General features: G+C 38.4%; 7 protein-coding genes, 1 non-coding gene and 1 pseudogene across 20 annotated transcripts in view; 3 read left to right on the top strand and 6 right to left on the bottom strand.

Moving 5' to 3' along the window:
* The window catches only part of LOC103714022 (dynamin-related protein 1E-like), a 7930-nt gene extending 2868 nt beyond the window's left edge, over window positions 1-5062 (top strand). The window contains exons 5-15 of the mRNA XM_008801124.4: window positions 949-999; window positions 1101-1162; window positions 1988-2078; window positions 2238-2302; window positions 2429-2623; window positions 2713-2832; window positions 2937-3007; window positions 3716-3941; window positions 4117-4167; window positions 4255-4623; window positions 4721-5062. Coding sequence (XP_008799346.2) covers window positions 949-999; window positions 1101-1162; window positions 1988-2078; window positions 2238-2302; window positions 2429-2623; window positions 2713-2832; window positions 2937-3007; window positions 3716-3941; window positions 4117-4167; window positions 4255-4623; window positions 4721-4849 — 1430 coding nt within the window. The 3' untranslated portion in view covers window positions 4850-5062. The remainder of the gene's footprint in view (window positions 1-948; window positions 1000-1100; window positions 1163-1987; window positions 2079-2237; window positions 2303-2428; window positions 2624-2712; window positions 2833-2936; window positions 3008-3715; window positions 3942-4116; window positions 4168-4254; window positions 4624-4720) is intronic.
* Window positions 5063-6585: 1523 nt separating this feature from the next.
* On the bottom strand, window positions 6586-13383 carry LOC103714023 (haloacid dehalogenase-like hydrolase domain-containing protein Sgpp). Its single transcript, XM_008801125.4, has 5 exons — window positions 13094-13383; window positions 7856-7964; window positions 7593-7747; window positions 7233-7494; window positions 6586-7128 (listed from the first exon to the last, which is right to left on the bottom strand). The coding sequence occupies exons 1-5, from the start codon at window positions 13126-13128 to the stop codon at window positions 6934-6936; spliced, it is 756 nt and encodes a 251-aa protein (XP_008799347.1). The 5' UTR covers window positions 13129-13383; the 3' UTR covers window positions 6586-6933.
* Window positions 13384-14569: 1186 nt separating this feature from the next.
* Window positions 14570-19907, bottom strand: LOC103714024 (BUD13 homolog). Its single transcript, XM_008801126.4, has 8 exons — window positions 19525-19907; window positions 18561-19437; window positions 18321-18385; window positions 18150-18205; window positions 17329-17432; window positions 15944-16016; window positions 15681-15855; window positions 14570-15002 (listed from the first exon to the last, which is right to left on the bottom strand). Exons 1-8 carry the CDS (start codon window positions 19739-19741, stop codon window positions 14917-14919), a joined length of 1653 nt encoding a protein of 550 aa, XP_008799348.2. The 5' UTR covers window positions 19742-19907; the 3' UTR covers window positions 14570-14916.
* A 3197-nt stretch (window positions 19908-23104) lies between these two features.
* On the top strand, window positions 23105-28944 carry LOC103714025 (UMP-CMP kinase 3-like). 4 transcript variants are annotated; one of them, XM_017844491.3, is made up of 11 exons: window positions 23132-23211; window positions 24211-24267; window positions 24793-24847; window positions 24967-25133; window positions 25722-25839; window positions 26089-26245; window positions 26386-26466; window positions 26549-26656; window positions 27192-27263; window positions 27680-27725; window positions 28628-28944. In XM_017844491.3, the coding sequence occupies exons 6-10, from the start codon at window positions 26093-26095 to the stop codon at window positions 27686-27688; spliced, it is 423 nt and encodes a 140-aa protein (XP_017699980.2). In that variant the 5' UTR covers window positions 23132-23211; window positions 24211-24267; window positions 24793-24847; window positions 24967-25133; window positions 25722-25839; window positions 26089-26092; the 3' UTR covers window positions 27689-27725; window positions 28628-28944. The 4 variants fall into 4 exon arrangements, 3 of the variants coding, with proteins under 3 accessions (XP_008799350.2, XP_017699980.2, XP_038971450.1); XR_605141.3 differs by lacking the exon at window positions 24967-25133 and having other exon boundaries at window positions 23105-23211; window positions 27680-27738; window positions 28628-28876; XM_008801128.3 differs by lacking the exon at window positions 24967-25133 and having other exon boundaries at window positions 23105-23211.
* Window positions 28945-31011: 2067 nt separating this feature from the next.
* LOC113463182 lies at window positions 31012-31114 on the bottom strand. The gene has a single exon (XR_003386947.2). It is a non-coding gene; the product is annotated as a U6 spliceosomal RNA (small nuclear RNA).
* A 1109-nt stretch (window positions 31115-32223) lies between these two features.
* LOC103714068 (transcription factor MAMYB) lies at window positions 32224-39264 on the top strand. 2 transcript variants are annotated; one of them, XM_039115518.1, is made up of 3 exons: window positions 32224-32310; window positions 34930-36025; window positions 38618-39264. In XM_039115518.1, exon 2 carries the CDS (start codon window positions 34998-35000, stop codon window positions 35982-35984), a length of 987 nt encoding a protein of 328 aa, XP_038971446.1. In that variant the 5' UTR covers window positions 32224-32310; window positions 34930-34997; the 3' UTR covers window positions 35985-36025; window positions 38618-39264. The 2 variants fall into 2 exon arrangements, with proteins under 2 accessions (XP_038971446.1, XP_038971445.1); XM_039115517.1 differs by lacking the exon at window positions 38618-39264 and having other exon boundaries at window positions 34930-36208.
* Window positions 39265-40747: 1483 nt separating this feature from the next.
* On the bottom strand, window positions 40748-46682 carry LOC103714026 (vacuolar protein sorting-associated protein 55 homolog). Of its 8 annotated transcripts, XM_039115519.1 has the most exons (7): window positions 46484-46682; window positions 46119-46205; window positions 45965-46034; window positions 41567-41658; window positions 41408-41447; window positions 41236-41320; window positions 40748-41150 (listed from the first exon to the last, which is right to left on the bottom strand). In XM_039115519.1, the coding sequence occupies exons 2-7, from the start codon at window positions 46128-46130 to the stop codon at window positions 40958-40960; spliced, it is 492 nt and encodes a 163-aa protein (XP_038971447.1). In that variant the 5' UTR covers window positions 46131-46205; window positions 46484-46682; the 3' UTR covers window positions 40748-40957. The 8 variants fall into 8 exon arrangements, with proteins under 8 accessions (XP_038971447.1, XP_008799354.2, XP_008799356.2 ...); XM_008801132.4 differs by lacking the exon at window positions 46119-46205 and having other exon boundaries at window positions 46484-46681; XM_008801134.4 differs by lacking the exon at window positions 46119-46205 and having other exon boundaries at window positions 41567-41731; window positions 46484-46680.
* A 604-nt stretch (window positions 46683-47286) lies between these two features.
* On the bottom strand, window positions 47287-48647 carry LOC120104472 (annotated as a pseudogene).
* Window positions 48648-49859: 1212 nt separating this feature from the next.
* LOC103697673 (ribose-phosphate pyrophosphokinase 1) lies at window positions 49860-67083 on the bottom strand. 2 transcript variants are annotated; one of them, XR_005506838.1, is made up of 9 exons: window positions 66742-67083; window positions 65431-65607; window positions 61302-61550; window positions 60794-60937; window positions 60466-60633; window positions 59621-59690; window positions 59205-59286; window positions 58004-58246; window positions 49860-50425 (listed from the first exon to the last, which is right to left on the bottom strand). XR_005506838.1 is itself a non-coding variant. In XM_039115516.1 (9 exons), the coding sequence occupies exons 1-9, from the start codon at window positions 66874-66876 to the stop codon at window positions 50387-50389; spliced, it is 1224 nt and encodes a 407-aa protein (XP_038971444.1). In that variant the 5' UTR covers window positions 66877-67083; the 3' UTR covers window positions 49860-50386. The 2 variants fall into 2 exon arrangements, 1 of the variants encoding a protein (XP_038971444.1); XM_039115516.1 differs by having other exon boundaries at window positions 58087-58246.
* Window positions 67084-69810: the final 2727 nt, after the last annotated feature.

The following is a 69810-nucleotide window of genomic DNA, read 5'->3' as shown; positions in this document are numbered from 1 at the left end:
ATTTCTTGTCAACCATACTATAAGAAAAATGTGATCTCTGATAGTTCTTGAGACTGAATAAGAATGGGTTCCTCATCCAACATGGTGTTTTCTTTATCCCAGCAGAAGAGATCTAGAGACAATAGAATTGAGAGAAGAGAAACAATATTTTTATTTCCTGCCTCTAAAGTGTCTCAGAATTATTTTAACAATCTTGTTTTCAAAAAATTCCCAGAAAAAATCATTTAAGTTTCTTTAAATATCCCTAATAGATGTTAGCCACTTGATATATGTGAGGAACGGAAGGTGAATTGGATGAGGAGGTTATATGGATACCTTGAGTTCCAATCCTCTCCGTAAGGTACAATCTACATCATCCACTATTAATGGTGGGTGATTGAATATTGCTGAAATGTTACATTCTCACCCAATCAATCACCATCATTTCAACAATGCATGGACAGTGGTGATTGGGAATGGACCCTGTCCGGTTCAAACATGAACTAGAGAGGATCCGGACTTAGATGCCTTCTGCACTCTCTGCTCTCACTGACCCTTTATTTTCACTGTACAGTTTTTTAGTGGGCCACACTCACTCAGCCTTCTGTGGCTTGAGCCGTGGTCAAACAGCAGAAAAAAAGTTTAAATTTGGTATAATGCTAGAAGAAGAGATTGTCTAACCATCTAATACTAGTCCTCCATCATCTACTCTTATAAAATCTGACACATGATACCCTGATAACTCCTAAAAATTTTAAATCTAAACTGCTACTGACAGAAAACAAAGCAAACAAAGCTCAATTAATAATTTTGTTGCGAATATTTCTTCCAAAACTGATGGTCTTCTTTATTGGCTATAAGTAATCCTCCCATTTTCTCACATGCTCTGTGTCCTCTTCTCTTATAATGCTTTAGTTGAAAGTTTTACATTTATAAGTGAGACCATTCATTGCTGTGATCCTTCTGCAGTTGTGAACTTAACGTTGATTGATCTACCTGGTCTGACGAAGGTTGCTGTAGGTACATATTTTATCCACGCTTTGTGCATATAACCTTTGGTTTATTGTGGTGTGAAGCTTCATTTTGTTTCTTATTTAATATAATTATGTCTGTTTTTGCAGAGGGGCAGCCTGATACTATTGTTGAAGATATTGAAAATATGGTCCGATCATATGTAGAGAAGGTATTTAATTTTCCAGCAAAGTGGAACTTTATGCACTGTGCTGATTGTTTGATTCTGTTAGCTGGTGAAAAGGATGCTAATTATCTTGTCATCTCAGCACTTATCCTGTCTCAGTATCTTCTCTATTAATAGGCTTTAAATTATAAGGCTTATTCTGTTTCTTACATTTATCATTTAGTAATGTCTCTTTTCTTTTTGGGAACTTGTCAGTTTATCTCAGCAATGGGTTTATATTCCTTTTGCTTAGTCATCCATTATCATTTTGAAAAGGAAATCCTCTTGGTTTTTTTAGAAGTTTTTCTAGGTTATTCATAGGGAAATATACTGCTGCTGCTTTTGGATTACAATTGTGAATAAATATGCGTAGGTCAGATAATAGAAGCCAATGGACCACTATCTACTTGGTTTCATATTCTTTCCAAGTTAACCATCCAGAATGGCATCATTTTTTTTTTGACCTCTAGCCATTAGTCTTTTACTCTTTTATGACTTTTATGGAGATCCTTATATGTTCTTTTTTTAATTTTTTGGTAGATGTTGTATCAGCTGTTTTTGTCCTCCTTCATGAATTAAGTAGCAGAAACCATATTCTGATTGTGAATTTCAATTTAGAAGTAAAGTTTTTTCAGTTTAAGGGGGAGCATGGTTAGAGCTTCTGACAGATCTCCCTGTTTATATGCTTTTTATAGGTGGGCTGATATTATTGTTTTTGTACTGATTAACAGAACATTCTCTCTACTTCAATTTAACATTCATACATGCTATCTATAATTATGCCTGTTCTTAATCAAATTCTTTCTGAAAGTGTAGTACTTTTTGTTTCAGCCTAACTGCATTATACTGGCAATATCTCCAGCCAATCAAGATATTGCTACTTCTGATGCAATAAAGCTTGCTAGAGAAGTTGATCCTACAGGTATGGGTTAGCATAGCTACTTTAGTATCTCTCTCAACAACAATAGCAATGAGAAAACATACTTGAAAACATCAATGATGTTATTACGATTGTTCTATGAAGCTCTAGATGTTCTTTTTTTCCTCCTGTATGAGTTTCTGTTCTTTGAGCTGTGGTTAGGTGAAAGGACATTTGGGGTGTTGACAAAGCTAGATCTAATGGATAAGGGAACAAATGCTCTAGATGTAAGTTTCTGTTTTTTTTCTTTTTTCTTTATGTATATGTAGCAGTTTCCATTTTCATCATTGTATGTTATGCATAAGTTTGCTTGTATTTAAAGCTAAGTTTTAATATATCAATGTTGTTTCTAGGTTCTTGAAGGAAGATCTTATCGGTTGCAACATCCCTGGGTTGGAATCGTAAACCGTTCACAAGCAGATATAAATAAGAATGTTGACATGATTGCTGCCAGACGAAATGAGAGGGAGTACTTTGCAACTAGTCCTGACTATGCACACTTAGCCAGTAAAATGGGGTCCGAATATCTAGCTAAGCTTCTTTCAAGGGTAATATGTGATTGCCGTTCACAATTTAAGGTATTATTCATTAAATATTGTAGAATTACATTCACTGAAACGATGGTGATTGTTTTCAGCATCTGGAGTCCGTCATTAGGGCACAGATTCCAAGTATCACATCTTTGATCAATAAAACGATTGATGAACTAGAATCGGAGATGGACCATATCGGGAGGCCAGTTGCTGTTGATGCAGGGGTAAGGCACTTGTATCTCATTATGTTGCATTAAATGGAATAATATGTTATATAAAGAAAACAGGAATATGCATAGTTTTTTATTTTCTTTTTTTGTATTTTCAGGCGCAGCTGTACACTATTTTGGAACTCTGTCGTGCGTTTGACCGGATATTCAAAGAACATCTAGATGGAGGGTAAGTGCCTTTTAGCTTCTTTATGATGGTCAACAATGTTCCCGACTTCCCTTTCTCTCTTCCCTTTCAAGCATGCAGATAATATGCATTTTTCAGACTAACATGGTTAATTCAACTTGTGGCTTTTTTTATGCCAAAGACTAGAAATAAAGCACTTGGCACCAAGGTTCCCATACTAGTACATGCTGTCCTATACCGGAATACCATTACTGAATGGTCCCGAACCGAGACTTGGTACAAGGAGCATACTGAATCTTGGTATGCCAAATCGACCCTTGTACCGAGCGAACTGACACTATGCTAGCATTTGTACCGATATGGGTTTAGTATCAAGATGGTGAACCTTGCTTGGCACACTTGGAAGCTCCATGCTAATACATTGTCATAATGCTTCTAAATGTTTTTTATTGCTATTGATGTGATGAGTGTTATCAAGTGATCTTTGATGCCTCATATGTGAGGTGTCAATTAATTATTGTAACATTATGTCGAGTGTATCGTTTCTTTGATTAATACGCCGTTGGCTGTTAATGTTTATAAATTCTAAATTTGAACATGCATTGGTAAGCAAGTGCATGTAGCTTCTTGCTTGTTGATCCCCACTCTTTTATATACCTTCATTTAATAAATGGTGGCTTTCATTGTTTTTATTTAAATTCTACATTTTAAGAATCCAAGTTTGTGAAATGTTTTGCTATTTAATAACAGACGACCTGGTGGTGATCGAATATACGGAATTTTTGACAATCAACTCCCTGCTGCTATGAGGAAACTTCCTTTTGACCGTTATCTTTCTTTGCAAAATGTGAAGAAGGTGGTCTCTCAAGCAGATGGTTATCAGCCTCACTTGATTGCTCCTGAGCAAGGTTACCGTCGTCTTATTGAGGGTGCTCTCAGTTATTTTAGAGGTCCAGGTGAAGCAACAGTAGATGCGGTAAGCTATTTTTTCCCATGTATTATTGTCTTATGATTTTTTTATTTGACTCTGGGATTTTTCCGCTCATTCTTTCTAGCTTTGAATCCGTGGTCAGATAGGTATTTTAAGGAGCATGAGCTTTCTTTCTTTATTTTGTTTTTAAATTCCTAATCTGGAATTATAAATGTTGCAGGTGCACTATGTTTTGAAGGAATTGGTGAGGAAGTCTATAGGAGAGACACAGGTAAGTATTAAAGCAGTTAAAGATCTTCTAAAGTACTATCTATTTCTCCAAATGACAAAAACTCATGCTGATGTCTTGTATTAACAGGAATTGAGAAGATTTCCTACTCTCCAAGCCGAATTAGCTGTTGCAGCATATGAAGCCTTGGAGAGATTCCGTGAAGATAGTCGGAGGACTACACTACGGCTGGTTGATATGGAGTCATCATACTTGACAGTGGAATTCTTTCGAAGGCTTCCACAGGAGGTAGAGAAAGGAGGGAATCCAGCTGCCTCCACTACTGACCGATATGGTGAGGGGCATTTCAGGAGGATAGGATCGAATGTATCCTCTTACATAGGGATGGTGTCAGACACACTTAAAAACTCTATCCCAAAGTCAGCAGTCCACTGCCAAGTTCGAGAAGCTAAGCGATCTTTGCTTGACCATTTCTATACACAAGTGGGGAAAAAAGAGGTCTCAACCACCCTTTGGCAACCTAATTCTTAAGTGCAGTTTTTCCCTTTTTCCCCTATTAAGTTTTGGGTTTTAATGATTCCTTTGTGCTATGTAGGGAAAGGATCTTGCTAAGCTTTTGGATGAGGATCCGGCTTTGATGGAGCGTAGACAACAATGTGCTAAGAGACTTGAATTGTATAGGGCTGCAAGGGATGAAATCGACTCAGTTTCATGGACTAGATAGATTATGTTAATATTCATGTCTCTATCGAGTGCTTATTTATTATTTTTAAGCATATTCCATTCGTCACCTTTCTTTATTTTTGTTGTGCGGATTCATTCGCACGATAGTCGATCACAATTTTGGACTGCATATTCATGTCTCTTTGATTGAAATTTGTATAATTTGATATTATCACTATAGATAGCGAGTTTTTGGGTATTATTTGTACATGTTGTGCAAGGCTGTTGTTCTCATTTGCTTTTGCATTGGTATTTTCTGGCTGGCTCCGGCAAACTCTGCTGAAGCTTAGCATGCGTGATGCATTCTGCTCACAAAGTAACAGTTACTGAATGATGTGTATTTAGCACCACCTGCTGTGCATGGTTACTGAATGGAAATGAGGTGGCTTAGTAATATACCAGTCTGTAAAATTACCTCGAGTCCTTTGAGTTAAAGATTGGATTCTCGATTCCAAGTGGTGTTGATCTTTGTTTCAACCATTCATTATCTAAGTCCTCGTTTTGCAAGATTTTGACATCTAGAATTGGAATCTAGGCTCTGGGTGGAGTGGATATAGGTGTCTGGCGGAGAGAGAGTGATGTTTATGCCCGACTGATATGCATGTAGCAAGTAGTTGATGTATGTGCATGGCTCTGTTAGTGAATATGGTGATTAACATACAAGTGCTAAAATTTTGTTCGATTGATACGCCACCTTGATAAGTGCTCCATTGACAGCCTGAGTTATTCTGGAGGGTGTAATGTGATTCCAAAGTGGAGTGCTGAAGTGCAAAATGTTGGTCATCTTAATGTTTTGGCTATATTAGAGATAAAGTGAAATCTTGGTTTGTCTCAGCCAAGATGGGATGCTGGGAAAACTTTGGACAGGTAAGAGGGATTTTGAGATCTCAACAGAGAAACTTTCTTAAATCTCATCAATAGGGTAAACTCAAGATTAAACAACAAAGCAGCTTCTTCAGTTGGAGCATGTGTTTCCATTTGTGTCCTAACGAATTCGTTGGCGTGGCTGATTAAACTGTGTTCCATGGAGTTGCAGCGGCGCCCTGGAAATTGCCATTGTTTCATCTTTCATGCAGCCTCCCTCAATTCCTTCACTAGAATATATCTTGGCACGCAAGTCTGCACCACCAGATTTTCCATTGGAATAGAAATCTTTTTTGAGCTTTAATGACTGAATCCATGAAGAAGGTTATACAGGATTTTGGCACCCAATTGTTCTAACTTGTGAACCTCTCTAAATCATCAGTTAACTGTTCTCATATAAACATTTCATGTTGCGTGACTTGCCTTTGTTGCTGATTGTGCAATTTTTTTCATAAAGTGCAAACTCTACCAAAGACTTGCTTTCACCACAGATTTGTTCATATACGCTTTAATATTTAAATAAACAGAGAGGGCATGCTTTGGCTGCAGGTTTATTTATATTGCCCCTAACTGAACCGAGACAAGAGCCAACTAACCAAGCCATACACAACTAGGGCCTTCAACATTTGTCATCGCAAGGATTAGAATCTGCAACCTCGGCCGAAGAAACATGAGCCTCAAAGCTCCACTTACTTTTGAAATGCCTGCCTACTTTGGTGTCATATCAGCGAGACACATCAAAGATATGTGAATGTTGCACCATACATGCCCAAACCATCAATTCATGTCATTTGTGTTTATTTCATTTCCTTTTTTCCACTAATACTATTTTCCATACATCCTCACTCAGTACCGCATAATATCCAAATCAGAAACATCCAAACTAAAGAGAATTATAACATTAATTCATATGATGATTATAATACAGTAGTACTGTCTTTATCACCGTTGACGATAACCAACGGGAACAACAAATTGGTGGTGTTACATCTACTGCCATCACATTAAGTTAAATCTGAGAGTATCGCTGCAAATTTCTTGATCATTGGCGATGCAAGAGGACCTCGGCATTGCAAATGACCTTACAATTCCAAAAAGAATCGCATATTTGTCTGTGTAAAGTTGTTGTACACAAATAAATTCTCCTGTTGAAATGCCACAATTTTACCCTTATTCCGTAATCCATACTATATTTATCATCTAATGAAGAATAAATCCACCTCAAACATCAGCCTTCTTCAATGTGGCTTCCACTCTCTCTAGATCTTCCAGTGCCTTCCAAAGCTTTTGGTCATTGTAATCCTTTATAAGCAAACTGGCTCCTGCATCCCTAAGTGACTTTTCAGGATTTCTTGTCATCACTCCAACTACAGGAATACCTGCTGCCACGCCAGCTTTTATTCCTGACGCAGAATCCTTAAGAAACAAGGGGTTAAAATACGAAAAATTAGGTGCCATTACTAAAAGAATATGGAAAAAGAAGATTTCTTGAATAACATGGTTTAGATAAGAAAACCAACCTCAAACACCAATGAGTGTTCAAGAGATGCATTGAGAAGCTTGACAGCCTTCAGGTAAGGATCAGGAAATGGTTTAGCTCTCTCGCATTCACTCCCAACTATTACATGCTGGAAGAAATCAGACAGTCCAAGTATCGAAATCATAAGCTCAGCATTAGGCCTTGGAGCATTAGTTACTGCTGCACACTTTAAGCCTCTATCCTCGATCCATTTTCGTAGCTTGTAGAGCCCATCCACTGCATTCAACTGTTGAGATGCCAACCTGTAAATCCAATGTTGCAACACTTCCATCTCAAAATGATGCTATGTAACCCAGAAAGAAGAATATAGTAATTTTGGAGGGACAGCTGGCAAATATACCTCCGAAACATAGCTTCCTTATCATCAATGAATTTCACAGCCTTCTCGTGATCCCAATCAGGAAATAAAGCTTTGCCAATGTCCTCATTGTGCTTGCCAGCGATTTTCTCAATGAAGTCCTCCTCCGTTATGGGTACACCATTATTGTAACCAATCTGTGAACAATAATTTATTGAGTGTCAAAGACTAATTTCACATGGCCAAATAATGGTTAGCAAAATCACAGTTAAATAACTGACAGGATCATGTGAAAGAACCCATACCTCTAGCAGCAATTCTCGAAAAGCATGGTAATGCATAGGATCTGAATCACATAGTGTTCCATCAACATCAAACAAAACAGCTTCAAGAGGAGCGAGTCCAGAGATAGAACTGCAACAAAGTCCAGCTCACAAGTCAGTGCTACCCAAAGAGAGGAGGGGAGTTCCTTTTATGTTTTTCTGTTTTAGGACGTTTTTCTTTTTTGTTGTTGTTGCTGTTGTTTGGTGGGGGAGGGGGTTGGGTTGGTTGTGTTGAGGGGTTAGGAAGACGTAGAAAAGAATGTCCGCTTCAAAGAAATCAGGTTCTTCAAATGATATTAGTATAGCTGTCTTTAATGCAACTAATGCTTGAAACTACAACAAGCAATGAGAAGGATATTCTGAAAACTCTATATCAGCAAATTTAACCTCAATAAACCTTATTAACTTGCTCTTAGAAAAAAGTGTTGATTAAAGTAAATGCAATTAGGATTTAACATTAAAATTTGGGCTCTTCCCACAGCCAGTAGTCCGCCTGACAAGAAGCTCCACTTTCTTCATATGTTTCTGGAAGCAAGACCCACATTGACAAGAGATTTTTCTTTCTTCCCTTCTTTTTTTTAAAAGAAAATTCAGTTGAATATATGATATATGATATATATATATATATATATATATATATATATATATATATATATATATATATATATATATATATATATATATATATATATATATATATATATATATCTGTCAGGTATAACTGCAGTGACAGCTTAGCAAATCCTTCTTCAATGATTGTTCATAGTGCTATTAACACAAACATCATCAACATTTCTAATCCTTCTAACAGTTTTGATCTTTACAATTATCCATGCCCCTCTCAGTACTAGGATAATCGGTAGCTTTGTTGCACATGCCTTTTTCCATTAAAATATTTTAGTTGAGTCTCTAGCATCCTATTCTCTATTATTTTAACTCAGATATCCAGTAATGTTCCTATTTCTAAGTTTTTCCCTTCTTATTCACCCAACTAAGATATTGGCCTGAAAATAGAGTTCAGCCTAAGGTACCAGGGAACTTGTCGGAAAATCTTAATGGAAATCATCCCTGGATCGCAACTTTGAGTTTCAAAAAGATATTTATATTGTGAACATGGTCTGTTATTGCTATTTTCAGATTCCAGTCAGAAAGCACATTCAGATGATATCAACAGAAATATGCGGTAGAAATTTGAAAGTGCACACAGACTATGCATCAAACATCTTAATATCCAGAGTAGAAGCAGGTTATATCAACTTTCCCATGTTTCTATTGATATCTCCCAGTGGAATATATGAAAAGTTTATTTCTTATTAAGCAACAAATGTCATTGAAACATAAAACTATACCTTGGCTCTTCACACGGCTAGCTGCAATAACAAACAAACCAGAGTATATGAAAATTAAGGTTTTTTTGATTGATGGTTCTGCTGATATCTCAATTATTCTATGGCTGAACTGTTCAAAGTAACCTTGCAATTGTACATATTTAGGACAAAAATACAACTCTCTCTATGTGTGTTTGTGTGTGTGTGTGTGTGTGAGAGAGAGAGAGAGTCTCTGTCACGGCGTGCGCAGATGAGTAAGGATGCAAATGGGCCAGCCTGTGCACCAAACCTTACATCTTTTGGTTTGGGTCTTCAGCCAAGTCCTATTGAAAGATTTTGCATATTTACAACCTAGACCTGCCCATTTGCATCGCTGTGGGTGACCATCCAAAAGCCTCAACCTACTTAAGGACCGCCTCAGGCAAAGTTCGCCATCTCAGTAGTGGATCCCATGCCGGTACCATTTTGTTATAGTGTTGGTACACCTAGTACGTGGCTGATCGGCATACCGAGTGTTGGTACGCCCCTTGTACCGTGTACCAATTTGGTACAAGTACAGTACGGTATGGTCGATATGCACCGGTACGGCAAACCTTAGCCTCATGCAGTTAGTGCGGGTGAGCATCCAAAAGACTCAACCCACACACGCATTTCACTCAACCATAGCACTTAAACAGTACCAAACTGCTCTAGGTTTATACACCAAACCACATTTCAGAGCTGTACCTCAAGCACCCTACCAACTGCACTCACTGCAATAGCTGCATTGTGTAATTGTGCCCCAAAAATCCCTAAACCCTCACACAATGAATTAAAAACACATCATTTGTTCTAGGACTCAAAATGCCAAACTAACTCACCTAGAAGAAGTGGACTGGACATAACTTTGATTAAATTTCTGATACTTGTAGTCTTGTAGTTTAGCATTTAAACTTTGGTGTTCAATTTAGAGTTGCAGATGTTGTGGTTACAAAATCAACTTTCATTAAGAAGAGAATCGTACATCTAAATTTGTTTAGTAATCTTTAGTTTACCTTCCAATATACATCGGCAAATCGATTGAATCCATCAAAGGTGTTTATCTATTCAACAAGATAGGTTTACATAGATCTTAAATATTTTCTGTAAGATTGGAAATAAGCTTGCTGGTTCATCAATAGAGGAAGCTGTAAGTAGTATTCCCGAGTTAGGAAACACTAAAGCATTCCAGAAGCATTGCCCTAAATGAAGAATCTTCAATATTGCAACTGGAAAATAGTATTGCCTAGTGAATGACAAGTGGAGCATTTTTTTTCTTGCAGGATAATACTTTTTCAGGACTATTCAATCAGCAAGATAAATTATCTGATTATGTACAACAAATTGAAACATAAGTTGTGGTGGAGTACAGTGTTGCTAATGAAAGCACTCTATACACCTTTGTCATGTTTAGAGGATGATCTTTAGACATGTAGTTCAATAAACCAGGTGGTCAGTAAGCTAAATGATTTTAATTAAAAAAAGGAGCATGAAATTTATTATATTACATGAATAGGTACACTATGTTCTTAAAGGCATGTGTTTATCTTCTTTTTTCTAAACAAAAAAAGAACTTTGAGGGAAAACAAAGGCCCGTAGCCCACCTACTTTTATTAAGAGAAATAAAAAACAGCCTCTTCTACAGATAAGGAAAAGAACATCAATTACATAATCAAACTCATGGAAAGAGCTTTTTCAAGGCGAGACATGTCTTCATTTAAAAGCCTAAAACACCTAAAGTACATCAAATTGTAACAAGGAAGCCCGTGGAGGGATGCTATAACAGGGCATACATTATAAAGTTCCATGGAATACGAACTCATTTTAGCCAAGTTTATTCAAATTTAAATGGATTATCCAAATGTGTAATAGATGAATTTTTAAGGACCATAGTGACCAGATATTCCCTCTGCAATGACAGCACACACAATATAGATTCATTACTAAATTTCATAGAGTAATTACAAATCCAGGAAGCACCAAGTTTGCTTAAAATATACTATATGTCAATAACTACCTTGGATATCTTCTATTTGCCTATCGAAGTGCAGTATATTTTCTTGGGTTATATTAGAGAAAGTTAGAATAGAATTGAGCAACAACAAGAAAAGCCTCTTGAGTCTCGACCGCAACTTTTGCATTCTCTTCAGGTCAGTCAGTCACGAGTCTTTGCTTTTTCCCTCCAACTGGTAATAAACATAATGGAGAGGAATAATGAAAAGGAAGACCCACAGGGATAACCTATAATCAAGGAAAATTATTCCCTGTATAGACATCAGCTCTTTAAATTCCCCTTTGAAAGAGAGTGAGCCAACTCTTAGTACTCTTGAGCACATGCATTGAGAAAATGCTTCCACCCTTAGCAACATGCCTAGTGTCCCCACATGTGGGACTCATGGATGGTTTCAAAACCAAAATATGCCGATTCCATTTTGCATCCATGTGTAGAAAAACTACACCTATTTCCACTTTTCCATATCTTCCCTCATAATGTGTCTGCAATGAAACTTTTGCTTACGAAGGAGTCTCTCCATTTGTCCATATGATCAAGATGCTTAGGATATTAAAAACACCTCTAGATATCTTTATTGTGTATTCGCTAAATAAATTTTTTGAACGAACCTAATTATGGTGTCGACATTTTTCTCATCCAGAAAACAGAAATAAGAAGTTTCATTTTGATTGGGATCATATTCTACTTTAGGTGGAGTAAGTTTTCTTTTAAAATTTTTAATAAAGGAAGCTGCAGAGGATGTTATATCTAAAATCCGAGACAATATCTCCTTTTCTCATCATCATCTATTATGCATAAGTGATAACCGACAAGACTATACAATACATTTAATGCTGTCTATCAGAATTCACTCTTTAGTTAAAGGAGTGTTCCACATGATGCCTAGTGTCAACACTGGCATGGCCGGCTCAACCCTTAGATGACTGAGGCAGTCGCCTAAGGCCCCAGCTAAAGACTCTTAGCTATAAATGCATTAAGGTCTCTAAAAGACTCTTAGGTATAAATGCATTGAGGCCCCCAAGCTTAAAGACTCTTAGCTATAAACGCAGCATTAAGGCCCCCAAGCCTAAAGACTCTTAGCTATAAATGCAGCATCAGCTTAAAGACTTTTAGTTATAAATGCATTGAGGCCCCCAAAAGACTCTCAGCTATAAATGCACTGAGGCTCTTAAATAATTTTTAAATGCATTTATTATTATTATTAGTGAGTTCGCTTTAGACCCCCAAATTCATTGAGCCACTCCGGGACACTGGTATCTGGTATGGGTGGCGTACCGACACTCAGTATGCTAAAAATATTTCATACCATCCCGTACCGACACAGTGCTAGTGTGGCACCGATACGGAATCCGGTATCGAAATATCGAACCTTGTCTTACTTGGTAACCATCAACCACCTCCATCTACACAAATTGTTACCATATGACTCACATCTATTTCTCATGTCCTGAGATTTTAATTTCCTTCCCCCGCATTTGTTTCACAAACCAAATGAGCTATATCACTATTCCTTTTTTTTTTGCCAGGAAGGTAAAAATCTAATCTCTTTTTTTTAAAAACTTTACCATCAAATAACGAGTGGGATAGCAAAAGTTAAAAATTGTCAACATCAGATCACGCAATTGCTTCCCACGAACCATAACAGACCACATGAAGGTCCAAAACAAGCACTAATCAAAAACAAAAAGGGTCCATAAAATTGCTTCGGAGTCTTCTTGATTCCAAAAATCAATTTTGACTGAATGGCCGATCACAATTAACAGAAAAACCAGATTTTTAATTAAACAAAGAAAAAAAAAAGCATAAGCCCGAGATCCCATCCAACTTACAATCCTAAGAACAAAATTGGAAGCAAAATACCTCTCGGCAGCATGGGAGTTGGTTAAATCCGACATCTTCTCCTCAAAATCGCTAAACCCAACGATGTTAAGCTCTGTTCCTCCGATCAAAGAGGACGGCCGCGGACAGGGGAGAGAGAGATAGCGGTCGAAGGAGAGAAGAGGAGAAGCGAATTTATAGCAGATGGGTGGAGGAGATTCGCCGAATCTCCTTCCTTTCCCCCCTGTCGCCCCTGTTTTCCCTCCTCGCTCCCTTAGCAAACGTGATTTTCGACGCTACTACGCGTACCCCAGACTGTCCCCACGATATCTGAACCCATTTTCTAGTGCGAATTTATTGGCTGTTTTAGTCCCTAACTTCCGGGTTTGCATGTTTCGGTGATTCACTCGGGTCCACATAGTGATTTTATTTTAGAAGTACAGCTCATCTCTCTCTCTCTCACGCACAGACTTCTCGGGGGAAGCGAGATTTTTTGCACGTGGCGCACGAATTGCGTGTCAAAGAAGAGCAGCATCTACGATTCCACGCCAAGGAAGGAGAAGCAAAGAAGGTTCCCCTTTGCTTCTCCTTCCTTTTTTTTTTTTCTTTCTTTTTTTTAAAAGTACCTTATGCACGCCTCTCTCTTATGATCCTACCTGTCAGTTAAGAATTGGTGTAATAGCTGAGTGTCACCTGAGGGTTGGAAGATTGATGTCACGCAGCATCAAAGCCACATTGGATGGAATCAAAGGGTGATGGATAGAATTTTTTTTTCCAGATTCGCCGCATTGATAACAGACTATCGATATAATATATATTTTTTTTCATATTGTCTCAATACGTTTATTCGAATTGAATATTGATATGATATATTCTGTACTATCTAAATTAATACAGTACGATATACCATAATTTTTTTTCTTCCATTATAATTTTTTTTTCTATTTTTAGGTTACGCTATTTGCCAAATATGACAACAAAGTTTATCTTATTGTTAGACAAAATTTTTAGAATAAACCTACGAGGCTTTTTTCATAGGTAACCGAAGAAAGGTCAAAAAGAAGGGTGGCATTTTAGAAATAATTCTATAAAGAATCTTATATCTTTGAAGGCATTGATCATGGTTCCCGACAAACAGAAGATCTGAACATCCGAATGGTAAAGAAATTCTACAAGGCATCATCAAATTCAGCCTTACTAAACCTGTGGCATTGGGATATTTGAGTCTCGAGTAGTTCTTAGCCTCAAACCTACACTTTCTAGTTACATGGGTACCCCGCCTCCCAATGACATGGTAAAGGTTAATTTTGGTGCTTCCTTGTATGCGCTGGTTTCGATCATTAGGGATCGGACTCTCCCAGCTAGGTTCACAGTCTTTCAAGCTTCTTCGATCATAATTGCTAAGTTCGCTGCTACTTGGAAAGACCTCATGGCCTTCTTACTTCCTCCTGAAAGATATTCGTCTAATTGCTACTAAACTGACCTCATTTCAATCGGTGCATACATTTACAGTAATGCTTCAGCTGAATGGTTGGAATAAAGATATTAAATAGCGTACAACTGATAAAGATGACCCAGTCTTACATTTGGCAGCAATGGAGCAGGAATAAAGATGACCCAGTTTTACAGTTGATATTTCTTGGCTCCACATAAGATATTGCCTTGTACGAGGAACATGTTTCGTGATGCTAACAAAAATACAGCGCCACTCATGCAAGGTCAAGAAAAATCATCGAAGCGATCACCACATTGCTGTCATGGGAGCTCTGCTGATGACAATGGCTCTGCTGCTGATCGAAGTCTTCACTACAGAGGTATTTGAGAAAGGACTCTTATCTGGTCTGGCTATTCTTGCGTTTGAGTACTTACATTTCAGAAACAGACCAAAGATAGGCTTCCCTCTCAGTAGCTCGCTTTTCATTCTGTCTCTTAAACAATTCCTTCTCATAACCTGCAACCACAAATAATGAACAACTGATGAAATTTACTGCATCAAAACATTGCCCCATTTTATAACCTTGGCTTGCATAACTTTCAGAAAGTACTATTCATAGCATGGATGGTGTCTTTCATGCACACAAATTTATTAATTTAATTTGAGAAAAACAATGTTTAGCAATCAGCTGCTTATGAAATCAAAGCAAGGAGGACAGCAGTTGCAGTTCACTGCATGCCAGCAGCTATTTTACAAATAAGGGCCAAGTTACTGTTACTGTTACTATTATAGTGTTGCTGAATATTGTTGCTATAAATGCCTAGCCGCACTTAAAACTTTCTTGCTTCTCACTTTTAGAAAAAGATAAGTGTTGCTAAATGTAACGTTAACAGCACCTTCTATGCATGCATCAAAGTTGCACATGTAATCACAATGGTGTCATGAACGATGTTTGAAATGTTCAACTTGTGTCTTGAAGTGTCACAAGCATTCCAGTGTTCAACACCGACAGGCCCAGAATTTGGAATGCATGGATTTAATGCTTTATGCCATGCAAATTTCAAACAAATATAATACTGTACCGAGTTCAAAAGACAAAACAAAGATGGCTACAAGCCTATTGAAAAAGAAAACAAGCTGGAAAAAAAAACAAGAAGAAAAATGAGAGTATCAAAAGATGGGAGTGAGACGAACCATTGCTACGATCAACTCCATCCCAATGACGACCTGGTCTGATACCATATCGATTTGGAGGACAATCTAATCCCCGTTTTATCCAGCTGTGACTGGGAATAGTCTGAGGAATTATAAAACCAGATTCTTTCATTTTCTCATTATCACCAAGATCTTCCAAAACACGCTCAGGGTTCTACAACAAAACAACAAATAAAAAAACAATGTCAGTAAGCTGATGTCAACCAGTATTAGGCATACAGGCTATGGGAGGAAAAGAAGACCTTGACCAAGTGTGCCATTGGATCGCCCCATCTGATCCTCTCCTTTAACATCTTATCAAGCTCTGGGTCATCCCTACAGGCATAAAAAAGTACAACTATAAGACTTGTACATGCATCGAAAGAATGTAAAATGACAAAAAATGCAGAAATTTTAAGACAGAGATTCAATGAGAAGATGAACCACCAATTTCTAGACAGCAGTGCCATTCCAGTCAACTTTTAGCAGAAAGAAATCTAAATTGTACATTAAGATTGTAGAAAAAACATAATCAGTAATTATAAATTTCAAGATTAGCCCCGATTCTTGAGTTGATCTTAAGGCTACCGCCTGTGTTATTTCAAGCTTTTCCATAATCTTCAAAACAACTTCCGTCCTTCTCACCTTACACCTTCCCTCCTTTTCCTACATCCTTCATCAATGATCGAAATACTTTTCCTTGCTAGAGACCTTGCAGTTCTTCACTGTACATGCCATAGAATGTCAATCAATCTCAATCACTTGTCTTTAATTTTTTGCAACTCTTATAGTTCCTTAAAATATACCACACCCCACCCTCCTTAAGGAAAGAATTATGGCAAGTCCAATCTGTTTTTTATATACAAATGGGAGTACAAGGAGGAAAGGAGAGAAGTGAAAGAGAATGAACAGAGAAGAGAGGCCAGGGCAAGGGCAGGTAGACTAATATATTCACATCTCACTTTTTTTTTCCTAGATTTACCACACATCCATCTCAACATCTTCACTTATGCTATATTCAACTTGTTTTATTGGACAGCAAAGAAAGCATCACTGATTTTTTTTTTTTAATAAATATGAAAGTAAAAGGATTTAAATTTGATTCTGTAATCAATATGACAGTTTATTTTACAAACACTGGTTGCATGTAAGCCCGTCTGCACTCGAACAGTCAAAGGATATGTGTGTATATTACCAAAATAGAGCATAAAACTCCTAACACAACAAGGTTGACAGCAACAGCTGTCATGCAAGTACCAAGGAATGGACCAACGCAGAGACTCTCTATTACAAATTTATTCCAATTTAGATATACGAAGAATGTCAATTTAAAGGGCTCCAAAATATCTAGCCATTCTTACCAAATATTATTTTACACTATGAAACCCCATAATCATAAAGGTACACCTCATTTGGGAACACAGATTTGGTGAAAGTTAATCTATAATGTAGGATAGCAACTCTTCTGGTGAATATATTTGTTCGTGCATCATGCTTACAAGTTATATATGTTTGTGAGAGCTCTAAGGAAACACACTTGCATCAGCTTCAGCAAATAAGTAACATTTGAATGAATACAAAAATGTGCATTTCCTTCCATCAAAAAAGAAAAAATTAGCAATGATAATACGCATATTTAACTGCTTACCTAGTACGTGCAAAAGGTTTGTCCTTCTCAAGTTGTAGCTCTTGTGCCCTAGCTTCAGCTTCTCGTTTCTGTGCTAAGCCTTTGCCCCACTCCAATTTTTTTTCCTGATAAGAGCATAAAAGCAGTCACAATTAATGAAATAAAGAACCCCTTGACAACAATATAAAGGATAATAGGGCAAATTCTGCCAAGAAAATCAACTACCAGTTTTGAAAAGATTCAGGAAAAATCGATAAGCACACGATGATCACTGAATTAGATATTGCTGTAATTGTTTGAATAAACTTTAATTTGCAATAAATCAGTGCAATACCAACAAACTGGAAGCGAGTTTCTTTCAAGCTGATCATGAGTCCCTACTTCAGTTTTTCTTGGTTTTTAAGCAGCTTTTTTGCCTGATTAGCCAAAAGAAACTGATTCACGATGAAATTTTCCCTTCTTTGTTCCCAATACCTCCCTTTTAGATCATGCTCTCATCTCAAAGTACCAAGGTACCTTCCATCGCACAGACTATGACCCACTCTTTCCTCAAGATGAGAAATTTGTAAATAAATAGTAATGCTTTTCTTGCAAAAGATAAATAAATACCCAATAATGAAATGTAGCAGAAGGCAGCAAAAATCATATCCCTCGAATTTTTAAATAATTATATGTGCAAAAAATTATTTGTCCCATAAAACTTGCAGTCAAATTGGATGCATTTAGTGTTAGTACACATGACACCAATACATCTGCATTCCAAAACGGGCAAAAAAGGAAAAAAAAAAAAAAGAGGCGATCTTCCAAATCATCTAGCAAAGCTAGGAGAAAATGACACATACCTTTGGTTTCTCTTCTTCCTTCGATTTCAACAACTCCTCCTTTGAAATGCGTTTTCCTATAAAAGCATTAAATTTGCGAACTTAAAATCGCATGAATCCTAAAGTAGTGCTAACTTAAAGCAATACTGGGACAAAATTCACTATATATGTTTCTGGAAAAGGTAATCTGACCTTTCTCATCACGAAACACAGGTGCTGCACCTCTCCCGCTCATAGAAGGATCCATGGAAGCAAACCTGCAAGCAAAAATATTCCCTCCACCTGTCAGCTTAAGTGCAAGATAACATATCTGAAAGCAAACTATCCAACATTTCTCAGCGAATATGAAAAAAACAACACTAAATCTGAGCAGTCATACAGCCTCACTCAGAGTAGTTCAATGACACTAAAAACTGATGCTCTGTAAATCACCTCGATAGTTCCTCCTTTTTTTTCTGGTTGATCTCATCTTTGATCTCCTGAGTTGAAAGCAATCCAGTCCGGCGTGCTTCGTTGCCCAAAGACGCCTCCTTTCTACTTTTTCTTGGTGGAGAAAGGTCAGCAGCAGGAGACCCCGGACGCCTTACAGCATCAGGCGAGCGCTGACGAACCCGGCGTGGCAGAGAGAGGTCAACTGACGAATCCTTACGACTTCTTCTCGGAGGAGAAAGGTCTCTGGCAGAAGACTGGCGTGGCCCTTGAGCATCGGGTGAAAGAGCCCTACGTGGTGCAGAGATGTCACCCGGTGAACCCTTCCGCCTTCTCCTTGGAGGAGAAAGGTCAGCCCGTTCCTGCAAGCGGCGACGATCCCGGTGGGGAGGGGAGAGGTCCTCCGGCGAGCTCTTCCTGGTTCTCCGCGGTGGAGAAAGGTCGGCCATTGGGGAGCCTCGAGACGCCTCACCCTCCAGCGAGCGCCGCCGAGCCCGCCGTGGAGGGGACAGATCTTCGGTAGACTGCCTCCGAAGCGGCGACATGTCAGCTTCCCCAATACCAGACATCTTTCTTTCAGGCTCTGGCGAATCAAACCGCTTCCGCCGCTGCCGTGGAGGCGAAAGGTCAGCATTGTCGGCATCCAAAGGCTGCTGTTTGGGCTCAGGAGAGGGCGTGTCGAACCGGGCATGACGCTGTCGCGGCGGGGAAAGATCTCGGCCGGCCTCGGCAGCATTCGAGGGCTTCGACGAATCCAAAATCGAGATCCAACCGCTCCCATCTTCCGAAATCGCATGGTAGGGTCTCCGGGATCGAATTGCTTCAAGCCTCTTCATGCGTTTGACCTCTATATCCTCATCAATTAGGGGTTTTTCTTCGCCTGCACCAAATAGCAAAATCTATGAATAAAATAAATTAAGTAAACAATCTTCGAACTACGGAATTAGAGTTATTGGTTTAAAATTACCAGCGGAATCGGATTCCTCTTCTTCTTCGATCTGGACGGGCTTTTGCCAGACGGGGTCTTCGTCCACGACGCGAACTCCACCCATGGCGTCGGACTTGGGCTTCTCCTTCTTCTTCTTCTTCTTTTTCTTCTTCTGGTCGTCGGCGCCGGATTCGTACCGTTTGAGGTATTCCTTAAGGGAGCGAGCGGTAGAGGCCGAGGCCGACACGGCCGCCATTGGAGCTCGCGAGCTGGAGGACGAATCGAGATCGGGGGATGCTTCTTGGCGTGGAACGAAGGAGAGGAAAACCCTAGCCCTAGGGTTTTGAAGCTTTTGATCGGACTCTTGGCAAGGGGAAGGGAACGAAGGAACGATAGAAAACACTCAAACAGGCGTGCGGCAACTTTCTATGCGGGCCCCTGGCTTGAACAATAATATGAACTTGTCGTCGCGCTCCGCCGAATTGTGACCGGCTTGCTGCCGGATTGGTACATAAATAAAAGAAATTGTTTAAATATTGTTTCTGTGGAGGAGCTAAATGAACTTATCTCGGCGTCACGAATCTCGGCATTCCGTGTGACGGAAGTCTCGTCAGGGAACGCTCACCTTTGTAGAAGTCTTCGTTCAGATTTTTACTGTTCCAAAAGATGATCTTGCTTCCAATTTCCTTGCAGTAAGTAATTGAATGGTGGCTGATGGGGGCAAAATAGATCATCCTGCTCACAACATGGGACCACCCCATTTCGGCCAAGTAGATCTCGGCGCCGACTAGATGGAACCTCGGTCTCGCTAAGAGCCAGTTCGATCTCGGACCTTGCCGAACGCTAAGCCGACCTTGGCCAGATCTCTTCGCTGCTATGACCTGCATCAACCTTCTTTGGAGTCTCCAACAATAGCGCACCCCGACCCGAGCTCAGGGCGCCCTATACGACGATGCGCCCCAGCTCAAGCTCAGGGTGCCCTACTGAGCAGACCTCAAGGTCAAGGAGGCTAGGCCGATCTCAGAATCCGCCAAGCCAACCTTACCAAATATATATTATGGCCCCCATGTCGGCCCGACCTCAGTGCCCTGCCAAGCGAGGCAAGGCCGACCTCGGCCCCCGCCAAAGGCCGAGCTAATCTCGCCCAATACGTGTCACGGCCATGCCCTGCGATAACCTCACCGCACCATGCTTCACTTGATGGTCACGCCAAGACACGTCAATAAATAACTACGCCTTGCTGCCCCAGCCATGCCTATTAACAAGGGCCATAACCTATGGCACGCGCCAACGCCATACCGCGCACAGGGATAGTTCAAACCATATGCCTCAAGCAAGCCGTAGCCGCGCGCCACCTGGCCAGTGCCATCACCTCCCCTGATAAGGACGGGGCATATCTTCGCCACCTGGTTACCTCCACGGGGACTATAAATAGCTCCATCAGATAACGCTTAAAAAGACCTTTTGGCCAACAAATACTCCACGTTAACTTAAGCATCAGAGGGTCCTCACCGGAAAACACCGATAAGACTTTGTGCAAGTACGCCGGTGCACGAGAGGTTGCATCCTTTCTCCGCCTCGATCGACAGCTCCTCTGACTCTTCTGGCGTGGTCACCCTCAGGCCAAATTTGAACCACAATAGTGGCCAATGCCTCCGCCGTGTTACATTTTAGTAACCAGATGCTTGTTTATTATTGTGTTGCATTGGAGCTTCAATTGGAACCTAAATGTAATTGGTGAGGGATGGAGGTTGTTTTCCTCATAAAACCCAATAATATTGTATATTTTGAATGCCGAGACTACCAGGGCACAACTTAACTTTATCCTTCTGTGGAAGGGGCTATACCTTGTAATAAAAATATTTCATATTTACCCTGTGTTCTCCTCGAATCATGAAAAGAAAAATGGATGGAGTTAGTAGGATGAATGACCTACTAATATTTGGCTCAAATAATCTTAAAAAAGATGGATAAAAAAAAGGAATTGTCCATCCATCCCGTCATGTTAATTTGCATCCTTCCAATTGAAAGCATGCAAGTAAGAACTAATAGAATATGTGAAGAGTAGGTTTTTACATCGATAAAATTATCTGTTATTAATTTTTTGGCAAAATCTTAACACTCCTTTTATTTTTCTATTTATATTTACTATTTTTTTCGTTAACTATTTATATAGAATTATAACTATTTAAATTAAACTATAGATTAATTAATTATTTATATAATTAATATATATATAATTAATTTATAAATCTATTTATTTAATTTAATTTAATTTAATATATATATATATAATTATAAATTATAAATATCATAAATTTGTATATTGCCATGCTTCTTTAGTATAAATAAATATTATAAATTGATAACAATAATACTATTTTATCAAAATAATAGTTTAGTAAAAATATTATATAAATATCATTCATTCTCACTTTCATTCCTTCTATACTAAACAGAAGATAAAATAATTTGTATCCATCTTTTCATGTTTCACCAAAATACTGGAGGATGAATGAAAGGCTCATCCATCCTCTCCATCTTCAATCCTTTCACTTCTATCCATTCTTTGTACCAAATACAAAATAAGTGCAAGTAAATACTCTCCAACCTAGTTCATATGCTCTTTTTATTTATTTATTTATTTATTTATTTACTTTTCCATAATTTATAGCGAAGAAGAAGCAAAAGAAAAAAAGAGAAAAACAGTTACAATAGCCAAGACGAAAATCATTATTGTCATCAAACTTTATATTACATTGAAAGCATCAATGAACCTCTCTAATGCAATATGATAACCACCTAATCTATTTTGTGCGAAAAAGTGAACAATCGGTTCTGCTTTAAAATTTTTTAATTGTACCTCCATGACCACTTTTTTCACCATTATAATGGCAAGAAAATGCTCAACCTACCAGAATTTAATCACTTGATGCATTGAAGCTATAAACTTGATGAAATTAAAAACAACCAAGCAACCATTTTAGTAAACTAATTTATTTTATTTTTTTATAAATTTATTTAATAAACTTATCAATCAAAAAAATTTCTAAAACATTTCTTTAAAACATCATCAACTCTTGGCAAACCACCAACAATCAAACAAACTGGTGCAAGCAATACCAGCGATCTCAATTCCCACCTATTGGTTAAGGGCCTTGTAAATGTGAGCTTGTAGGAGGGCTCGCAGCCTTTCAGGCTATTCATGTTTATCGAAAGGTGTAGAGTGTTGTTTATTGGGTACTATTTAGGAGGGTTTCCCTGGAAAATTTTTTTTTGTTTTTTATTTCTTCGGCGGTGTATTCTTTTTGGCTTTTCCGATACCTATGCACGGATGGTGCGAGCCACCGCTGTATAAAAAATAATAAAAAAAGCCCTCCGAACCGCATGGCTCGGCTCAGCCCGTCATTCCTCTCTGAAATCATCACCCTCTGATCAAAAGTGGTTCGCTGTCTTACTCCAGGGAGAACCAACCGTCCAATTAGATGATTTCTCGTCGGATCTATTCATCAAACGGCTGAAATTGATAGTACACCACTCTCAACTAGAGAATGGCGCGCCGTTCCCTGCGCGTTCACGCTTTTATCTTTTCGATTTTTTTATATATATATGCTAATAATTCCCCCGGACTATTGGATATTTCTATTCTCCCCCCTCCCGCTCGCGTTGGAGCGAATTGAGGAATAGAGGAAGCTTCGCTTTGAGAGCCCTCCTTCGCCCTCGCAGGTATCAGATGTTGTTCTCCTTCGCCTCCTAATCTACGGATCTGATGCGACTCCCTGCCTCCTTGATGTTGGTTTCTCTGGAATCCTTCTATTTTGATGCCTCCGATGCTTTCTCTCTTTAAATCGATACTTGCACTTCTTTGATTGGTGGATCGGTTCCCAGATCTGAGTTCCTCTTCTTGTATCGGATTCCCGCGCTTCTCCAGCAGTAGATCTGGTGAATTTTGTGCCAATGAAGCTTAGATACTGTTTTGTTATTCGTTTGGCTGCAAAGATTTTGCGAGCTAGATTGGTATTTATTTTCTCAGGGAATCTAAGGTTCTGATTGATTATAGAATTAAAAATGATAGAAATTTTGAGTTTTATTGAATGGAGGTTGGATTGATCTACGTTTCTGAAGGTATGCTTGATGATTGTGATTTCTGTTTATCAGAAGAGAGATGCATAAGACTGCATTTGACTGGTCTTCTCAAACGAATTATCGTAGTTGGAATTTAACGGTTTTAACGATTATCTTGATCTAGAAACCACTTTATATTTTACATGATTTGCTCCGTCAAACTCTGCATTATGAAATTGCTCAAGGAGGAAAAAAGGGTACAGTGTTTTCTGATCATGCAATCATCCATGCATGCCCCTCTTGGCATGTTGGTATTCCTGAATACCGAACTTTCTAAATTGTGATGAGGTATTGCTATCTCCAAGGTCATTTTTTTGTGTCCTGTGATCTGTTATTTTTGTGCAGATCATTCCATCAATGATAATAAATGACATGCCCCAGGTTGCTATTGCATGTTATGACATTAACCAAGAAGCCTGCTGATCTGAAAATATGGATACAATGTTCTTCCATTAGATCCTATCTCTTTAGACTGCACTCATTTTCTTTCAATTGATATCTTCTTTTCAAGTGCATTTGGTGCAATCTTGTTATCAAACTTATCTTCTGGTTTTGTAGATGGATATATATTCACAACACTATCAATATGTTTCTTTGCAGGTATAACACTTTGAAATTTAATTGACTTCTGTGGGCACCATGGTAGATGCAAGCAAGGTAATTTTCCTTTCAGGTCTACAATGTGTTTACAAAATCATGCTGATGACAAGAGTTGGTTGCCGAGCAATGCACTTGTTTCATTTATCTTGTCGCCAAAAGTACGAAAAATTTACTGATTTAGCTTGCTAGACATACAAGTAGAGTGCTTGCAAGGAAAACTTTAGGAAACATAATTACTATGAGAAAACCGCGATCCATACATGGCATGATTTTGACTGCTGAGACAAATGAATGGCATGTGCCAGTTACATGTTTATATCAAAAGAAAAGGAAGAGAAGGCTTTTCTGATTCAATTTTGATCTATGATGATAGAAATGACTCATATATCTGAATCAATTTATTTTCTTGGAAAATAAATTTATTATTTGTGAATTTGATCCGTTCTTTCATTTGTAATTCACTCCTAAACTGCTAATTTACTGTTATATAATATGTTAAGAAAGTTGTACATTGAAGTTCTTCATTATTAGAATATATAACCTTTTATCATGAGGAATAATGATTATGCTACTTGGCTACAGGATGTTGATGGGAGTTTCCCAGGAGAGAAGAAAATTACAGTTGTCTTTGTTTTAGGTGAGAATTTGTTCTATAGAAAGGGCTGATATCATAGCATCATTCTCTTTTGATGTTGCATAGGTTGCCATGAAAATTCTCTCACTCGAGTTTGTTAATTTACACCCCTTTCAAAATAGTGAAAGCTTCTCAAAACAAGGTCTGCAAAACTGACATGAGCCAACATGTTCAAGGCGTACCAAACCAAACTGGTGCAGAACTGGGTTGGTTTGCTGGTTCAGTTGAAGACTCAGGTTGAACTAGCCCGAATTGGTCTAAATCAGTCCAAACCAAGCAAACCTGGCAGGTTCCGCTCTGTACCGACCTCTACCATCAGTTTTGGCAGTTTAGGGTTAAAAGCTCTCTCAGTACGGGATGCATGCCATATCATACTGAATTAATAATGTACTTTTATGGTCGGCTGTACCAGTTTGCAGAACTTGTTAAAACCTTTTATATTGCCCCCCCCCCCCCAAAAAAAAAAAAAAAAAAATTATAGAAGCACAATTTCCTTTTGGATTTGCAACTACAAGTTTCTAACATGCAAAATACTGAATTGAATAAAATAAAATATGTTTACTCAAAAAGACCATAAAGAAGAAACTTTGTTTTGAAGGCTCCTTACATTCTAATTTATTAAATTTCCTTCCATTATGGTTAGTGAAAGTTTTACCATCTATAGTATTTTAACCAACCTTTTCTACTTAATTAAGGTTAAAAAAATTGATTGTTGATCTGCACAGGTACAAGAATCGATGGCAAACATTTTAAATTTCCATTTCCTTTTCCTTCCACTCTTTCCTTTTGCTGGGTGATCATATCTTTTTTTCCTACCTTTCCAATTCATTTTATAACCTTCAAAAGCTTATTGCATGTTCATATGCAACGTGTACAGGTGGGCCTGGCAGTGGAAAGGGCACACAGTGTGCTAATATTGTCAAACACTTTGGGTTCACTCATCTCAGTGCTGGTGATCTTCTGCGTGCAGAAATTAAATCTGGTTCCGAAAATGGGTATCAAACAGTTCCAGCCTCTTCCAAGAAGTCATAATTACAGCTTTCTTTTCTAAGTGCCACTATAAATCTCTTTCTGTATTGTTAATTAAGAAGATATTCGATAATTGTTTAAGCTCATGCTTTCATCCATTTTGGTTTTCTAGCTCCGTGTTGTTCCTAATTTTCATTTGAAAGAGAAATCTGTGTTCATTGCTTGTGAATTTTTTACCACAAACATCTCATTATGTTCATTGCTGCCTTCTTCAGAACCATGATTCAGAACATGATAAAGGAAGGGAAAATAGTCCCTTCTGAGGTTACAATTAAACTTTTACAAAAGGCCATGCTTGAAAGTGGAAACGACAAATTTCTTATTGATGGTTTTCCCCGGAATGAAGAGAATCGTGCTGCATTTGAGAACGTTGTAGGCCTGCAATCCACTGCCAGAGTCATGGATAATATCTTCTTATCTTATGGACCTCATTTGCTCATTTTGATTTTTAGCTGTTAATGAAATGAATATCATGGTACATGCTTTAATTCATTTATTTTTTCTTGGGACAGACAAAAATTGAGCCCGAATTTGTACTATTTTTTGTTTGTCCAGAAGAAGAGATGGAACGACGACTTCTAAATCGCAATCAGGTCTTGCTCTTTTCTTTTTCTTCTATCGTGCTTTCTTTTAACATATAAATCTTTAAACAAATATATTTTGTCTATTATTTAGGGGAGAGATGATGATAACACTGAAACCATAAGGAAGCGGTTTAAAGTATTTGTTGAATCCAGTTTACCTGTAGTTGAGCATTATGACTCAAAGGGAAAGGTTCGGAAGGTAATATCTCATTTAGATTTATTGCAAGATATTTCAGAGATTAATATGATAGTTTTTGTTCATAACAATTCATTTCTTTTTACGTTATAGGACTGATTTCTCTGAATTTCATTGTAGTATCAATTTCTCTGAATTTCATTAAAGACAATGTTGTAATTCCAGCTGATATATTCTGTCAGATGTCTTATCCTTGTCTGCATTGTAATCAGTCATTTCCATGTTTCCTTAAGCAATTGATAACAAATTAATCTGTACAAGTAGTTGCTGATCACCTACGTATTTTGGGACTGCCATGTGCACAAATAAGACAATAAACATGCACAGAAAAAGGTCTTGCATACCAACATTTCTCTTGTAGTCAAATTTGTACAGCATTTCCTTTAGTTCACCTATGACTTCTTGCCCTCTGTGATCTATCTAGAGTATGATGATGAAATGTAGATTATTTAAGGCAAATATTTACTGACCCTTGAGCATATATGGAAAGGTATATGATTTACTTGTGAAATGACTCATTGGCATGACTTACTTTCAGATTGATGCTGCAAAGCCCGTTGACGAGGTTTTTGAAGCTGTGAAGGCCATTTTTTCCCCATTTAATGTTGAGGTAAGATTCATACTTGCATGATGCATCTCCAGTATGTAAAAGATATACCATTATGTCGATGCACATGTTTTGGCTTCTTTGGTAGGCAGATTAGTTGAGCAATGCAAATATCAATGGAAGAATGGGATTTGTGAATATTATATTGTCACATAGAGCGGTGGTTCATTGAGCTTTCAGTCAAAGGATTACCATATGAATTTTCTAATATTCAATACAACAACAACTAAATTCCGTATTTCCCTTTCTTGTCTTCAGCATACTTTTGTTATCAGTAATATCTCACCAGCTAATATGTTTCATGCTGAATGATGATTATTTGAATCTTAGACATAGCTTTGACAAATAGATGTTGACTGAAAATTGCATTCATGCATCTTCATGTATTAATTGGTCTTCATTCTTGCGCATTCTGACAGGCTGTTTAGAGCTACGAGGAGTATGCTGACCAATAAACTATCAAAGGTGAAAATTTCTTGTACGTCACTTGTTTTGGTGTGCATTGCCTATCAATTTGATTAGCATACACCTCTTAAGGACATATATCCGATCTCATTTAAATATCATAATATAATTGTTTATTTATTTATATGCCCTTGTTGGATCTTCTGGAGTTGTTGCACTCTGCTGCTCTATTTCTTTGAGAATGATGAGCTTCATTTGAAGACATGGGCAGTTGCATGTATCATATCTTTTCCTGGATGATCAAACCCCAACTCTGAGTCTCCATTTTTTACACTAGGGCTTATCCATTTACTTTATGGTTTGTGTTGGATCAGGTCGTCTCTTTTAAGGGTTAGACATGGGTTTTTTGAGCTAGACATTATTGGGTTTAATCCCATTATCCAACATGCTTGTCATGGAATGTGGTTACCTACACATCCGGACTTACCCTTACATTTTTTGAAATAGGGAAAATATTATTTTTCTGCTGGTCATGACTACTTTCAGAAAGCATGATACTGAGAAATGTGTTTTTCCTCATTTTTTTAGTAAGTTTTATCATCTGTTTTGATCTCACAGCCCGTATAAAAAAGTTGTTCCTCAATCACTTTTAATCACAACAATCATGAAATTCTTGCTTCATTAACATCTCTTGAACTTTTGGTGATAGCATAATTGCTCTTTCCGTCCTCTTTTTTTCTTTTTATGAGAAACATACAATAATCAGAGATGATCCACTTCTGCCCCATTGTGGAGTATGTTTAATGTCAACTCTTTTTGGCCATTCCTTGGAGTTAGAAAATCATTTAAAAAGGATGCAAATGTTGTTACTAAAATTTTTGCCTCCTATGGATTCTATTGACTTAAACCCACTTACATGTTCCCACTGTCAAGTTACTGATGGTTTGTAAACTATTTTGCAGGCACTGTTTTGAAGAACAATTTGGGTGAGTCTACAATATGAATCAACCTATGTAGGCATGCATACCAGTTATAGGAGTAAATTATAGCTTATCTATGTTATAAATTTGTTATTTAATATATCTGAATGCTCATAGTGAATATACCTAAAGATAGTTCTGTGTTATTTAATAGACATGGTTATCACATGCTCTGTTCCATTAGGACAATAGCATTTCCTTAATATTATTAATAAATTGTTTATTTTCTTATTTGTGTATTGCTAATCAGAATTTTGTAAATCTGCATTATTGAGTAAATGGCAGTTTAATTGTGATTAGCTCCTGGTGTACCAAAACAAGATTCTTCAGTTTCATATTTGGTTGTCTTTTCATTTTTTTATGTTGTTTGGACCCCCAAAACAAACAAAAAAAAGATTGATGAAAATTATGATATTTCTTTGTTTTCATGGAACTTTATTTGAATTTCTTCTGTTGATTTTTCTTACTGATCCTGTGATGGTGTTTACGGCCATATATAATTGGCTTATTTCACTTTCTCCCCCGATCATCTTCAAGAATTTTTTGAGTAAAACACAGCAAAAGTCAGTATTCGCAAATATCAGTCAGTTGAAGTGTCAGAGAGATAGGGAGTATTCCTTTTTTTTTTGGGTAGTTCTATATACACCCCCCCTATTGCTCAGGACACCCCCCAAAAACCAAAAAAAAAATACCCAAACTAACCTTTAGTGTAATTACCATATTGCCCTTGAAATTTTCTCATACACCCCCCTTCCTCCTCCTCCGTTTCGTTTTGAAAAGAAAAAAAAAAAAAAACACCCCTCAAACCCCCCTTAAACCCCTCCTCCCCCGTTCCCCCTTCTCCCTCTCGTCGCCGGCATTCTCCCGATCTCCGACCACCTCGCCGGCTTCTCCCGGAACCACCTCGCCGGCTTCTTCCGAAATTTTTTTTTTTCACGGTTCGTGCTCCGTTCGGCACTGGATCGCCGAACAAAAGGCTTCTGTTCGGCTGAACAGTGCCGAACAGAAGCCTTCTGTTCGGCAACCCTCAACCGAACAGATCTGTTCGGCTGCACAGTGCCGAACAGAAGGCTTCTGTCCGGCACTGTTCAGCCGAACAGAAGCCTTTTGTTCGGCGATCCAGTGCCGAACGGAGCACGAACCGTGAAAAAAAAAATTTCGGGAGAAGCCGGCGAGGTGGTTCCGGGAGAAGCCAGCGAGGTGGTCGGAGATCGGAAGAATGCCGGCGACGAGAGGGAGAAGGGGGAACGGGGGGGTTTTGGGCGTTGGCGAGGTGTTTTGGAGGGGAAGAGCGGGGTGGGGGGGGGGTTTGGGGGGTGTAGAGAGCAATTTAGGTGAGGGGGTGGGGAGGGTGGGGGGTAATTTAGGAATTTTTAATTTTTTAGGGGTGTCCTTAGCAAATGGGGGGGTGTAGAGAGTATTTAATTTTTTTTTAATTTTTGGGGGGTGTCCTGAGCAATAGGGGGGGTGTATATAGAACCACCCTTTTTTTTTTTAAGTCATGCATTAAAATTGACTTAACTACTGCTTATACCCCGGCCAAATGTGGCTAAAGTGAAAGGATTATAACTTATAAGGTTCTATATAGTTGTTTGACAAAACCAAAAAATACTTTCCCATTGTGAACTCCGAAGTCTCAACAATTACTTAGAGGTTGAATTCATTATGTACCTAATATGCAACTGCAGCGATTTAAAAGATTGCTAGTGAAATTGGGGACATCAAATTGATACTTATATGCGTGAAGTTTTTTTTTTTTTTTTTGATACAACGGCGGTTCACATTGATCGTGCATGGGTACGACCAATAAAATCAAAAAAAAAAAATTGACGAAGAGAAAAAAAAATAGTCTCATGATTCTCCCAAAGGACCTCACCAAAATGTTAAGCAGCAAAGAAGGTGAGCAAAGAAGGTGATTCAGTCAACAATTTTGTTTGTCTCTCGGTAGATATGAGTAGCCCAGAAGGAGCCACATCCTCTTGAAAGTTTATGTATGTCCCATAGCAGTGGTTGTTCGTTGTTATTCCTATACTGGTCTTGAATTCATTCGATCACCGTGGCAAATTTTTTTTCAAGATAGATACAATCCACACCCAGGAGAAGCCTTACATAAGTGAGACTTTTCCAGACAGCTCTCAGCTTTGCTCCAATAATAGTCATGTCGAAGATGCGGCTGCGACTAGTCTGGAGTCATCACAAAGCCCACCCTCCACTACCTCCATAATCAGCCATCAAAGTTCACCTTAAGAAAGTTAGGAAGTGGAGGCTTCTAAGAGACAAAGGCAATCTGGGTCACTATAAAAGTAGAGTGGGAGTTTCAAATGTTCCTAGTTATTCCAGATAAAAATTTGGACTATTTTATTAATTTATGTGCGTACCATTTTTTGATTTATGCATGTCCTTCTTGCACGGGAGCCATGTTAATTTTCTCTATATCATTCCAATTTTATTGAATGTCTCCGAAGAGACTGCGAAGTTCTTCATAAACCTAAGAATAGGTTGCAAAATTGGCGGGGTATGGCATTATCTCAAGCTGGAAGATAGATGCCAATTTGGATATCTTGCTTCATATCGTTATATTATGAATTAGCATCGAGATAAGATCCAATGGCACTGATAAATATCCACACCCCCGTCCACCTTCGCTCAGCTTACTGAGATCTGCCATGCTCTCGACACCACCAGTTGGAAATCTCACCATTAACGAGAGATGTGACGGCACCAACCAGGTTGGAACCCGACCGGTAACAGAAAAGCCACTAGGCTTGGGACCAAAGATACCAGACCCAAATCTATCTCGAGACGCAGCCCCATCTGAATTTCGCCATGTTTAGATTTCCCATGAAATTGTAATTCTTAACAAAATGCAATCATATTATAAGAGAAAAACTCAGGAAGGGCTTAGATTTCCCATCTGAATTTCGCCATGTTTAGATTTCCCATCGTGAACCGCAATAAAAAGCAACCTCTAACATTGAAATCGTTAATTTCACCGAACGGTATCCATCATGAAGGGCTTCCCTCATTCTATAAGTAAATTTCATGTCATAATCTTTTTCAGTTTCTGCTGTTTCTAGAAATCCTCCCTTTTCCTTCCTATTTTCTTCTTTTATGTATAGTAACAAGGTGCACTATGATGTATTCAATTATTTTCCCCTCCTAACTAATAAATTATTAGTTGTCTATATGATCCAACTAATAATTTCTAAGAAAAAAGGGCCAACGAGCGAGCGATTGGACTCACCAAACAATTGGGCATGTTACCACCAAGATGGTATCACGGTTGAAACAAGGCTAAGATTTTACGGGGGTAACCCAGATTTGAAATGCACGAATATTAAATGAAGGAACTGGATGTCTTCTATCTGGTTTGCCCGGTATCAAGGTGGCGCTGGAGTGATGTACTCGTGCACGCAAAAAAAAAAAAAAAAAAAAAAAAAAAAAAAAAAAAAAAAAAAAAAAAAAAAAAAAAAAAAAAAAAAAAAAAAAAAAAAAAAAGAAAAAAGAAGAAGAAGAAGAAGAAGAAGAAGAAGAAGAAGAAGAAGAAGAAGAAGAAGAAGAAGAAGAGAGAGAAGAATAAAAAAATGAGCATGCTTTGTGAGGAGCAATCATCGACTGATGGCGGCGCCAGGGACATCCGAGACATAAGGTAGGAAGTGTTCTCACTGGACATAGGGTGGTTCTATATACACCCCCCCTATTGCTCAGGACACCCCCCAAAAATTAAAAAAAAATTAAATACTCTCTACACCCCCCCCATTTGCTAAGGACACCCCTAAAAATTAAAAATTCCTAAATTACCCCCCACCCTCCCCACCCCCTCACCTAAATTGCTCTCTACACCCCCCAAACCCCCCCCACCCCGCTCTTCCCCTCCAAAACACCCGCCGGCTTCTCCCTTCCGCCCAAAAAACCTCGCCTCAAGCACCTCGCCGGCGGCCAAACCCCCTCCGTCTCCCTTTGAACTGTTCCGCCCAAAGCACCTCGCCAACGCCCAAAACCCCCCCGTTCCCCCTTCTCCCTCTCGTCGCCGGCATTCTCCCGATCTCCGACCACCTCGCCGGCTTCTCCCGGAACCACCTCCCCGGCCATCTCCCGAGCAACGAGCACCTCGCCGGCGCCTCCACGACTACCTCAAGGTAGCTCCCCCCCCCCCGCCTCCCCAAATCGTTCGGCACTGGTTCTTTGAACCAGTGCCTTCGGTTCGGCCCCATGGGGCCGACCCGCTGCAATTGGGTCGGCCCCATGGGGCCGACCAAAATACATTGGTTCGGCCCCATGGGGCCGACCCAATGTATCTTGGTCCCCATGGGGCCGAATCCAAATTTTTTTTTTTTTTTCTGTTGCTAGACTAAGGATTATTTTTATTTCCAAATTTTAGCCTAGATCACGTCCTTAGGGTGAATTGGATACCCAACAAATCTTTCCTTGTATTTGCTCAGCCAAGTATCTGACACATACTGTAGTGCATCTGGATAGGTACCGAACTCTCTCTGCAGTGCACTCCAGCGATCATTATACTCGTTTTCCGTGGAGGACAGCACTAGTACATTCCAACTCATAATAAATTTATCCCATTTCTCCTTCAATTCGAAAAATTTTTTGCACTTGGCCAAAACATTCCTACTAATATGCCATCTACATAATAAATGTCTAGCAGTAGGAAATACTCTATGAATTGCATTCATCAAAGCCAAGTCTCTATCTGTAACAATCAACTCAGGCAAAACATCATCAGCTATGACACTGCGCAATCTCTCTAATGCCCAAGTATAGCTTTCTTCCCGCTCAGAATTTAAGTATACAAAAGCAATTGAAAATGTCATGTCAGTAGATGTCACCCCCACAATCTCTAAGAGCGGAAGACGATACCTATTCGTCTTGTACGTGCAATCCATTATCAACACACGGGGAAATGCACGGAACAAATCAATGTTGCCAGGGTGTGCCCAAAATAAGTCATGCACAACATCCGTATTAGTACAATTCCTATGCCACTCAATATATTTAGCCTCTGATAATTTACCTAATAGATGTTGCATTTCAGACCTCCCGGCTTTCTCTACAACCTTAAACCGTTGACGTACATTGTAGATAGTCTTGATAGTCGTAACATTGAGGGCATCTCTTTCCTTCAATGTGGATAATATGTCCTTTGGACGAACCAAACTCTTCGACATATCCACTAACAATTCCGTCTCCTGCTCAGATAATCTCCCTGCATATGAGTGCCCCTCCAGATTCTCTGCAGCGGGATGATTGTGCACTCCACATACGACCAGTAATATCCAATCATCCGCAGTATCCAATTTCTTTCCTCTTAATGCAAAAAGGCATCCACACTTCTTTGTCCCACAGGCAGTCTTTATTCGCTTTTCTTTTTTGGTTCGGTACGTCCCACCCCTCTCACAACCTAACGTAATTCTGGGTTTCTTAGAAATGGTACCTGCATCGGATGATTTGATTACAACAACAAAACCATTTCGCCTCCCAGCTTCACGACACCAATTACACAAGTCCTCTCTACTCTTGAAGATCTATACATTAAACAATTTATGTAAGTACACAGTTGTAAAAATAGCTCGCTAAACTAATACAAAATTGCACAATACATTATAATACCTCGTAAGTTGTAAATTCGCTTGTGTAATCCAGTATAAATTCTGATCCAATTATACTCGATTCGGTTGTAGCATAGCCCTACATATAAAATAATTTATCACCAAGAATTAATGAATCAGAGGATCTGTTCGGCACAAAATTCAGCACGGCACGCGATTTGGCACCAGAAGCCTTCTGTTCGGCTGCACAGTGCCGAACAGAAGGCTTCTGTTCGGCTGCACAGTGCCGGACAGAAGCCTTCTGTTCAGCACTGTGCAGCCGAACAGAAGGCTTCTGTTCGGCACTGTTCAGCCGAACAGAAGCCTTTTGTTCGGCGATCCAGTGCCGAACGGAGCACGAACCGTGAAAAAAAAAAAATTTCGAAACAAGGTGGAACACGTACCTTTGCGGCCGATTCTTCGTCCCAAATCACTAGTTGCTTGTCCATGCTTCGAATGGGGCTTAAATCTCCTTCAAAGATCGCCTAAACGATGTAAATGGATCGAGGGGTTTAAGGGGGGTTTTTTTTTTCTTTTCAAAACGAAACGGAGGAGGAGGAAGGGGGTGTACTGAGAAAATTTCAAGGGCAATATGGTAATTACACTAAAGGTTAGTTTGGGTATTTTTTTTTTGGTTTTTGGGGGGTGTCCTTAGCAATAGGGGGGGTGTATATAGAACCCTCCTTGGACATAAGACTACCCTCTTCTCTTACTCCCCTCCCCTGCGGGCCCCGATCTATCGAGACATCGGAATGGAGTTCGTGGAAGGAGAGGCGCGGCCGCGTTTCCTCTTCCGAGGCGGCGTCGGGGGCGCCGCCGCCGCCGGCGACGGGGACGCTGGAACCCTAAAAGTCCACAAGCTCCACGCGGCCGCCTGCCTCTCCGCCGCCTCCCTCCTCCTCTTCGCCGTCGTCTCCCTCTCCCATTCCCCATCCCTCTCCTCCCTCCTCGCCTGGGCCTCTCTCTCCCTCATGCTCGCCCCCTTTGCCCCGCCCTCTGCTACCGGCGGCGACCCCCGCGTCGGCCGTGGCCCCCTCCTCCCCGACCCTCCCGCCGCCCCCACCGCCCGCTCCGGCCCCGACGAGCCTCGGAAGCGGAACCTTGCCCGCCGCCCCAGATCTCAGCCACCTCCGCCGCCGTCCGGTCCTCCTTCGTCTCCGGTCGTTTCCAGTCCTCCAATCTCCAAGAAGCCAGAGGAGAGAAGCGGCGATCCGAACTCTAATGGCAGCGGATCGGCCAAGGAAGTGGAGGGAGAGAAGGAGTGGACTGATGAGGATTTCGAGCTTCTAAAGAGGCAGATCTTGAAGCATCCGGTCGGCGAGCCGAAGCGGTGGGAGAGAATCGCCGAAGCCTTCCGTGGGCGGCACGGATTGGATAGTGTGATCAAGACTGCCAAATCCTTGTCGGAGAGGAAGCCTGCAACTGGGGAATCTTTCCAGCAATTCTTGAAGCAGAGGAAGCCATTGGACAAGCGAGTCGACGCCATTGTTGGGGACTCGAAAGATGGAATTCTGGCAGAGAATGGTGAATCGAGAAAGGAGGATGGGGGAGGGAGTGGGACCTGGAGTGCTGCAGAGGATCTTGCACTGCTTAATGCGCTCAAGGCATTCCCCAAGGATGCGTCGATGAGGTGGGAGAAGATAGCATCAGCGGTGCCGGGGAAGTCAAAGGCTTGCTGTGTGAAGAGGGTTGCGGAGTTGAAGAGGGACTTTCGGAGCTCGAAAGCTTCTGAAACATAGAGACTTGCTCTAATTTGGTCTGGTATGGAGGCGCCGATGAGGTAAGCCCTGCATCTGGTGGCTCCTCTAGCTCTAGTTGGATTAGACACAACTATTATTACAGAGTTTTGTTCATCCGGATTCTTACAACTATAACATTGTTTTAAGTTCTATTCTTGCAAAATTAATGGTTTTCTTCTATATTGTTATAATCTGTGTAAATGTTGTATGCTAGTTAAACAATACTAGGACGAATGAGGCTTTGGTTTCTTGTATGCACAAATGGGCTCCTTATACCAGGTACCTCACATCTCCATATATGCCATAATCTGAAGCATCCTAGCAAGCTTTGGTATTAGATTCCTCACTAATAAGGAGCCCAAATAGAGCACCAAGACCACTAAAATCATCGTTTACTTCTCCGGCCCGAGTCCACTGCTTGTCCTCTCTTCACTTCTATAAGGATCAATAGTTTCAGGGTTTGGGCTTGGTTTAAGCTTATAAAAATGTTCTGATATTACTTTTGCTCGGCCAAGAAAAGCTTTTGGTTTACTGTTGCATTGGATAAACCTTCAGGCTGGGTTCTTTGATCATCATCCATCCTATTAATTAACTTCAGTAACTTTTGTTTGTAGGATATTTTATTTCTTTCGCCCCTTATGTTTAAAGACCCATAAACAAATCGCTAACCTGCAAGCTTTAACCGAGTTTGTTTTAAGGGAATTAATGGGCTTGACACGGGCCTGATCCATAAATAATTTGCTGATTCTAGCTCACATGATTTAGTCTAGGTCATCTGATCTGTAAAAATCCAACCATGCAGGCTCGGTGATTTGGGATTCCAGTTCCTTGATTCCTATGGCACTTTGTGATATCTTGCTTGCTAATTCTACGGGTTCTATCCATTCTAGAGCTGAGTAAACAGGCGAGTTTAACAAAAAAGGAAAAATCCGATTAGGCCGACCTACCCTGATTCAAATTTGTTTTCCTGATTATTGTGTGGGTGCCCAAATTTAGATCTTCTCATTGGTAACTTCATTCTCAGACTGATGAAGCTGTCTGGGGGTTGTGAATTTACAATGTTTAAGAAAAAAGCAGAACTTTGGACTGAATTAGATCTTTAAGTTCATATACATTTCTTTTGAATGCCATTAGAACTATAGCAGTGAGGAATTTAGATTTTAGAGTTTCATGATTGCAAATATTTGTTATCAAAAATTCTTCTGGAATATTGATTGTACTTATTTTAGTACTACCAAATCTTTCTGAAACCAAAAAGATAATAATGTTGGGATGGAACAAATAACCATACCAAGCAACAGTGTAAATAGTTTAAAGGTGCAGATTCTATCCCTTTATTGGTGAAATAAGAAAAACATAGGCAGGGATAAAAAAAATACCTTTTGGGGGGAATAATGTAAATTTTTGACTCCACATTTCTATCGGGTGTAAATTACAGTAAACAGAAATTGATGGTTTTGTCAGGAGCTGAATGAAGAATTATAAAAATCAAACTTCCTATTATAAGTGAAAACGGTCGTGAATTAAGTGCATATGCTGCTAATGAAGAAATTAGGCATTGTTAACATGCTGAATAAACCAAAGTGTGAACTGAATTCACTTTGTTCAAATATGGGCTCTCTCTCTAATTAATGTTATGGAAACACAATATGTTGAAAAGACACTGCTGAATGAATTTGGATCCGATGCGTCAGCTCCTTCAGCAATTGGTGAAGGAGTGTGTAAAAAACCCTTTCTGTACTTTCACCCACCTGTTATTGTTGGAATCCTAGAACACACTGACATTCTCAGGTCACATCTGAAACTTTCTTGGCAAAAAGAAACAAAACACTTTAGTCACCAGCAAGCATTGGATTGTTGGTTTTATTTTTAATCTGGCTAATAATTTAAGGTATTAGCACAAGGAAGTGATACCAACTGTTGTGCAATATAATCTTTTTCATTGAATTCATGAAAAGTGTATTTTTCATTATGATAAAATTTTAGAGAGAAAAACCTAGAACAAACTTAAATCTGAAGAATTTTCTTGTTTGTTCTTGTTGGCTCACATCTATGACCATCTAGGTATGTCATGGCTTGATATTGATAAGAAAAGAACAAAGAAATTATTTTTGCGCTTTGGTCAACCATAACTTATAGATCAAATTAACTTCCAGCAGTTTGTAGGATGTCTTGATCTCTTTTATCATTAAAACTAAACCTAACAATTGGAAGATTATCTCTGAAACATGAGAAAATTTTCAACCCTTCAAAGGAAAATACAACAGAAAATTTAACTATCTTATGATCCATGCTAGATTTTTTTGTTTAGTTAATTTGATGTAATTTTCTAACTAAATTATGTCAGTGACTTAATCTAATGCTGTAGATATGCAATTGATGAGCAGATCCTGCATGGTCAGCCAAGTTAATTTGGTCCTCCAGGTCCAAAACGATGATCTTTTATTTGATCACCAAACTTTAAGAAATGAAATTTTGGAGTTCTTTCTTAAAAAATAATGTTTGAGAGAATTCAATTCTTATTAGTATATAAGTTAGGTATCGCGAGTTACGCTAAATCAAAGCTTTACAATTGAAGTTGCACATATGCCATGCTCCACTAATTGCACATTTTGCTGTCACTGGCACTGAAGATGTTCTTCTGCCTGAGTTCCTGTCTGCCATGAATTTGAACAAGGCTCACCGGTCAAAAGACAATAAAGTTATCGCATCAAAAACTAGTAAAAGATTCAAACACCTAACACCTGAAGAGAAAGTTATCAATGACCCTGGCAGTCTGATTTCCACCATCTAGCTCCGGAGCACACACGAAGCACGAGGATCAGATCAGTGGGGAATCAACTGAAGTCCATCACATTCTCGGCCTTCATCGATTTCTTATCAATAAAAGTGAGAGTGCCTGTTTCATTAAGTGATAGTACATTCTTCCCGATTCTAGCAAAGTATTTTGTCATTTCTCCCTCCACCCCATCCGACTTACAAGATCATGTTCTGCATCCATGAGATCAGCACTCAAAGAAGCTGTAACTACAACTGTTAATGCATGCAGGATCTTATATGATAGCCATCATCACTGAAATATTGGCCATGAGACTCCTGAAAACAAAAACTACCAGTTCCACCAGTTAAATTTATCAGCATTCATTTCCTTCGAAGACTCGCATCACTTTTTTGCAGTTCTCACATCAAAAATATTTAGCATAATCCTTTAATTAAAAGTTAATCACTACTGGCTAGTGAGACACCGCCACCCGATGGAATGGACCCAAATACAGGATGTATTGAACCCGTGATTGCTTGCAAACATACGAATCTTATATATATATATATATATATATAATCTCCGTGCATCAAGATATATACACACATCTGTTTTAGCACTTCTTATGTTACATTTAGGTTTATGGGCCCATGACTGTATACAAAAAACACCAACCTTATCTTTTCAAATGATCTATTTAAATTAAAATGAATAGAACAATTATAAAGAAATGAACTCCATTCTAACTTCATTTTATCTACGCGTGCAGGATTATCATTAATAGAATGAACTTTGTTGTTTTGTTTCTCATCGTGAATAGAATAAAGTTGGTAATTTTATTTCTCAGCCTAAATCAATTGAGAATGCAACGTTCCCACATGACTGAGATTTTTTGTAACAAGATGGAACAAAATCAAAAGGTTGAAGAGGGGCAAAGAGGAGAGGGACTTGATGGTTCTTTTCGACGATCCTCTAGATATAATTGTTGGTAAAGCAGCTTTAAAGAGCACACAAAGAATTTTATTTTTGAAAGGATGCATCACTCAAGGTGCTGCAGCTCGAACCTGAGCTAGATGTGAACGGCAGCTAGAGTTGCTACAGTCCTCAAAATAGTAGTGCTGGACCTCTGGCTGCAAGTCGACTGGCAAGTTGCAACTAAATTTGCAGGCGATCCAATTAGCTCGAGCCTTTTCAATTATTTGTATGTCCGGTAACCATCAAACTCAACCTGAAAATTACATTATCTTTAAATTTTGAGACTTTTGCAGAATATCTTTAAAACAATTGTTTAATATCTTTTTGAAAGAGCGTTCGCTTTAAAACGTAATAGGATGACTAGCATTGTGGAAAGCTGCGTTTATTAGGGATGAAATATTTATAAATGTGTGGAAAGTTGTGTTTATTAAGTATGAAATATTTATAAATGTGTGGAAGGCATACTAATACAGTGTCAACACGGTACGATATAATTTTTTTTTTTTGGTCCACCAAGTTTCGATGCTGGACTGATACATCCGTACTGTCCGATTCGGATTGGTCTGGTGTACCATGCGTGAGACGCAATTATTCAGCAAACAATGTAACCAAGCAACATGTGAATGTTTCCAAGTTATAATGTTACAGGGCCCATTCGTAAATTTAATCACATATACTTTTGCGATCAAGCTCTCCAAACTTGCACATTCTCGCTAAACCACCGCAAATATTTGTGCTTGATCATTTAAATTTTACCCTTTTTAGAGATTTAGTTTCCATTTTTTTTATAAAAAATGGCATCCCTACAATTGGAATAGGACGGAATTTCAAGGTTTCACAAAATAAAAAAGAGAGCCAACAAGGAAAGAAGCGAGTTAATAAAATCTAAAATTAGACTCTAAAATTTGTGCCTCGCATTTTGAAAACTGACATCATTGAAGATGTCAGTTTCCCGAACTAATAAAGTTTTGATAGTTATACCAAATGATCTGGATCGAATCCATCGAGAAAAGAAGACCCAAAACCATAAACATGGTGAAACCTGAAATCCATGCCTAGCATTCAAATTTAAAAGCACCCACAAGAATAAGAAGTCTGGTGCCACAAACATCAAATATTCACAAATATATACTTCCAACATCAATAGGTTGAATCTCAGCTGAAAAGGAGATCTTTTTAATGTAAAGGAATGCAATAGCATTTTCTTTCACACTGACACGCATTTACATCCAAAATCTCAGAGCATGCTATATCCATCTTCATTGCTCATCTGAAGCATCCATAAAGTAGCCACAGCAAAAACCAGAAAAGAAGATAGCTCCATTGCAAGAGCTCCCCAACCAATTATACCAGCATGCTTTAAGATGGAGGGTATTGCAATGCTTCCAACCACCGAAGCCCCTGTCAAGAACTTTGTGAAGTTCGCCCAGCTGCGATCAGTGCAAAACAATGGTCAAAAATAAAATTGACACTTGCATTAGTGAGGTTGGTGTAATTAATTCAAGAATTACGAACCCATCTCCATCACTCGACATAAGTGAGGTGCTCTTGGATCCCATAAAGAACATCAACGGCATGGGAAGAATCACGTACATTATTACTGCACCAAGACCAGTCACACTGTTACCAAAAAGTTACGTTCATTCATCGGAGATAATTATATTGCTAACGAGCATAATCCCATTACCTGTTAGCATTGGCCACCAGTTATTATATAAAGCACATGCCTAACACATCAAAAACAAAAAAAAAATGATGAACTAAGAACCTGTACAATGCAGCAGCTATATTTTAAAGCATATTTCAGCAAGACAAAACCAATGGTGAGAAATGAGAATATACTGACCAAAACTTGTAATACAATTCCGCTAGATACTAAAATTGCCAAAAGGGCAAGCTGTCCGGTGTGAAGGCATGCAAGCATGCTGCGTGATAAACCTGCCATTGTTTGTTTAAAACAGCTCTAACTGAATGGCAAATTTGAGCATTAAATGAATCGGTGCGCTGGAACCTACAAAGATAGAAAACATAATTCGGTGTGCTGGAACCCACAAATATACACAGAAAATGTAATTCTCCATAGGACTCAAAAATGGAAGGTAAAAGAAGGTATCAACATCAGCTCTAAGCTACACAGATTCAGGCAGGGCAGACTTGTGGCTGAATGTCAGGAAAAAATGAATAACACAATAACATGCTTGATAACTCACAAAGAGATTAAATATTTAATTTGTTAGGTTTGCAATAACCAAAACATTAGTAGGGAAAAGAGCAACAGGGGAAGTGAACATGACCAGGATAAAAAAAGGAGAGAGAAAACCTGAACATCCAAAATATCATCCTCACTTATATGCCACACTTACTGCCCTGATTGGCATTACTAGATCTTTATTAAAGTAAGATGACAAATATTTAGCATCTAAAATGGGGCATAGAATATGAATCCATATGATAACCAAAAAAAATTGTCTAATCTATTTTTACCCAGCTCTGCAAATCTTCTTTGCCGAGCTTTCCCTCAAGAGGAAATCCTCTATCAGTAGAAGCATTTGCCAACTGAAGTTCCAAGAATGAGCAGGACAACAATAAATAAAGAGGCCAACCATGAAATCACATCTGGTTCAAGCATAGAATGTATATAATAATCAAAAGGACACTGAAATTTAGGAGGAACCCTTTTCCAGCTGTTGTGGCATTACGATGACCTTTTTACATAAGAACTACTTAACTGCATGCTAGACCAGATAGCATCATTTTCTTGGCTAGCCTAAGAAAATTATATATTCTCAAGAGACAAGAACCATTAATGTGGGGTGAAAAATGGTAGTCTAAAATATGACAAAATTGATCAAAGTTGTGATTACAGGGTCCCCCAGATGATGCATTTTTAATACAATAAGTAATATTGAAAACTTAGTGGATCTTATGAAACAAGTTATTGTTATATTGTTTATACAACAATTGCTTCTAACTGCTAGTGCAATTTTCACTAGAAGACAAGGACAACCATCATCAAGTACTTTTTGTAGAAAGTAGCTCTTGTAAGAAAATATTAGTTGAGTGGCTTGTTACTTTCGTGTTCATGTTCTTTTGTTTCAACATTGCAGCCAACAAAAGAAAAGGGAAAAAAACAAAAATGAAAAACAAATAAAGGAAGAAAAGAATTAGAACCCATGCTTTAATCTGTATGACCTAAGCAATGAATGGTTTTTGTGCCTAAGACTACTTCCTGAACAAGTTGTAATATAGCAAGGTTTGAAGTCAGAAGATCCGACAACTCTAACAATGATCTTGAAAAAAATTTTCAATGATAGTGTTTGACATCATCCAAATTCTCCAACCATATTGTCAACCACTTCTAAACTCTATTCAAGATAAAGAACAATTTATTACTCTTTTTCTGTTTTAATGAAGGGCCTACATATCCAGCTTATATAATAAAGTGGGAGGTTATGAATTTTGCATCTTAGAGTACCAATTCACGGCGGTTGGTTCTCAACAAGTTTCTTGATGCTAGTTCCAACCCCATGAAAAATAAAGATTCAATTCTCAAGGAAGTGGAGGTTCAATATATTTGGAGGCCAGTTGCAATGAAAAGTATGTTATATATAGTTCCTCAGAATTAGGACATTAGGTGCTGATCATGGTATCTAAACCCCTACACCAGCTGGAGTGCAGCACAGGGTTCCACATCACAATAATATGCTTCGATTTAGAGTCAGAAACTCAGAATGACCAAAGGTCTGACAGAAGACTAAAAGATTAATGCAAGTTCAAGCCCATTAAATTTGGCAAGAGTTCCGGTTTGAACCCATAAACTACCCATCCTCCACAAAACGGACACAATCAAACATTACTATTCTATGCAAAGCAAATTCTTGAACTCCACAATGCACATTGTAACTTGAGATTACTATGACCATTGCTAGTCCATTTCATTGTCATGCCATGTCTATTTGCATTACATGCTTGATTGAAGGAACAATTGAAACATCTCAATAGTCAACTGAAAATTCTGAACAAACTGTAAACTAACAAGACCAATATTGACAGATAAATTTATAAGAGCACTAAGATATTTTGTTTAAAGAACAAATCAAAAAGATTGGTTACTGTGATGGGACACCATAACTGATGAAAAAGCTCTAATAGCAAAATTTTGATGCCAAACATATCTACTAGGCAAATACATTAGAAGATTGGGAAATAATATCTCCAATGGAAGCATAAATCACAAATACCAATGTAACAATAATGAACATATATGCTTTTCTTCTCAAAACAATGCTCAAGGAATGAGGATGAATAATGATAAAGAAACAGTACCAGACAGGGAAGGACGCAATAACTTATCAAACAAAACTGAATCACTTATTAGTTTTGGACAAGTCATTTAAAAAGTTAACACTACCAAAATTAAAAAAATTGGATTACCAAAAACCAACAGATATTGCAAAAGTCACCAATATTTGCCCAAGAAAATAGCTTTAAATATTGGTTTATCAAAGCCGTAGAATACATGTATCAAGAACACCTAATCCTACAGACCATTCTCTTTTTTCGGAAGGAATAACCAAACTACAATGCATCCTGAAGTCCTGGTTAAATCCAAATCACTATGAGTGTCTTACCTAGACAACCAAAAATTTTGCCTTCCTCGCAGCCTAAAAATCAAGCTTCACTCAAAGAGTCAGTATTTGCTTTCAAGCTACAACCTCAATTTAACAGGATTCATAAAGGCTTTGAAGATGGAACCTAATTAGTATTTTCTTCACTAATGGGAATTATTGACACGTGAGGACTCATGAAGCCGACCACAAGATAGTTGGGAAATATTGATGGTTATGGTTATGTCTATGGATTATTGTACAAAGCTGGAACTTAATTTTTAGCAGAATTGCCTCTTATTACGTTGGCCATAATACCTTTCACATTTGAATTTGAGCACTTAGGTCTATGAGGAAGGGATGCTATCCGACCATCCTACAGGTTGGATAATATATTGTTCAGACCAATTTATCTGTCCTGTTTGCAGATCTGCATATGTTCAATAGAGACCTGGCCCATTCAAATCCCTAGTTGAAGGTGCATTTTGAAGGCTCTAATAGTAACTCTGTGCAATTAGTCTCATCTCCAAAAATTTTATGGCTTTAGATTTTTGACCTGCCTATATCTTTATTTTGGAAACGTACAGATAATTGGATTTCTTAACACAAAGCAATCACTTCATGTGTAAGAAAGCACTGTATGAGTTATGTCCTGGGACTGTCTTTCATACTTTTCACCTATATGTCAAAGGACAATGGGTACACAAGAATATAAGCTTACAGAGGAAAGTAGCCATTATTCTGTCAAGAGTGACATATGACATTAATAACCTTCTGCAATTCTTCAAAGTGTATTAGAAACTATGATTATTCTTCCATGCATTTTACCAGATGGCACAAGGAATATCACTCCAAGCACTCTCAATAGATCTCAAAATTTTATCAAGTGACACTCTGAGCGATTATGGACAATATCATCCATAGATAAAATGCACTACTAAAAGGGAAGATGATCTTGAACAATTTCCTTATCACTCTCAAATGAATCCATGTAAAGGAGGTGCAAAAAAATCGTGGTGTTATATTAGAGTTGGACACTAAGAAGGCCCATTATAGAATGGATCATGACTACATTTCAACCTAGTTTTGCTAAGCTCAAAGTTTCTTGCTGAGGTTCTCCATAACAATTAATGGCAAGCAGCTTGATTATTAATTTCTAAAAGAAGGTTATGGCACATGGACCACTCTCCCCCATTTCGTTCATCTTCATAGGTAATCTTATGTGCATTGATTAGGGATTCAGAAGATGTGATCATTCACCTGAAGGAGTCAATGAAATGATCCGCTTTGCTAGTTCTTATGTCGTTTTCAGAGTCAGTCTAAATGAAGGACCAACTACTCCGAATGTCTGGTAGCTGGGGTGAGGTGGTGTTGATGCAGAGTTGACTAAGTGGGTCATAGAAATTTAGGTGCAGTGTAGATGTTCCACCTGACTTCTTAATAATATTTTCTTTTTCCCTTCGTTTTCTTTTCCTCCTTGCAAAGGCATAAATATGTGATTAAATTGATGAGCTGCACAAAGAATTAGCTACTTATATCATGATCAACATTTTAAGAATCTCAATTAACATTAAAGAAATTTAAAGCCACAAATCATAATACATGTAATTAAGTAGAATTTGATACATAGATTATACCTCTCAAGGTGTGATAAAATTCCAATAGCAAAACAAAAGCATGAAGAAGAAAAGCAAGAGAGGCATTCATCTACATGTGAAAGTAATTGATAGTTAGAACTTATCAAAAAGACGGAAAAAAAAAATCAAAACGAGATTTTAGGAAATAAACTACCATGCAATCCATCAAAGAAAACTGACATGAAAGAAATGGACCCAAGAATCAATAGCACACGAATAAACCTTATGCAGCAAGATTTTCCTGCGGATTATAGAAAATTGTAAAAAAATGCAATATATTAAAGAAAAACTACATGAGCAACGGCACCGATTTCTCTATGGATCAAGTAACTAACTTATCAAATGCAAAGATCGTCACATTTTTTGTTGCCATAAACTGTCCGCCCAAAATCCAGAGAATTCTAACATATTTTCACAAATCCAATCAGAAAAAGGAAGAATATGGAAGAAGAGAAAAACCCTAGATGATCTCAATGGTATATATATAAAATACGTGGTAAAGAGCACAGATTCACGTACTATAGCGGCAGAAAAGCTAGGATTCTCGGGAAGGGATTTGGGAATTAGAAATTGGCTTCGTCTTGGGATCTCTCGTTCAAGAATCTAGGGTTTAGTTGGTCGATTCCTGAATCCATAGAAGAGCGGCCAGAGGCATCGGAGCTTTGTAATGGCTTTGTTCTTTCCGGCTTCTTCCCCTGCCGGTTGACGAGCCAAATAAAAGGCCGAAGGGGCCCATGATAAGGGAAACTAACCAACCTAAGGATGACGTGGCACCTTTTGGGCTCCACTTTCTTGTGGGCCCTCCGTTTCGTAATATTCGGAAGTACGGTCAACAACTTTGATGACCGTCGGATAGCACATGAACACCATTTCGAAACCCTAACAACTAAACCTTTTAATTCTAATCGTCGGATTTATCGATACAATGGCGTGAGAGCCAATGAAATAGGCTGGGATTGGGCTGCATGCGTCTACCATGGTCCTAAATTTTACCATGTTATTTAGCACATCCGGTAGACTTGAGAAAAAGAATGGATGGTTGTGATCTTATTAATTTCTTGCAAGAGAAGGGAATAGAAACTTGTTTTCCTTCCTTCATTTTTTTTTAGATTTTTTTCATAAATATTTTTTTAAAAATTTAAATTTATATAAATACTTTCTTAAAATTTATATTTATTTTTTTATCCTCATAAAATACTATTTTTACACAAATGCCTTTAATATAATAGTTCTTCTAACACCGTTAATAAAAATTATATTTATTTTAATTAAAAATAAAATAAAATTTTAAAATTATTTTTTTGTCATCTATCGCAACTATCTTATAATTTTTTTTTTGTGCATCTACTCATTAAAAATATTCCGTCTAATTCTCCAGAAAGGATCAATTGAAATCCCCTAATTGTTTCTGCAAGACCAACATATTTCCCTAGGGAACCAGTAAATACTTCTGCCACGAAGAAGGGTTGTGATAAGAAACGCTCAATTTTTCATGCTCTTGCTACAGTTAAACGATCTTCTTCGGATAATTCGTCCAACCCAAGGATAGCTATAATGTCCTGAAGTTCTTTGTAACGTTGTGAAGTTTGCTTAACGCTTTGCGCAGTTTCATAATGTTCCTCACCAACGATTCGAGGTTGTAACATAGTTGACGTTGAATCTAACGGATCCACTGCTGGATAAATACCTTTAGCAGCTAATACTCTTGATAGTACGGTAGTAGCATCTAAATGTGCAAATGTCGTGGCAGGAGCAGGGTCGGTCAAATCGTCCGCAGGTACATAAACCGCTTGGATCGAAGTTATAGATCCCTCTTTGGTAGAGGTAATTCTTTCTTGCAAAGAACCCATTTCTGTACTAAGGGTAGGTTGATAACCCACTGCGGAAGGCATTCTTCCTAATAAGGCGGATACTTCTGATCCTGCTTGGACGAAACGAAAAATATTGTCGATGAATAGAAGCACGTCTTGTTCATTAACATCCCGAAAATATTCCGCTATGGTTAGGGCAGTTAAACCAACTCTCATACAAGCTCCCGGCGGTTCATTCATTTGACCATAGACTAGAGCTACTTTTGATTCCGCAATATTTTTTTCATTAATCACTCTGGATTCTTTCATTTCCATGTAAAGATCATTTCCTTCACGAGTACGTTCGCCTACTCCGCCAAATACGGATACGCCTCCATGAGCTTTGGCAATGTTGTTGATTAATTCCATGATGAGTACTGTTTTACCTACTCCAGCTCCCCCAAATAGTCCGATTTTTCTTCCACGGCGATAAGGAGCTAAAAGATCCACCACTTTAATCCCTGTTTCAAAGATTGATAATTTCGTATCTAACTGTATAAAGGCAGGCGCAGATCTATGAATAGGAGATGTTGTACGAGTATCTACATGACCTAAATTATCAACAGGTTCCCCAAGAACGTTGAAAATTCATCCGAGAGTAGCTTCGCCGACTGAAACACTTAGAGGAGCTCCTGTGTCAATCACTTCCATCCTCTCATCAGCCCATCTGTAGCACTCATAGCTACGGCTCTAACTCGATTATTTCCTAATAATTGTTGTACCTCACAAGTCACATTAATTTGCTGGCCGACAGTATCTCGACCCTTAACTACCAAAGCGTTATAAATATTAGGCATCTTGCCCGAGGGTCATTTTAGTTTAAAACCGTTAATTTTTCAACCGCATTAGATAGTGTGGATATATATGCAAAAATAAGAATAAAAAAAATAAAATAGCTAATGCTTTACAAGGATATACATACAAATATCAATTTTGAATGAATATTTATATAAAATTTGATATTTAGAAGGGTATCCATGCTAAAAAAAAAAAAATCCTCTCTCCCCCATTCTGAGAAAACTGAAAAAAAAGATAGCGGAGAACATCAAGACGGATACATTGCAATAAACTAAACCCCACCAGTTCAAGGATAACCCCACCAACAAACAATGAGATTTAACATTACACACGGATGAAACATTTGTCCAAGGATGAAGAAAATGCTTCTCACAAAGCCGTTTTAATTGTACAAAGATGCCGCGACAAACTTGTATAAGAACGCGGGGATGAAATTAAGCTGCAAATTTAGAAGAGGAGATGAAGGGCATTCATATATGAAGCAAAGTTCATTACCGTGAAGAGTAGAAGCACACTAGCTGGGAACTTCCCCAGAATAAACAATGAATAGTTAGGCATGACTGCAATCCGTTCGTACCCTTTCTCAGGAATTTCCAACTAATAATCCCTCAGCAGCATTAGGAATTATTTTCTAAAGGCCACTACCAGATAAGGCCCTTGCACATGGTTATTCCAGCAGAAAAAAAAAGAGAACCACCTCATGACACAGCAAAGAAAATATTAGGACAAATGGTATTGTACAAGCGATGTTATTTATTTGAGTAATCTCACTCTGATAGTCCCTGTATCACAGCCATAAGAACACAGAAATAGAGCAATCATTGACAGAATGTAAGTCCAGCTGATATGAGCCAATGCATTTCCCCCTATGAGCTAGCCCACAAACCTAAGGATTGAAGCCAGCCAGATACATGTTGCTGAAAAAAGAATCTATAATATACATTTTAGCATCCAAGGACATGCAGATATACTATATCCAATAGATCCAATCTCCAAAATTTGCACTGGTAAAGGGAAAAAAACTGACTTTTCTATGATTATTGCGATCAATAAGAGTTGACGACATGATTTGTGTATCCAAGTTACTCCTGATATTCATATATCATAGCATGTATTACCTATAGATTAAGACAATCCAGTACAATGGTGAATAACAAGCCTTTTATCTAAATTTTTGTATCATAGACAAAAGATGCTGTCAAAGTCAGCTTCCTCATCACTCAATGGCCCATAAGGAAAAAAGCAACAGGATATAACCTTTGTTCATCATTTTATTCTCTATGCAAAACCATGGAGATTACTCGATATAGATTTTAGTATCAAACCACTACACTGGGATCCTCACAAAACATTACAATATATTCCCAACTCCATATTGACATATATGCTTACCAACTAAACCGTGCCAATAGTCAACACATAGGTCTGAGTGAAACTTATAGAGCCCATACAGATTCAAGCAACAATCTTGCCCTATGCATGGGGACACGTTAACAAGCAACAAAATCTTTTCTTAGACTATTTACTGGAATTTGATGTGCACCAAAACCTATGGAGAAAGAAAAATAACACAAACATGTAGTTCTTAACATTGTAGGCAGCAACCCATCACGGAGCTGGTACTGCATGCAGCTCGCATGTTAAAAGAGGAAACCATCACCTTTTAGAAACTAAACTCCGGGTAGGAATATTGTAGGAATATTGCAGTTGAAATTCAAGGAGACAAGATGAAGGCAATTGCTGCTGCTCAAAACACTTTCCATCTTCAACGAGATCAGTCAATGTCCAAGCTCGAATAGGGTTCGTAACCAACCTGCAGTCAGCAAAAAAATGCAACAGAAAGCGACCCTCAGAACAGCTGATTTTGAAGCACTGTATTTATTATTCTATACTAAGAAAAGTTGCCTTACAAATGTGGTACGGACACCAGTACCAGATCACCCGTCACTCGGGTTTACAATCGCCAACAGGAGAATGGTCCAGCCAGTTTCGTTGTGGTTTGAGTGATTTTGTTTTATTTTGATAGCCTTTGGGCTTATTTAGGTTTCTTTTTTATCTTTGAGGGTCTTTGTGAGATTAGCTTCTTTGTAGGGGTCTTTATTGCATTTTGGGTCTTATATATATGTTGGACCATACGTTTGTATGGGGTATGCTATGAATGAAAATTGGTTCTCTTTTTTTAGCCCTAGTGTGAAGCCAAGAGCAAGAGTTAGGTGTGAAACCTAGTTTCCTTCCTCCACTTCTTTTTATTTTCCTTCTTCTCCCCCTCCCTTCCTTGGTATCAGCGCCAAGTTAAAAAAAAAAATTTCTGGGCTACTGTGGGCATTGCTTTTCACGTGGGGGCCTAGGCTTCATGCGGGGGAAAAGGGTTTGGACCTCTCCTCCAAGGCTTCTTCTCTCTTAGCTGAGAAGCAAAATCCCAAAATCCCTTTCCTCCTTCCCGTGGCACACGAGAAAGAACGGGAAAGTCTTCTCCCCCCAGCCCGAGATGGCTGGTGACCAGACGCAAGGGAGGAGGAAAAGCCGCCCGCCCATCCGCGACGCTTCCTGTGCCCCCTAGTTCTTGCGGTGGCTCCCGAGGAAACGGAAAAGAAAACCCTGTTGTTGCCGCCCTTCGTTGGCTTGGAGGAGGCGGAGCTTGGGCTCAAGTTCTGTCCTTCGTTCGGATCCAAGGAGAGGAGCACCGCCGGCCCCGAGCGCTCCGTCGCCCCGTGTCCAACCCTCACGACCCTCGACTCCTCGCCGCAATAGCCCGCCAGTGCTGCTCCTTCGCTTCCTTTGGCCGCGGCTACCTCATCGCCACCCACGGCTCCTCGCCCGGAAGTTACCGCGTTCCACGCGACACGTCGCCGCGGAAACAAGTAATTGTCTGCAAACCCCCCCCCCCCCCCACCACCACCACCACCACCACCAAGGAGCCGGTGACCAATAACGGGTTACTGGAGCGGGTTGTGCCCGTTAACCCAAATCCATTCGGTTTGAATTAAAAAAAAAAGAAAATAAAAAAAGGCACATGTGACCCTTAAGTCATGCACATGCCACCCCTGTTCACCATCTTTTCTCTTCCTGTTCTTCCCGACGCCTTCAAAGTTGCCATGGTCCAAGTCGCCTGTTGCTTCGTCTCCCCCATCTCCGACGTCAGGCAGTGGGTTGCAGCCGCCCGAGCTCCACCACCTCGAACACTAAGGGTCAGCAGGAACCTCAGCTTCAGGTTCAGGCTCTTCCTCAGCATCATCATCAACCTCATCGAGACCATCTTCACTGTCAGTTTCCGCCTCAACTACGGCCGAGCTTTCTTTGTTTTGCTGCGTCTCCGAGGATATCCAAACAGCCTGGGGCGGGGCTATGGTAACATAGTAGTCGTCGTCGTCGTCGTCGTCCACATCAGCCCAAGATTTGTCGGTCAACGGAGCCAGCACCAAAAATACCTGCTGCCCCGGCTCTTTAGCCTGGTTTTTGGATGACCCCTTGCTCGTCCTTGTCTGACTTCTTTTTTGTGGGTCTCGAGCGCAGCAAAACCATTGTTGTTGCTGATCTTCAAGGGCCCATCGTCCCTCCTGCTTCCCCCTCCAACCATTTCTACAACGACTCCAAGTAAGCCACAGCTAATAGATCCAACCGGCTCGTGGACTCCTTCCGTGAGCACTGGCAGTCGACCGGGTAGCACTAGGCTGGATCAGATTACACCCCCAAGTTGAGTCCGGTTTAGCCACCTTGATCGTTTCGGTTCCGGGCTTCCGTTTCTCCAACCCAGGTCAGATCCCTTCCCTTTCTGGAAAATCTGTCTGCATGTTTAAAATTCAGCATCTATGAACTCTTTTGTACTTGGTTGGCTTATCCTACTGTGAATCCAACACAAATATCCAAATAACATGCGATACCCTTCCCTCACCCTACTACTGCCACAGCACTAAGAATCCCTTGTAGTAGCCCATCTTTGCCATTAATCATTGGGCAGCCTAATCTTTGGGAGTCCTACGAGGCCCCGCAATACCCTGCAACACACGGGACACTGGTATTATCTGACTGCAGTTATTTGCTTACATTTCTTACAGGATCCCCTGCTTGAATTCAATTGCTAGAGAGTAGCTTTCAGTTTATGTTGAGCATACACATTGATTTCTAGGCATCATTTTCATGCATTAGGTCTGCCTAAGAACCACTATTGTCTTGGGATGTAGGGTCATGCACAACTTTGCACATCCATTACACGCATCTTCATAGTGGTCGTGTTGTCTTCCATTCAGAATCTCAACTTGCCATGGATCCCAACATGAAAGCCTTGTTAAGAGCCGTCCAAGACTTGACCTCAGTGTCTACCCAAGTTAATGCCCGAATAGACTAAGTTGAAATTTCTCTTTAAAAGATTATTGCATCCAAAGAAAGCAGTGTCTCCCACTTGGAAGGCCCAGAGGTCGAGGATGACGCCCTAGAACAACAAGGATCTATTCGATAGGGCAACTTCGACGCTAATCCTTTCCTAGGCCGTCCTCAACCTTACCCTCGTCACAAGGGTCCGGGTCCATTTCCTAATGTCGATAGGGGTTATCGACACAATGTAGAACGCAGGGAGCCTCATGACCATGATGATGTGATGAGAGGCATTCGGGTTGAAGCCCCAACCTTTGATGGTCGCCTTGACTCAAAGGTCTTTTCGGACTGGTCGCACGAGATGAACCACTTCTTTTTTAAGTGGTATAATTTGTCTGGAAAAAAAAGTTCGGTTTGCTAGAATGAAACTCATTAGCCGAGTTAAGCTTTTCTGGCAAAGCACCGAATAGCTTCTGGCTAGAAGACATCAACCTGCCATAACTGACTGGATAAAAATAAAAAAAATTCAAAAAAAAAATACTTGCACCTTAGCTACCAAGATGATCTCTTCAATCGATGGAACACCTTGAAACAAGGCAACTGATCAACCATTGACTACATTGCCCAATTTGATGAATTCATGATGCGATGTAATATGGTTGAGGACAAGAGGATGGTCTTGAGCCGGTTCCGAAGAGGTCTCAAAAATGAACTTAGAAAGAAACTTTTCCTCCGAAAGGTGTCCACTTTAGGCCAGGCTTATACATTCGTGCAAAACTATGAACTGGTCTCCAAGTTCATGTTTGTGAGGCGCTCTGACATTCGAAGCACTTTCACTAATCTATCATCCCTCTTCTATCATCCCTACCCCAAGCCAAGACACCAAAGGCAAAGGAGTCCTTGGTGAGCTTCTAAAACCAAATTCTAGAATTCAGTGCTACAAATGCCAAGATTTTGGTCGCGTTGCCTCCTAATGTGCTAACAAATCTCTCGTTATTGGTAATCATGAGAGAGGTGATGCAGATGACTTGGAGGAGCAAGTCTATGAACCAAACCTTGATGATATTCAGAACATTGATGAAGAATGTGATGAAGGACCTGACACCCTAGGGTGCATCCACACTACACCTATATCATTTGCACCTTCAGAGAGAGAGAGTCTATCCAGTCCACCATGAGTGTAGTCAGGTGTGCCCTCGCCCAACCCAAAGAAACTGATGATTGCAGGAGAACCTCAATTTTTTGTACTTATATTAAGTGCGGAGAAAAAGATTGTAACGTCATCATCGATAGCGGAAGTTGCATTGATGCAATATCCTCCAACATCGTCTTCCACTTAGGTTTGACTCTTGTTCCCCAACCACAACCTTATAAGGTCTCTTGGATTGACACATCTTCCATTCACATCAAAGAAAGATGTCTTGTGCCCATTCATATTCTTTCTTACAAAGACACCATATGGTGTGACGTAATTCCAATGGATGTGGGACATCTAATTTTGGAAAGACCTTGGTTGTTCGACCTTGATGTCACCATCTATGGTCGATCCAACTCTTGTTCTCTTGTGCTCGAGGGCAAAAAGATTAAACTCAAACCTTTGAGGCCTAAGGCACTTGATAAGAACAAGAAAAGAGAAGTGTCAAAGGATAAGAATCTCCACATCTTGCGTCCCGCTGAATTTGAGCGGAAAGTGTTCAACGAATCTTTAGTGTTTGCTCGATTTGTCAAAGAAGTTCACCCTAATAGTCAGAGCGAACTATCAGCCGACATCCTCTCTTTTCTTAGAAAATTTCAAGAAGTTTTCCCTGAAGACCTCTCGGATCATTTGCCGCCTCTACGTGACATTCAGCATGCCATCAATTTGGTTCCGGGAGTGATTCTTCCTAACTTGCCCCACCACCGAATGAATCCTTTTGCGCATGTTGAACTACAACGACAAGTCAATGAGCTCGTACGCAGAGGGTTTATTCGCGAGAGTTTAAGTCCTTGTGCGGTACCCGCACTCCTCACCCCAAAGAAAGATGGTTCTTCGAGAATATGCGTTCACAGTCGGGCCATCAACAGAATCACGGTCAAGTACTATTTTTCCATTCCTCGACTTGATCACATGTTGGATATGATGGCAAGCGCCACGATCTTCTCCAAGATTGATTTGAGAAGTGGTTACCATCAAATCCGAATTCGCTCAGGGGATGAATGGAAAACTACTTTCAAGACAAAAGATGGCCTATATAAATGGTTGGTGATGCCTTTTGGCCTTTCAAATGCTCACAGTACTTTTATGCGGGTGATGACTCAAGTATTGTGACCTTTCATAGATAAATTTTTGGTCGTGTACTTTGATGATATACTTATTTAAAGTCACTCCAAGGTGCAGCACTTGGCCCATTTGACATAGGTATGCACAACCCAGAGGAATGAGAATCTGTATGCCAATCTCAAAAAGTGTTCATTCTTCACTTCTCATGTCAACTTCTTGGGTTACATTGTTTCCTCAAGAAGTTTGTCAGCTGACCCTAAGAAAGTCACAGTGATAGTCGAGTGGCCCGAGCCCAAAACCATCAGTAGAGTTCGTGATTTTCATAGGCTTGCTACTTTCTACCGTCGTTTCGTTTAGGGGTTCAGCACGATTATGTCACCAACCACTGATTGCCTCAAGAAAGCTGACTTCCATTGGACCAGCGCTGCTGCTAAAGCATTTAATGACATCAAGAACGCCATCCCATAGTATATTTTAGTGAGAAACTACATGAGGCTAAGCAGAAGTATTCTATCTATGACAAGAAACTCTATGTCATAGTCCAGGCCTTACGGTATTGGCGTCATTATTTGCTACCCAATGAATTCGTCCTCTACTCTGATCATGAAGGTCTTTGCTACCTCAATTTTCAAAAGAAGTTGAATTTCCAACATGCCAAATGGGTTGAGTTCCTACAGGAATACATTTTTGTCCTGAAGCACATATCAGGTGCCACAAACAAAGCTGCTGAAGCGTTGAGTCGTCGGGTAGCCCTACTCTCGGCCATGTCTGTCAATATCATAGGCTCTGACAAACTCAAGGAGGACTAGTTGTCATGCTCTGATTTTGGAGAACTCTACAAGGCCCTCGCTGATGGACAAGGACCCTTGATAGATGGTTTTCATCTTCAAGATGGTTATTTGTTTAGGAAAACCAAACTCTGCTTTCTACGAACCTCAATAAGAGATTTCTTAGTGTAGGAAGTGCATGCGGGTGGTCTTTTAGGGCATTTTGGATGAGACAAGTCTATTGAAGAGGTGGAACGTCAATTCTTCTGGCAAGTCTAAAAAAGGATGTTGCCAAAATCATTGGCCAATGTGCAACTTACCAACTAGCCAAACACCGAAAATAGAACACTGGCCTTTACACCCCTTTGCCTGTACCAGATCGTTCTTGGCACGACATCAGTTTGGACTTCGTGCTTGGTCTCCCTCATCCTTTCCGAAAACACGATTTTATTCTTATGGTTGTGGACCATTTTTCTAAAATAGCCCACTTTATTCCTTGTTCCAAATCTTCTAATTCCTCTAAAGTGGCCAAAATCTTCTTTGATGAGATTTTCAAACTGTATGGATGTTCAAAAACCATCGTATCCGACAAAGAAGTCCGCTTCATGAGTTACTTCTAGAAAATTTTATGGCACATGATCGGCACCAAGCTCAAATTTTTCACTGCTTATCATCTACAAACGAATGGCCAAATAGAAATAGTGAACCGAAGTTTTGGTAACCTCTTGAGGTGTCTTATGGGCGAAAACAACCGAAATTGGGATTCAATCCTTCCTATAGCTCAATTTGCATACAATAATTCAGTCAATAGGTCCATCGACATGAGTCCATTTGAAGTAATGCATGGTTACAAGCTAGAAAATCTCTGGATCTTTTACCCATGTCACCTCATAGAATTTCTGAGTTTGCAAATGCATTTGCACACTACATTCATGAGTTGCATCAAAAAATCAACAAGCGCATTCATGCGAATAATGCTCACTATAAACTGCAAGCTGATTTCCACAGACGTAATAAGGAGTTTCAAATTGGGGATTATGTTATGATCCGTATTTGGCCTGAGCGGTTCCACCTGGAGCCGTTAAGAAATTGCAAGCTCGTAGTGCTGGGCCATTCAGGGTGCTACACCGAATAAGCACTAATGCTTATGTCATTGATGTCCGATCTGATTTTGGCATTAGCCCATCTTTTGATATTGAAGATTTGGTTGTTTACAAGGACCCACCAACAATCCCCGATGACTCTTTTGTTGAGCCCTCTCCTGAGCCCGATGATCTCCCTATTCCTGATCCCATACCAGCTTCGATCTCTTTGCCCCTCCCACCAGCACAAAAAGAGCAAGTTGATGCCATTTTAGACGATCAAACAGTTTTTACCAGTGATGAAAGCATCTGGCGCTTCTTGGTTCGTTGGAGAGGATGGCTAGAGTCCCGATTCCCCTTGGATTACGCGAGATGAGCTCCAGCGAATTGATCCGAACTTGTTGGAGTACTACCAGAGCCACACCAAGCCGCGCTCGTCGAGGTCAACTTCTTTCCACCCGAGAGGAGTTGATGCAGACACCAGTACCAGATCACCCATCACTCGGGTCTACAGTCGCCGCAGGAGGATGGTCCAGCTAGTTTCGTTGTTGCTAGAGTAATTTTGTTTTATTTTGATAGCCTTTGGGCTTATTTAGGTATTTTTTTATCTTCGAGAGTCTTTATGAGATTAGCTTCTTTGTAGGGATCTTTTTTGCATTTTTGGGTCTTATATATATGTTGGACCATACGTTTGTATGAGGTATGCTATGAATGAAAAATTGGTTCTTTCTTTTAGCCCTAGTGTGAAGCAAGAGCAAGAGCTAGGCGTGAAGCCTAGTTCCCTTCCTCTCCTTCTTTTTCTTTTTCCTTCTTTCCCTCTCCCTCTTCCTTGCTGTTCGGCATGAAAATGTAATAAAACAGTTTAAATTTGTTTCTTGCTATAGGTGCAAAATAATGGTGGGAGTTTTGGAAGTGCAAAAGTCAAGCATGCTGAAAGTTGTGTAGGCTGGATTTCAGTCAATAAGGCAAACCAAATTTTGGAGCATGTGTTTTCTTCTTTCCCCCTCCTTTACCCTCCTTCGGAGTAATTCAATCACTGGAAGATGCTACTCACAGAGCAATCATCATAAACACGCCAGATGGTCTCGCCTAAAAGGTTAGCCACCGACAAAACTGTCAACTGAGGGAAATTCTTTTGCTCCAACACAGGGATAGTGTTAGTAATTATAACTTCTTGAAATAGTCCACTTGACAACCTCTCGATTGCAGGAGGGCTGCAAGAACAATTAAGAAATGGTTAGTGAATAAATAGATGTCTGAATAATACACAGCATATACCATTTAACCAAATGCAGGGCATGACCAAGCAAATCAAAGAAATGAAGCAATATATGAAGACAAAGCAATGAACCACCCATGTAAAATCACATGAAAAGAGATACCACTGATTTAAAAAGAATATATATGCATTATAAAAAAAAATCACTGTACTGATTTAAGTCAGTACAGTGTCCAGGGAAAAATGACATAAATTTGAGAATATTTGGAGCATTATAAATAAATCAAAGGTTTTTTTAAAAAAGAAAAGGACGATATGAATTATGGTGAAGGTTACTGATAAACTGAACAATATTCAAGGGGATTTCCTTTGGATGGGTGGGAGGCATATTTCCAGCGAGTTTTGCTGCAGCATGTGTCCCCTTCCCTGCATGTTCCTAGCCCAACCCCTGAGCTACCATCATTTGTTTTTTTGGCTTCAAGTGGCTTGTAATTTCTCCAATTAACCAATTGGACAATTTGCTGACATCTAATTGTAACACTTGGAATATTTTTGGACTCTTCTTCCTCATCCTTGCCATGTTTTGCTATATGTTGGTTGGTGCACTGCTACAAAATAGAATGGTCTGCAGCTAGTGCATCACTGTTGGGAGGTATCAAATTTAAAAACCTAAAAAGATGTGACTATGGAGTATACACATCTGTTGAACAACCCAACAAGTTATCCGAGTATTTTTCTTGGCTCAAGTACCGTGGATGCTGTCAGATATCCAAGTCACCATGATAACAAAACTAGAAGTAAATGGCAAATGACTAAGCATGACGGAAAAGACTTATAAACACTAGACTTGCTTCACCATAATAAAATTCTTCATTAAGGATATAAGGTTTGCAGACTTTGCTCTCCCAAGAATTAAATCACTTAAGTTGTGTTGTCAAGGAATAAAGAGATACCTGAAAACAGCATGTGTGCTGCAAGCATAGACTTCTCTTGCTCCTTCTTGGTGCAACAAAGCTGCACCTTTGGCAATTGTTCCTAGGTTCATCAAAGCAGCAATTAAAATTTCCACTTTGAAACAAAAATTTCATCACATAGGAGAAAGCAATCCATATAAATCAAAGCTGAGCGTAAAACACATGCAGGAGTAAAGAATATTGATCAGTAACAAACAGCTGCATATAGTGGGAAGCACATGAATAAAAAAAGGTTATCGGATCAAAAGGATGGACAAACTGGATGTCTGAAATCCATCTTGTCAAACAGATGAGGAGATCCATACATTCAAGTTACAGCAATCAACATCCAAATATGTATCCAAGTATTTACAAGCAATGGTGTCGATTTTTCTAATCAATAAGAGCCAACTCACCAGCAGTATCTATCATGTCATCAACCATTACAGCTACTTTTCCTCTAACATCACCAATCAGATTCATCACCTGCAGAAATGATGATTTATATCTATTAATTTAATATCATAATTTCAAAAATAAAGGACATCAATAGAATTGGCAGTACATGTCATGGAGTGGAGAAAGCTCTAACTTAACCTTACCAACAATTCTTATCCACACGATCCATAAGTCTTGAGAGCATTTTACAACTGGTTCCCACCAAAAGTGAACCCTTAAATGTTATGAAGTCCTTAACCAAGACGACTTTGAGTAAAGAGCAACCATCATGATATCTAGAAGGATAGAGGGACCTAGCTTCTTGATTCCACAATTTAAGCTCGCAACCAGGTTGCAACCATAAAGGTTTCTCAAGACTTGGAAGAGTCTAGAGCATGGATGGAGGGAAGGAAGCAATGATGGATACAGGGAATCAAACAATGGAACTAAATATCCACGATCAGTGAAATGCCATCACTAAAGACTATTATAGAAAGCAAAACCCAATTTTGATCCATGAATAGAACCAAGTATACAAGAATTTTAAAAACTAACCTTCTGGAGCATTTCAGACTTACGATAAATAACGGACCTATATAAGCTTTCAAATATATAATACAAAATAAAAGAAGTGGGTTTAACGACACATCCAAGTTCCATAAAATATCAAGAAGACTTCTTGATATTCTGCTCCTTGACTAAATTTCCAATATAAGATAACTATTCGATGCAAGATATAAATACAAAAGGAAACAATGATTTAGGTCACAAACAAGTTTCTTTACTAGATGAAGATCTACCAAAATAATCTGGTCATAATTACCTCGGCAACATTATGCCCATGACGCCTTTTATCCACAATGGCTAAAGGTGCATCTGATAACTTTTTGGCAAAAGCACGTGCCCTGGCTACACCTCCAACATCTGGAGAGACCACTACCAAGTCATCTGAACAAATGGTCTTGCTGGCCAGATAATCAAGTATCACAGGCTGAACACATGCAAAACAGTGAATGCAATCAATTAGAACATATATTTGAAATGAGCAAACACATTGAATAAATCTAAAAAGTGAGCTGGCCTAAATTTCCGTTAGACCAAGGGGCTTCTCTAATACTAGTTATACAAATGAACTGACCAAATCTTAATACCTGACCATACACATGATCGACCGGAATGTCAAAGTATCCCATGGACTGCCCAGAATGAAGATCACAAGCAAGTACACGGTTTGCACCTGCTTCTGTAATCAAGTTTGCTACAAGTTTTGCCGCAATGGATTCACGCCCTTGAGTCTGAGAAAACAATAGACACGGAAAGGAAAGGTGATATATTAATATTATCAATCAAACAGAAAAGAAAAGGTGAAATGCTTGTAAGTTGATATAATAAAACACATAATGTTCCATCAGAACAAATATAATTGAACAATAAAACACTGCTCTAAGCACAGGAATTGACGATCAAATCTTGAAACTAGTTAATTCTTTATTTGTAGTTAGTAGACCAAAGAAACAAGAAATCAGACCAGTGGTAAGAGTTTCAGACTTAAAATGACAATCACAACTCCTTAAAGAGAAATTGCTACCAAGAGAAGAACCGGTATGCTTGGCAGCACATATATAACTAAATCATTTAGTACATTCAAATAGATTTTACCTTTCTGTCAGCTCTAGCATAACCAAAATAAGGTATAACTGCAGTAATATTTTTTGCAGATGCTCTGCGGCATGCATCGATCATTATCAAGAGTTCCATAAGATTTTCATTTGCTGGTGGACATGTTGGCTGCACAAGAAATACATCACATCCTCTAACACTCTCTTGTAATTGAACATAAATTTCGCCATCAGCAAACCGCTTTATCTTGATTTTTCCAAGTTCCAGACCCAAATAACTTGCAATTTCCTACCATAAAAGTGGAAAAAAGTGGCACCATTAGTAAAATATCCCAAAGTAGGCACAGGCAATAAACAAGCATATAGCAAAATCAAAATGACAAGACAAAGTACAATAGAAAAAAATCAAATAAGATGTCTATTTCTTGGAAGATGATTCAAGAGCTTGGATACAAGTTTGAATGAGTAACATAGTGAATAGAGAGCAAAAAAAAAGCCTTTCACACATCTGTCTTGCATGGGGCCATGGGCACTTCAACATTTGGATTTTTTGACATGTCCAGACGCTTGAACGCTACATGACTCCTTGACACCTCGAAGCAACAAATGCATTGTTACCTTTATTTTTTATTTCTTTAAGAGAGAGAAAGGAAGGGAGTGACACCAAGATTTAAATTATGTGGGCCCAAATTCTTTGGGATACACCACCCAGGGCTTGGACCTAGAATCTCTGCTTATTACGCGGAGGGGTGTGACAATTGTGGCAACTGGCAACCCTAGTTCACTAATGTCAACATGGTTATCTACCACCTTTTGGCATCGATACCAGGAAGTTTTCAATTCTAACATAACATACAGCAAGATTTGTCAATTCTACAAAATAAAAATAAAAAATGGTTCATCAAACTATTCATCATTCATATAAATTTCTACAAATTTACAACAACATCTTTATAATATAGATGTCTCCTTATGTTTGATTTTTTTTAAGGTTCCCATGTCCAACTCTACTAGAGATTTTTTGGACGCTCGAACCCTGTGCCACATATCCATGTGACATTGCTAGACATGGATAATCAATTCAACAACTTTAGGGTTGGTTATATACACTAAAATCCTTTTTATATTTTAGGGAAAATAATCCAGCATTTAAGCTGATTCAATGATTTATTTCACACTAAAGCAAATTGATAAGACCTGCCACGATCCATGTATCCCATCCCAATTCAATTAACTCTCGAAATCAAATGCTTTAGTATTCATAGGGATATCAATGGGATAGCCCAGGCTAAAGCCAAGGTCAGGTTGTATGCTCAATATGGCTGAAAATAAGCACCAGGGACATGAGTAAGACCAATTAGTCTGCCAGCGGCATGGGTTCTCCAATATCAAATTTGGCTTATTAAAAAAGAGGTAGTACAACACAGAAAAAAGGGAAACAGAGGATACCATCACCCCAATGATGACCCAGCGCTCTCAAGAAGACAAGCAGTTGCCGTATACAGATATCTTAAACTGCATCCCACAGAAAACAGCGAGAGGTTTTCAGTCTCAACTTTAGAGGTGAATCAAGAAGGGTCGCCCATTTCTTCTTTCTTTCTCTATTCTTTCTTCCTTCTTCTCCTCCACTCTTGTGCTTTCAAAAACAGAACACAGTACATGTACTTTTTATTCAAAACCAATTTCCTCTTTCTTACTTTCTTTCTCTATTCTTTCTTCCTTCTCCTCCACTATAGTGCTTTCAAAAACAGTTCAGATTACATATACTCTTTATTCAAAACCTATTAACCATTCAAATAAGAATCTTTAGACTTAAACTTTTTATAAAGCTAAGCCAAGACGTATATATTAGAAACCACAGAAACTGACTTTGTTCACAGCACATTTGCTCCATAAAATACAGCGGCAGCCCCCAATAATCAGAAACCTCCCTCCTTTTCCTCAATCATAGGAACATGGAACCCTTCCTTCAGCTAAATTTTGTCACTTTCTCGATAACTAATAACCTTTAAATCTGTCGATGCAGATCTCAAGATAATAAGCACATATTCCATATAATAAATCTTTCCACATCCCTCACCAACAGGTAACATCATACATGAATTTCTAATCTGGGTTCAAGTCCTCACAATAATACAAGGATCAGCACCTAAATCTTAGATTAATAAGACAAACATCAAATTATCAAACACTTACAGCCTCCAAACTTCACGCAATTAAGTTATTTGTGTTTTAAGTTTTAAACAAGCCTCATGCTTAGAGTTTTATCCAAATCAGGGGACTTATTTTCTAGTTAAGGACGGAAAATTATAGAAGTTCGCCAATAATAGCTGCCTTATAGTTTCTTTATATGAAATTTGATGGAAAGTGGTTAAATTGATGTTTTCATCCTGATATTTCAGAAAGGTTGGACAGTTTATACTTATATTACACGATCAGTCTACGAATACTCATGTTTCCACATTACAACAAGGGGCTCTTTTTCCCTTTTAAATATGGAAGAGTTTGTCTTAGGAGATCAGCCTTCAATACAATTGCATCCTACAAATAAGTGCAGAACCAGTGTTACCCGGACACGAGAGTCCAGCCCCAAAATGCTTTGTTGATACATATTGCTTATTGATAAGTATTAGACTTGTGGGATATGTATGGGAAGTGGGATTTATCAGGTTTTTGGAGTTAGTGAAGGGTCAGACTTCCAAAGGTGAGTCCAACATGGCTCGTTGCTGAATCCAAGCATCGAAGAAAGTAGGCATAGAAACGAAGAGGAAGCAAGGGGAACAAGAGATCAAAATAGAGGAAACCTAGAATCGGCACAATCCAAAATCCCTCTGCTTCTGCCTCCGCTGCTCATTTCTTTCTCCTCCACTATTCATTGCTTTGCCCTAACCTTAAGGAAAGGAAAACGTGCAGCAACAGGGATTTAAAGAACATAGCTAGGCATTCCCTTATAAAATTGGTCTTAGATCCATGATTCACAAGAGGGTTGGGATTTTTCAGGCCCAAAATACCTACTCTGCCTTAATAGTAGCCATTTTACAGCCCATTTGACAACCGTTTAGCCATTAGCTATTATAATAAGCAGCTGCTACCTAGGCACATGACCTAAAGTGCAAAATGGTAAATGGAAATAGAAGCATTAAAAATAGCTTGTTCCAGCTATAAAATCTGCAAAAACAGTATGACACTTCAACTGCCTACCATTTTTACGTGGTTATCTTTTGTAAAACAATTAATAAAACAGAAACCTCATACAATAAGTTTCGTAGCAGAAGTTTGACATAATAGTTATAAGAGCTGCTGCATCAATCTCCTGTTGCTCCCAAGTTACCAATATTTATTTTTTAATATATATCTTGTTTCTGTATTTCCATTCTATAATATTGCCAAAAAAAATAAATTTGTGTTTAAAAAAAAATATTAATCCCCACATTGTTTTTCAGTTTGCCAAAATCAGACACTAAGATATGCAACCAAATCCAATCTCATGTCCACTATCATGCAACATTGGTTAAAACCAACTCATGATAGCAAAATACATGATGCAGGATATTGGAATTCCCATAAACTTGATTAACTGGCCTTTTATTTTAAGAAGAGCTTTTACAAACTTGCAGATCCCATAGCCAAATGGACATGGTTTAGTTTGCATATTTCATATCAATATTAGTAATAATTTGTTTTAAATAAGATCAAATTAATCAGAAGAAAGGCGTCAATTATAATAGCTCTTCCAACAAATACATAACACCTACTGGATGCAAAATCCATATCATCAAATCCCTAAGAAAAGGAAATCTTCAGAATGCCTTGGGTCATTATCGAATTACTTGTGTTATAGGATATCTAAATAGACAACTTGCAGAAAAACTAAAGTTAACCAGGCAACAAACACAAGATAAAGAATCCCTGGCCGAGACAAGGAGAAAAACCATATCCCTAAAATTCTAATTACGAGTCCGCATCACAGTAATAATTAAGCATACATAATGACATGTAACCATTTGATAATTAGAACATACAGGAATATTAAAGCTCAAGATCTTTAGTTAAAGAAAATTATTATCTCATGCAACTTATCTCATGTTCAAAGCATATTATTCTGAATTGCCTTCCTACCCAGGTTATTGAACCAAAAGCAAATATCAACAAACTATTAATAAAGTTACCTGAGCAAGTGAAGGATTTGCAGTGCCTGAGAAGATACGCAGCCTCGTGTCATGCGTATTGTGCCTCTCTTGCAGGTGTGGTGTTGTCAAGAGGCCAGGTAACATCTGATCATTCAGGACAGGAATATGCGGTAATGCTCCATTGACAGACCTCAGTGGCTCAAGCAATTTGCATCTCTGTTTACAGACACAATTGTTAACAAAAATATACTTAATAATGTTAAATTTTATTTATTAGCATATATAAATATGAGTGAATTTTGAACTAAAAGACAAATTTCAAAAAGAACACATGAGCATGACTGCACATGTCATGCATTTCATTTTCTCTTTAAATTTTTGTAAATGAATTCTGTATAATTAGCAACAGTTTTAGGTCCAAAGCCAAACTCCGTCCATCCCAAGGAGGTTCAGTACATGCAAAAGATGGCATTATTGCTGATCATAGAATATGCAAACTTCCAATCCCCTTGTTATGTAAGCAAGACAAATATAACAATCTCGTTAAGAGTCAAGATTATAATTAGATGCACACAAGATGATGTAAAAATCGTTCATGGATTAAGGTTCCAGGTAGGTTCCAGGTGAAGGTGTAAATTTCAAAACTATATGTCTTCCATTTTCTTTATTTAATTTTTTTAGGGATCTTGTTATCGTGAGTAAGACTTTAAAAAAAATAAAAGAATTTAAATATGACATCAAGGGGAAAAATGATGAACTAGCAAGCAGCAATTTCTCATTCGATGAATTCTAGGATATCATTGATTCAGAACACGTGCAAACATCCATTTGTACAATTTGAACATTGATTAATTCAAACAACATGCATCATCACCAGAATGCCAGAAGAATTATCATATTTTCAGCATGGCCATAGCAACATCTTCTTTGTTACAAAGTCTACTTCGGCATCTAAATTTCAATCAAATAACAATAAAAAATAAAATATCATATTTCAAATAAACCCCCAAAAAAATCAGTAGTAATAAGACAAATTCCACCCCGAAATGCAACAAAAATGGGAGGAAAAAAGAACTTAAAAAAAAAAGCGCAACAACAGTATCGGATGATCAAAGGACATATTTATCCCATTTATAAACAGCCAAGAAGCTGCGACGCAATACGAAACTTTTACCTTCTCAAACGATGCATGACAGAGAAAATCAAACTTCTACCTTCTCAAATTTAGAAATTCCAGTCTACCAAATGGCGTTCAAGAAAACAACGTTATAGCGTAGCGTAAAATTAAAACCCTAAGAAGTTAAACCCCGGTCGACGAGGAGGAGGAGGAGGAGAGGAAGCAGTACTAACAACGGGCATACGCGAGAAGGAGGAAGAAGAGAAGCGGCATCGATAGAGCTTGGTCTCGCCAGAAGCCCCGAATCCCGGCAGACGACGGGAGACGACGGAGGGGGCGGCGGAGGCGGCGAATGCGATTGAAGCCATCTCACTCTCTCCCGATCGACGGAAATCGGGAGATAGGGTTCACAGGAAGCTAGCGTCCGGGGACGAGGAGGTAGGCGATTAGTCGCGAGATCCTCGCGTACGAATGGCGTCGCGGTCTTAACGCTGAATCGGTCGCCGACACGCTCGAGTCCCCGGGGGGCTTCACGGAAGAGAGAGAGGGAGGGAGAGAGAGAGAGAGAGAGAGAGGGGGTATTTGACACGTGTTTGGCACGTGCAGTGCAAGTGAGGGGAAACGCCAGTGCCCGGCACGTGTGATTATGTGAAGGGAACCGAGTCAGTCTGATTCTCATCTCATAGAACACCCTAAATTTGCCCATATTTTACATACAACCCCTTGCATTCTAAAAATATTAATTAAATATTTAAAATTATTATTGTAATGTGGTCTTTTTGCAACCATCCTGTGATAACTTGTAACTATTTTAGAACTAAATATCCTAGCATTTAGGATGCTCCAAATGAATCTCCATCCTATCTCGATTCCCATCTAGCTCCTCCCCTCTCCGACTCTCCGCTCCTCCATCATCCTCACCCTGATGGCGAATTGGCTTGCCACTAATGGTGCCACTTTCTTGTGCATCCGCCTCCATCATCACCCGTTTGTATCACACCCTCCTTGCCCTTCTTTCCATCAACAAACATCATCGTGATTACTCGTACATTGGGGTGCTCTACCATCCTTGTGGAGATTTGTGGAGGTGCGGTTTTAGGTGGAAAAGATTTAAGCACGGCATGATTCAAATCTGATCTAATATCAATATCTAAAGTTGTAATGACACTTATCTAGTTCATTGATTCACTTGACTGAAAATTAGATTTATAGTTCACCATTTGTTGTTCCTCATTTATTTAGATTGTGTACCTTGATTTCTAAGTTTCTAACAACATTGCAATTGCGATTTTTATTTGAAGAAATTCATGATGCTTCATGCATTTCTACTTAAATAATTGTGTTTAAGATAGAGCTAGAGGAAGGCAATATCCATTACATTTCTCATTACTATGAGCTCACTCGTTGCCTATGAAGACCAACTATAAAAGCTAGCATACCTTCGAGTTGTTATAGCTTCCAGGCAAACTACTACAAGTCTAGTAAGCTTTTTTTTCTCCCCAAGTTGATTGATTTGACTAATGGAAGCAGCAATGATCCAATTAAGCATGTTTCTTGGCTTCCTAGCAGAAGCACTTGATTGTCTTGAGTCTTGAGTGGTGCATGCATATCATTTATTCTTTAGTAATTCGATTCCTAGTTCATCTTTTCTATCATTTTACTATTAATCTTTTATTATATTTTAACATTTACATTATCGCGAATGTATTTAGATTTTTCAAGCAAAAACAATAATTGACCCGGCATTCATTTCATTGATTAATGAAATAGAAATTGTATGCTCCATTTCTGCACTCAATTAAATGTGCCCTTTTACCATTCCCATTTCTTAATGCTTTTATTTAATACCAAAATGTCCATCAACAAAACTCATGATTATACCTTATATCATATCATATCATAATATATTATTATACTATAAATATAATATAATATAATATAAATTAAAAATATATATTATATTGCACTATATTATATTATAATATTATAATAGTATAATGTATTATAATATTGTAGAAATACATATTATAATATAACATATTCTTATATTTTATTATAAGCATAGTATAACTTATCATTACAATCATAATTTTACATTATATTTATAATAAAAGTATATATATTATGATAATATAAGATATTATCAATATAATAATATTATAATATTTGATTAGTAATATAAAGATAATATATTAGATTATATTATATTCTATTATATGATTATAATATAATAACATTATATTATAATTAAATATATAATAATATTTAATAATAATATAATATAATCTATTATTAGATTAGATTCTAATATGTTATATTATATTAGATTGTTTCTTATATTATGATATTATTATATTATATCATATATTATTTTATAATTATAATAATATTATATTACAATACAATAATAATGTTTTTTAATAATAATAATACTAATAATAGAAACATCATTAATAATAGTAATAGTACTAATAATGGTAATAATAATAATAGTAATCATACTAATAATAGTAGTAATACTAATAATAGTACTATTACTAATTATAGTAATAGTATTAATAATAGTAATAATTCTAAAATAGTAATAATATTAAAAATAGTAACAATACTAAAAATAGTAATAATACTAAAATAATAATAGTACTAAGCATAGTAATAGTACGAAAATAGCAATAATGCTAATAATAGTAATACTACTAATAATAGTAATTGCATTAATAATAGCAATAATACTAAAAATAGTAATAATACTAATACTAGTAATAATATGAATCATAGGAATAATACTAAAATAGTAATAATGCTCACAATAGTAATAATACTAAAAATAGCAATAATACTAAAATAGTAATAATGTTAATCATAGTAATAATACTAAAAATAGCAATAATACTAAAATAGTACTAATGATAATAATAGTCATACTACTATTAATAGTAATTGCATTAATAATAGCAATAATACTAAAAATAATAATACTACTAAAATTAGTAATACTACTAATACTAAAAATAGTAATAATACTAATACTAGTAATAATACTAATAATAAAAATAATACTAAAAATAGAAATAATACAAAAATAGAAATAATACAAAAATAGTAATAATGCTAATAATAGTAATACTACTAATAATAGTAATTGCATTAATAATAGCAATAATATTAAAAATAGTAATAATACTAATACTAGTAATAATACGAATAATAGAAATAAAGCTAAAAATAGCAATAATACTAAAATAGTAATAATGTTAATAATAGTAATAATACTAAAAATAGCAATAATACTAAAATAGTAA

Source organism: Phoenix dactylifera, chromosome 18, assembly GCF_009389715.1.
Source record: "Phoenix dactylifera cultivar Barhee BC4 chromosome 18, palm_55x_up_171113_PBpolish2nd_filt_p, whole genome shotgun sequence".
In the NCBI taxonomy this organism is placed as follows: domain Eukaryota; kingdom Viridiplantae; phylum Streptophyta; class Magnoliopsida; order Arecales; family Arecaceae; genus Phoenix; species Phoenix dactylifera.
This window is presented reverse-complemented; position numbering and strand designations above follow the sequence as displayed.

Coding starts and splice junctions, on each gene's coding strand:
- LOC103714026 (XM_039115519.1), bottom strand. Junction 41,321..41,407: donor CTGGTGGCCAATGCTAACAG/GTAATGGGATTA, acceptor GTCTTGGTGCAG/TAATAATGTACGTGATTCTT. Junction 41,151..41,235: donor ATGTCGAGTGATGGAGATGG/GTTCGTAATTCT, acceptor CACTGATCGCAG/CTGGGCGAACTTCACAAAGT.
- LOC103714024 (XM_008801126.4), bottom strand. CDS start 19,741: ATGGCGGCCGTGTCGGCCTCGGCCTCTACCGCTCGCTCCCTTAAGGAA. Junction 16,017..17,328: donor AAACCTTTTGCACGTACTAG/GTAAGCAGTTAA, acceptor TTATGCCTGTAG/GGATGACCCAGAGCTTGATA. Junction 15,856..15,943: donor CAATGGCACACTTGGTCAAG/GTCTTCTTTTCC, acceptor GTTTTGTTGTAG/AACCCTGAGCGTGTTTTGGA.
- LOC103714025 (XM_008801128.3), top strand. Junction 24,848..25,721: donor TACAGTTGTCTTTGTTTTAG/GTGAGAATTTGT, acceptor CAACGTGTACAG/GTGGGCCTGGCAGTGGAAAG. Junction 26,246..26,385: donor GTGCTGCATTTGAGAACGTT/GTAGGCCTGCAA, acceptor TTCTTGGGACAG/ACAAAAATTGAGCCCGAATT.
- LOC103714068 (XM_039115518.1), top strand. CDS start 34,998: ATGGAGTTCGTGGAAGGAGAGGCGCGGCCGCGTTTCCTCTTCCGAGGC.
- LOC103697673 (XM_039115516.1), bottom strand. CDS start 66,876: ATGGCTTCAATCGCATTCGCCGCCTCCGCCGCCCCCTCCGTCGTCTCC. Junction 61,551..65,430: donor CAAATCCTTCACTTGCTCAG/GTAACTTTATTA, acceptor CTTTTATGGTAG/GAAATTGCAAGTTATTTGGG. Junction 59,287..59,620: donor TGACATGATAGATACTGCTG/GTGAGTTGGCTC, acceptor TGATGAACCTAG/GAACAATTGCCAAAGGTGCA.
- LOC103714023 (XM_008801125.4), bottom strand. CDS start 13,128: ATGTCGGATTTAACCAACTCCCATGCTGCCGAGAG. Junction 7,748..7,855: donor TTCGAGAATTGCTGCTAGAG/GTATGGGTTCTT, acceptor TATTGTTCACAG/ATTGGTTACAATAATGGTGT. Junction 7,495..7,592: donor AAGGAAGCTATGTTTCGGAG/GTATATTTGCCA, acceptor TTGGATTTACAG/GTTGGCATCTCAACAGTTGA.